The following is a 51,070-nucleotide window of genomic DNA, read 5'->3' on the forward strand; positions in this document are numbered from 1 at the left end:
AAATCAAATCATCTGGTCATGTTTTTTGGACACTTACTAGGTAGTATTCTTTTAAAAATCCCTAGAGAATCATGTAAATACCAAAGTTCATGTCATGAATATGGTAATCAGGCTCATGTTTTTAAAATGTAAAAATAGCTGGTATTACCATGTTTTTCCACAATAAATAAAATGGCTACATAAATAGGTTTTAAAAGAAACTTTTCGGCATGTAATGAGACAGACAGAGGAAACAGCAGCACTTGAGAGTAAATAATGTGCCCATAATATGCCAGCTGCTGTCCACGAGATGGCAATATCAAACAAGTGTGCAGTGTCTGAAATGAAATACTAGCTTACTGCACATTATATACTGAAGACTGGAAGTGATTCAGAGCACATTACACAAGGATTAATGTTTCAAACAGTAGTATGCCATTACGAACATTCAATGTATGTGTTCAAAACTGACTATTAGCATCCTGCTTTACTGCATATTGTGTGTTATACACTGAATACTGGATACTATTTTTGAGTTAAACAGCATTTATTATGATTAACATTCAATTAACATTCCAAACTCATTGTAGATTTGCGTGTGGTGTCCAGTTATGATCTTGTAAACTAAAAGGCCTAAAGTTATTTAGCATTTTTAATCCAATTTTGTGTATAAAAAAAGGTTCGAATCTAACAATTGCACTTTTTTTTTAACTTGTGGTTTATTTGTCACACTGGAAATGGAAGGTAGCCTAAAAATCACACAAATTACACACTCATTATACAAAATGTGAAAGAAATGTGCATCTATAAGGAACTTTGTTCACATGCAAATGCATTGGTGAAAACTGGTTTAAAACACATATTACTCAAGGTTTAAGATTAGCAGAATCATATTCTGACTCCAGCTGGTGACAGGTGATGATGGAATTATATCCCAGGTTGATTCTAGGCCACCATGAGCTTGACACCAATCTGACAAAACATTTTTCATCATTTCATATCTCACCTTATGTGTTCCCGGCCTAATCTCACCAGAATCCTCTTACAATTCCTCTGTCTTTTTGAATAGTGCTCTGTCTCTGTGTAGACTCTGCAGTGTCTAGACTGAATCTTGTAACATATTTACAAAGGTTGTTGTGGAAATGCGTTAATGGAGGAATGGATTGGTGTAAATCACTTTTGCTGATACAGTGTAGACTGAATGCCTGAAAACACAAAGACTCAATTTAAACCAGCCTTAGAAATCAATGAACCTGCCCTTATTCAGTTAGTCAATGAGAACTAGCAATTTTAGCCACTGTTTAACACGAGGAGCCAATTTTCATGATTAAATAAGCTTGGGTCCACATTTTGTCATCAACATAAAAGTACCAAAAGGTACCATGGCACACTTATTTTTCTTGAAGAATACTAATTTCAATTGAAACTGAAATGCATAAATCTAAAAATAATTGTTTTGAGTGTACTAAGATGAATGACATAACCAAGCATTTTCTGAGTCCCTTCCTTTCACTGATTTCTAAGCAGCTTGCCAACTGTCTCTAACAGCCAATCCTGACACCACAAGAGAGCTGTAAATGTACAAATAAGAATACATTTCTATCTCACACACACAGAGAGAAACTGTCTAACAGTAGATTCTCGAGCCCTGTGAAATGTCTTTGCCAAACCCTTCTGTTAACCAGTATTCCCAGCACCCGCTGAGCACAAGATTAAAAAACACAACATGAGCCCACAAGGGGTGATACTGAACACAATATTAGACCCTTTCTAGATCCCCTTCGATTTGCTTATCGAGCAAGTCTACAGACCGGGGACATATGTAAGAATCCTTTTTGTGGACTTCAGTTCAGCTTTCAACACCATCATCCCAGCTATTCTCCAGACTAAACTACACCAACTCCCTGTTCCCACATCTATCTGTCAGTGGATCACCAGCTTTCTGATGGACAGGCAGCAACCGGAAATTCACTTTCAGCACCTGTACAATCAGCACTGGTGACCCCCAGGGATTTGTGCTCTCCCCTCTACTCTTCTCCCTGTACTCAAACGACTGCACCACACACAAAGACCCCTCTGTCAAGCTCCTGAAGTCTGTAGATGACACTACTGTCAGATACCTCATAGATGATGATGACGAGGGAAGAAGGGAAGTTGAACAGCAGGCTGTCTGGTGCAGTCAAAACAACCTGGAGCTGAACACGCTCAAAACGGTGGAGATGAATGTGGACTTTAGGAAGAACACCCCAACACTGACCCCCCCTCACCATTCTGAACAGCACTGTGGCAGCAGTGGAGTCATTCAGGTTCCTGGGCACAACCATCTCACAGGAGATAGGAGAGTGGGAGACCCACAATAAGTGGGAGATCCACATTGACTCCATTGTGAAAAAGGCCCAGCAGAGGTTGTACTTCTTTCACCAGTTGAGAAAGTTCAACCTGCCACAGGTGCTGCTGATATAGTTCTACTCAGCAGTCATTGAGTCTGTCCTCTGCACTTCAGTAACTGTCTGGTTTGGTGCAGCTATGAAAACGGATATCAAAAGATTACAAAGGTCAGTTCGGACTGCTGAGAGGATTACTGGTTGCCCCCTGTCCTTCTTTCAAGAACTACACACTTCCAGAGTGAGGAAAAGGGCTGGAAAAATCACTCTGGACCCCACTTACTCTATCCACTACCCTTTTGAACTGTTGCCTTCTGGCCAACACTACAGAGCACTGAACACCAGAACCGTCGGGCACAGGAACAGATTTTTCCCTCAGGCTATCCATTTCATAAACAGATAAAACTGCCCTATTGAGCAATAATTATCTGTATTTATCTGCACTTGGGAAAAATGTTGCATAGTGAGGATGTCTTCATAAAAAGTTTTCATTTATCAATTAATGTCATACAAAGTCCAGTAAACATAAAAGCTAAATCAATATTCAGTGTGACCACCTTTGCCTTCAAAACAGCACCAATTCTTCTAGGTACACCTGGACACAGTTTTTCTTGGTTGTTGGCAGATATGATGTTCCAAGCTTCTTGGAGAATTCACCACAGTTCTTCTATTTCGGCTGTCTCAATTGCTTCTGTCTCTTCATGTAATCCCAGACTGACTCGATGTTCAGAGGGGTTTTGTGGGAACCTTGCCATCTGTTGCAGGGCTCCCTGTTCTTCATTTCTATTGTTTTCTCTTTTTAAAAGTAATGTTTGTGAAACATCTTAAGTGCCTAAAACTTTTGCACACTACTATAAATATATATATATATAGAGTCCTATTGTGTATTTCTATATATACTTTATTTTCTATCCACTTTATTTATTATTATTATCTCTGTTTTGTTGTTTGTGCACTGGAAGCTTCTGTCACCATGACAAATTTAATGTATGTGTAAACACATTTGGCAATAAAGCTGATTCTGAACAATGGTTTTAAAGAGCACCCCATGCACTAGTGGACAGATCTGGACATGGTTATCTTGGAACTCAATTTGCTATGTTTGCTAAGCCAAGCACCACTATTACTGTTTCTCAAATTTGTAGATGTAGGGATCTGAACAAACTACTAACCCTCAGTTTTAAAGGTGCTCTCAGTATCTTTTGTCTTTGTATCATCTTGGAAACACTGACACCTTGTGGCTTGGATGCAGCATAATTTCAAATCAATAGTTTTCAGTTTCAGATGCTGTTGTAGATATTTATTACTCAGTCAGCCATGATTAATTTAATCATAAATGAAAATGTCCAATAACAGGATGGTTACTGAGATTAAGCGAGAGGTATTTGGCTGGTCATGTGATTCTAATATGGCCACCCCATGTAGATTAAAACAGCTTTTATAAGGTTACAGATATGACAGGATTCTTCATTTTAATGTGATTGATCATGAATTTATGCATATATTGCAAAATAACAATTTCTTTAGGAGTATAAAAATAACTGAGTGCACCTTTAAACTTGTGCCATACCATTTATGCTACAGGCGTCAATGTTCCCTAAAATAACACACCTTAAATTACATGAATTGACAGAACAAATAGTTCTGGCTGCTCTACTGTTCGATTATGGTCTCAATATTTTTGGAGGGCGGTATTTTGGAAAGAGGAATCATGTCAGCCAGCAGAACAGCTCAAACCGATTACAGCAGCTTTAATTAGAAATCTATTAAACAATAAAGAATAGGAAAGGTGCTGAAATGACACTGTGGTGGGAATTTGGTATGACAAAAATGACATACATTTTTGTATTATATGCACTTTTGACAGACAAATAACAAAATAGAAAGTGTGAAAAAGTGTGGCATTATTTTCTTTGGATTTAACAGATTTTAACAAATTATACATACAAAAATTCTAATAAAAACATGTCCACTTTTGTGCCATAGTACTACAGTTCAACAAGTCAAGGCAATTACCCTGAAATATTAACAATAAGAGCAGAGCATAACTACATAAATTAATATTTAATAGCCGAGTAAAACTAGATAAAATTATATTCGCTTTAGAAATTGACTTTACCAGGCCTCGAAATCAAACTCTTTAGTTAAAATGAAAAATGAATGCTTTTCCAGAACTTGAACAATTTCCTAATCTTTCCATGACTTCTGAGTCGTTTGCGATTACTGAATAGTGATTTAAAAACTTTATAGATTGCACTTACAAAGAGGAACTGCTAGCCGAGAGCAGAGCATAAAGAAACAATCAAAAGGGTTTTCTATGACAGTGGGAACCATTGACCATTCTTTAAAGAAACACAAGACGACATTTTATGGAACTGAAAAGAAATTCCTTTTATTGTGGTTTCAACAAGAACAGTTTATGATCTGGGTCTCTCCTTCTTGCCTTTGTACAGAGCCAGAAGAGATACGTTGGCCACCTTCACCACCTTGAAACGAACACCAGGGATGTCACCCACGGCGTGTCCCTTACGACCGAATCCTGCCACCAGAACCTCATCGTTTTCCTGTAACAATCACATTAAAACATGAAGTGGACTCAACCGATTTAACGCTAACATCGATATGCATTAGAGAATCTGGTTTTTACCTCAATGAAGTTCAAGCAGCCGTCGTTGGGGACGAAAGCGGTGATCTTCTTGCCGTTCTTAATCAGCTGGACTCTCACACACTTCCTGATGGCAGAGTTGGGCTGCTTGGCTTCAACACCACTGTTAAGCAAAATAGAAAATGACATTAAAACGGTCCACAATCAATAACTACTCACTTTGTATCTTCTTGGTTCAAACGTCAAGACCCTTACACTTTCTCAAGCACGATGCCTTTTGCGTGAGAAGCTCCACCGAAGGGGTTGGCCTTCAGAGCGGTGCCCAAATGGGCCTTCTTGTACTGTTTATCATGCCATTTCTGCTCACGGCGGTGGTTCCGCAGTTTTCTAGCAGTACGCAGTCCACGACACTTGCCTTGAGGAAAATCAAAACTATATTAGATTCATAATTTTATGAACTATGTGTATTCATATAACGTAAACCCACAGATAGCATACTGTTACTTCCAAATCAATGAACTAAACAAGAGACAAAAAAATTGATGTTTTGAGTTACATGCTCTTTAACAGACACAAGCATTTAACTGAAATACACCCAAATGAATTGGAATGGATTCATAATCGAATCAAATTGTGATACGAACCCTATTTTCATCACTTGATGACTACGAGAGCACACAAGATGCTCATCATATACGGACCACAAGTACAGACCTGATTGGTCAAGTTTAAAACTAAAGGATAAGCATTAAAATACAGTTACCATTTTCTGTTTGCTGTATAATAGAGCACTGCGGACAACTGAATAAATGCAGCTAAAATTGTGGGTTTGTTAATATGGATGTCAGAATGTTTTTTGTATTTGTGTAAAAAACAAGTGGCATAATGTAAACAAACTGACATTTAAAGGGTTAAAATGAATGAATAGTTGGAAGTTATGATCAGGACTGATGTTGGCTAAAAATATTAACTCATTGAAAGTGGAAAATAATACTAATATTTTTATGGAAGTTTAACACATTCATTTTTGTCTTTCTAAAGTCCTGTTTTTTTTTTTTTATTTATTTGACACAGCACAACAATATAATAATGAATCAAAATTAAAGTCGTTGCTAATCATTGACATATCCCAGACTGTGATATGTGAACTTCAGAACATCACATCATACTGTGACTGCAGCTCATGGCCGCTCCACGCGCCATCATAATACAACAACAATAATCCATAAATATGACTTCGTAAGCAGCTTCACTACGCCTACTCTGATACATAAAACTCTTAACGCAACAAAAACGCAGAAAACAATGTGAATTAATCAAACATAAGAGCAGTTTATGAAGTCTTTTTCTGGTATCGCGAACGTACCCATGATTGCGTGCTCTGAGTCCGGACAGGAAAGAACGAACACGTGACGCTCGGCGCAAATGACTACTGGAAGGCCCCCTTTCGGGTTGTCCAAACTAGCGCCTGTGTAAAAATAGATACGAAACAAATTATTTAAACAGACAGAATATTTCAAGTTCTTCTGTAATTAGTTTTAAGGCCTCGTAGTAATTGAGAGACTATATTTTATATTTATATGTTTTATAAAAATATTAATATATTTGTCACACTGCAGGACCATTTGGTTGCAGGACAAATTTTAACCTAAAATCCTATTAAATAAAAATAAATGTTCATGGTCATGTTAAATGTCAACTACCCAGATTATATATCAGTGTGTGTGCATTTTACCTATAAGAAAGTAGAGAAATTTTTTAACAGCCTTGGCAGAACAAAAAAACTTCACAAACCTAGCTAATGAATTGTAGCCTACTGTCTGATTTAGCTACCAATGTCATATTACACATTATAAGAAGTCTATTATAAGATAACCCTGATAACAAATGTACATCACTCAGATGTATATTTGATGTCTGTGTTTACATCTGAAAGATGTATTTATTTAGGTTGTTTGCTCATCTACAATTCACCTATAAGACATTTCCTCTCAGGTGTCAATAAAACATTCATCAGATGTCTTTGAGATGTTTATGATGAAGAATGCTAACCCTGATAGCACACTTACATCACCCAGACATCTGTTTGATGTCTGTGTTTACATCTGGAAGACGTATTGTTTTAGGTTTGCTCGTCTACAATACGTCTATAAGACATTTCCTCTCGGACGTCAATAAAATATTCATTTATGATTTAGCACGCTTGCAAATATGATCTTTTAAAAAAATTGTATTTGGGCATTCAAGATGAAAAGATCTAAAACAGACATCTCAGAGTTACACGCTATCTGGGATACTGATTGACATTCGTTGCACATTTTGCAGATGAGCAAATAAAGTACAAAATAAATCTTCCAGATGTAAACACACATATCAAATAGACATCTGGGTGATGTACTTGTTCTTTCAGAATAGTTTGGATGTCAAAAAGACATTCAGCAGATGTACTTGAGATGCTTATGATTAAGATAAATCATAAGGTAAATATAATCTGGGAACACATCACTATTTAATAATTTGAAGAAAAAAATATATATAGAAAAAAGGAGCCTAATTTAGTCTTGGCACTGTGGAGCCTTATACTGTACATCTTTTGCCATTATGTTAAATGGCTGCACATAATAGGCCAAATAGACCATTATTTTATAAATGTTTAATCACACTGGCGTTAGTGTCAGCCTGAGGCTGATGGGGGGATAAGCAATAAAATAATCACCATGTTGCCATGATCATGGGGGTTTGATTGGTGGAAGACTCAAGAACATTACATTACGTTACTGTAAACACATACACACACTGCACAGCCAATGTTTGATGAACAGAAAAAAAGAGAAAATATTAATAAATCATAATATTACCATAGTACAAAAAGTATGTCCAAAGTTCATGTCAGAATTAGAAAATATGTGTCTTTGGGGTGATGGTAAATTATGTTATTTCTTTACATTATTTATATTCCATTCTATCCATCCACCTACTAGTAACTACCTAAACATCCTGCTAATAAACAAGTGGCTTACTTTTGTTTTCACAAATAATTAGTTATTCATTATTATCGTTGTTTGGCTGTTTAATATATACACACTATATACATGCTGATAATTGATTTGACCCACTGGGTCAGTTGCTGTGAAATGTAGGTCACCCATAAGAAAAATAGCAGGGGCAGTTTCAATATTGAAAAACCGTTCACAACCAATGCAACTGTCTTCTGATAACTAACTATGTATAATCAGTAATATGTTTACTTTGAGTTACCGCTTTAGCAGCAGCAGCACACGTTCTGCGAATGGGCGTGGCCGTATCGCGGAAATGCCTTGCCTGCTGATTGGTCACCACGGCTGTCACTCAACACGCTGAGGTTGCGCCTGTTGTCAAAGAAGATTATGAAGCAGCAGTCTACATCAGCATCTCTGGCATACTCATCTGGATGTATACATGGCATCACCGTGGCGCCCAATGTCTCTCGCGCTATTTTCTTTTCTTTTTCTGCTGATATCCTCGTCTCACGAGCAGCTGTCTACCTTTGTGGAAGGGAGGTGAGTGAATTATTATGTTTTTACTAAAAAGGCATACTATTTTATTCTTCACATTTATTTATATGGTGGTGCAACTGAAACCAGGAAAAAAAGAGCGTATATGCTGTATATCTATTATAAACATTCATCAAATGGTGATTATCTGGTGTGGCATAGATAAACTAGTGCTTGCATCCTTTGTCCACCCATCATGCACATCATTGTATCTGCATTGAGTCTCAACTGAAGGGCTCTTGCAGTGTAACACAATAGAAAATCCATCGGCATCAGTTTACAGGGCAAATCCATATTTGCTACTAAAATTGGAGGCAGAGATGTGTGTGAGATAAGATGAGAGCTGTTTAGGAATTATTAGCATCACTGTTGGAATGTCAGGAATGTTGAGCATCCTTATGATGTTTGTATGTGTTTTATATTTAATGATGCTTATTATATAAATTAATTTTGAAATTGTATTCCGATGCATTTGCCATTCGTTGTTTGGCATCACACACTCAAAAAAACAGCTCTTTGGCTGAACATGATTCAGTGGTGGACAGTGGTTTCACATAATTTACTTAAAATGACTATGTAATCTCAACACAAACATTTTGTGTAGAAAGAACCTAGTTGAATTGGGTAAACCCGACATAATTATACTGGTCAATTTAACTCAAATAATTTATTTTTATCTCTTTATATACTAACTAGTAAAAGTGAATGTTAGCATGTTAAATATATGCTGGTTGGATGTAGTTTAGTAACAAAGCTGTTGGTTAGCACAATATTTGCAAAACGATGCGAACAATCAATCATGTTCAACATTTACCTGCCCTCATCAATAGCTCAAGCTCCACTGCTCACTATAATGGAAACCCCCAAAACTCCAACATATCTGAAACTTTGTTAAATCTCAACATAACAAAACATTCAACACTAACAAGTATCCCCCTTTATATTCATCTTGGAAATGAAAATCCACTGCCAAGTTTCATCAAGGCTACATTAACACCACAAAAAGTGTTCATGGAGTCCCAACTCAAATGGATTAAGTAAGCTTCCATTTTACACATTTACTTAGATAGAATGCAATTAAATCAAGTTGTGACAAAATTTTCTAGAATTGTGTTGCTTTAGTTCATTTGAAGTAAACAGCAAAAAAATGACTTTTTTTTATGCATTGCATAAAACAATGTCCTTCATAAAATCAACCAATGTGACCAAATTATACATATTTACACATATTGTTTATTACATGCCTATAAATCAGCATATGCATGTTTATGAATGGTAACTGATCTTTTGATGCACCAATGAATGGATATCTTTAATACTGTAGACAGACAGACAAACAGACAGATAGATAGATGATAGGGTTTCTGACTTTCTGACTGGCAATCTGGCATACTAGGCATTTTCCCGGTGGGCCGACGCACTTTGGGGCTGATCAGGGATGGACTGGCCAGCGGGAGAACAGAGCAGGCCGGTGTGTCGGCCGCGAAACGTGCCGAATGGGCCGCGATAAGCAAAAATGAGCCTCCGCATTATGCAGAACGGACAACAAACCAAATCTTTATATTATATAAAACTGTACATATAAAATATTAATTCATATAATTATTTGCATGTCTGCTTATGTTGTCGTATGTGCACAACAATGAATATGAAGGAAATAGATTTAACAGGTTGATGGTGGTGGTGTAGTGGGCTAAAGCACATAACTGTTAATCAGAAGGTTGCTGGTTCGATCCCTATGGCCACCACCATTGTGTCCTTAAGTAAGGCACTAAACTCCAGGTTGCTCCGGGGGGGATTGTCCCTGTAATAAGTGCACTGTAAGTCGCTTTGGATAAAAGCATCTGCCAAATGCATACATATAAATATATATAAATATAAATAAGTGAGTGAACATTTTTGAGAGAAAAATCAATGTTTCTGTGAAAAGTGTTTTAGAATGTAACTTAAAAGTAAAGTAATTAGTAATGTGATTACCTTTACGATGAAGTAATCAGTAAAGTAATCTGATTAAAATGTTACAGAATTAATTATTACTTTGCAATGGATTACTTTTTTGAGTTACACTGATAATAAGAAAATAAAAACATCATTTGTACATCGGCATACTAATGACAGATGAATTTCAATATTTTTCTATATAACAAAGCTCTAACAAATCAGTAAAAACCTCATTAGAGAAAAGTGTTACACTTACATGATTTGATCTCTTTTGCTATGTGGAACAATTCAATGGTTATGCCTTCTTATTGCCCCCAAAAGGCAGGCATCTAGGCATCTTTTTATGCCCACATCTGTTCAGTTTCTTTGCAGTCTAACTCATAATGCAGTTCTTATTGAAAAAACATAAATAAATAAAAAATAAAAACCCAAGACCTAATTGGCAGCATATTGCTTTGCAGGAACTGAACGTATGTAGTACTTCTCAGTTGGCACTTGCACAGATGGGAGTTTTATGACATGTAGGCCAGTCCAGGCTTTAGCTGCTGTGTATTAACAGATTTGATTTGAAGCATCTAGATGCTGGCAGAACTTTAAAGACACTCTCTAATCTGAACAGCCAGCGGAAATATGCATTTTGAGATGGTCAGCATATTCCATTGATTATATAAATGTGCCAGCCATAGAGATCGCGGGGACACATGTTCAGGTACAGTGATGGCAACTCAATGCTGAGCAGATAAACCACTGCTGGAGCTGATAGAAGAAGGCTTTGTGTTTACTTTCTGGATTTCTCTCGTTATCTACTGTAGATTTGAACACTTGTTTGTGTGTTTTGATGTGCTGTGTAGGCTGGAAAGTTAGTTTGTAGGACTTACTGTTTTGCTATATATCGTTATGTAACAATAGCATGCAACCACCCGCCCAATCATCCTAGAGATATAATCAGATCCTAATAATAATTCTTTCACAATGGCACAGTTTTGATGTAGTTTACAGTGTTGGTAAACAAACAACACCTCTCCTACATGGTCAAGGGCAGCAGTACACACCTTAGAGGGAAACACTATTAAGTAAACACAGTCTGGTGCTCTCTGGGAGTCCTGAGGTGATAAATGACTTTATATTGGCATGAAGATGCACACAAACACCAAATATATGCATTCAATATATGCATTCATTTTTTAAAAGGTGTGGTCAAATTTGCCACCTGGTCTTATCTCGTTACTACACCTACAGTGATTTTTACATGGCTCGTTGAATGTTTTGTGTCAGTTTCTTAGTGACATGAACACTAGAGGCGCTACGACAACAATTACTTGTATTCCTTTTCTCACAAATCATGAGTAAAATGGCAGATTATCAGTTCATAAACACGAACTTTTCACCCTGTTTCTCATACAATTATATCTTTTGACATCTAAATACTTTTACTATAGCACACGACTCATTTTACAAGCTTTTTCGAGTTTGATCAAATTGTGCAGTAGCTCAACTGATGTACACGTTCACTTGTGATGTAAATGACCAGGGTACGAGTCCTGAAGAGCATGCGAGTCAAAAGTTTCATAGTAGCACCTGAAAATGACGTGGTTTCTTCAGCAATTGCATTTTTCATCTCACATTTGATTTTCAGACACTATCGGTTAGGTTTAAGGTTTAGGGTAGGGAGGATTTGTTGATTCAATGCAGCATTAACCTTAAAAACCTCTCTGTTTGGGAGAACATTTAACTCTCTTTTAGTGCCACACAGTGGATATTTCACCTCGGAGCTGCCGCGATACCTGTAATGAACCATTGTCACCAATGTCACGTAAAATGTGTTTATAGAAATGAACTTACAATGGAAGTCAATGGGGAAACTGTTAGTCTACAGTTGCGCCATATACTTCTATTGTAAAATGTATTCAACTAAGGTCAGTTGATGTAGTGACAAACTGAGGTCTTAAAAACTGAAACATGACTAACATTTTTGCAGACGATGAATTTGAATTTCATTTTTTAATTTGCTATAATGTTGTGGGTTGTTGCCAGGGTGTTGCTATGGTTTGAATCCCGGCCCACACGACTCCACATGCCGAAGTGTCCTTGGGCAAGACACTGAATCCCAAGTTGCTACCAATGGCAGGCTAGCAACTTACATAGCAGCTCTGCCGCCATTGGTGTGTGAATGTGTGTGTGAATGGGTGAATGAGTCACAGTGTAAAGCGCTTTGAATACCGTTAAGGTTAAAAAGGCGCTATATAAGTGCAGACCATTTACCATTTGCTATGCAGTTTCTAAGGTGTTCTGGGTGGTTGCTCACTGGCCCAAGTCAAAAGAGTCCACCTCTAGGTCTCTATGTAATTTTGGTCTCTAGATATGGCTCAAGTCCCTCCTTCAGTGTAAGTCAGAGGGATCTTTTTTTATTATCTCAGCTCACCTAAGACATTGTCAGTTAGATCCCTGACCCACAATATGTGTCAGTCCTGGTTACTCTGACCCATAATCAGGTCTGTGAAGCCTCTAACCAGGCTAAACCCATTTCAGCAGGTATTACTGCAGTGATTAGACATTTAAACTGTTCATCTTTGAGTAATCCTGCTTACTGTAGAAGAAATCAGAACAACCTTAACAAATGAGATCTTTGTTGAAGCTCAATTTTTTTGCCTAGACAGCAAATTGAGATGAAATGGAGAGCAAAGAGTTTCAGAAGAGGTCTCTGTGGCAGGGTGGAAGGCGCGCCCTCCCCAGGGAAGGGGTGTACGTCAGGCCGGGGGCTCCCCAGCCTGAGAGAACGAGGGAGGAATGTGGCAGGGCGGAGGGCGGGGCCGGGTCGTGATCCTACACACCCGGTCCCGTATTAGGCTAATTATGCCTCCGTGAGGTTTAAAGGTCGACTGCAGAGGGCTGTGGGGAGAGAGATCGTTAGCGGACATGTCCGTCATGTGTGTTTGTGTTGTCTTTTAAGTTTTCCATTAAACTATGATTTATATCGTCAAGCCGGTTTTCGCCTCCTCCTTTCCCATCCTTTAACTATTTTACATTAGTTTAATGGAAAACTTAAAAGACAACACAAACACACATGACGGACATGTCCGCTAACGATCTCTCTCTCCCGCACAGCCCTCTGCAGTCGACCTTTAAACCTCACGGAGGCATAATTAGCCTAATACGGGACCGGGTGTGTAGGATCACGACCCGGCCCCGCCCTCCGCCCTGCCACAGTCTCGATATGAACAAACATTTCTCATCAAATTCTTACTAAACTGAATGATCTAAGCTATGCTATCCATGTTATTTGTATAGCTCTATACACTAGCAGTATGTCAACAATAGTTTCATCTCGGGAATTTTAAGAGAAACATCTGAGACAAAGTTACTACTTAAAGAAAACCTCAAATGAGAACTCCATTATGTCTCTGGAGCAATGAAAACGAAACTTCTGAGCCATGGAGTTCTCCTCTGAGAACAAAGCAATGCATAAAAACATACTTGAAAGTGCGTTCGTCTTGTGAGATATGGATGGCGACGTTCCAAGCAGTGACTCACACCATCAAAGCTTCCTTCTATATCTCATTCATATTCATAAACTGAAGATCTTATCTGCTTGAATGACCAACTGAATAAAAATGATTTCAGCTGAATGTTTATGAAGGTATTCATCAAAGTATTAATGCACTTATGAACTTCTCATACTTACAGTTCAGATGACAGACCATCCCAAGACATCAGACTTCAAGAAAGTACGTTGTTTTGATAAGTATTAGAACATAATAGCCTTTTTCATGTTGTCTTGTTTTGTTTCCATCAGTCCTAAAATAAAAGTTCTTCAGTGGTTCTTTGGAGCACCTGGTTCCACGAAGAACCATTTTTGTATCTTTTCAAGAAGATGTTTTGATTGTATTTGGAGATGATACATGATGGGCTGGTCAGATCAGTGTTTTGGTCTAGTGAATCTCACGAAACCTGTAAGAATATGTCCGGGTCATATTTCACCCCAAAATGAAAATAAAGAAATAAGCAATTATATTTTGCTTACAGAAAAAGAGGCCAGTTTAAGGACTATTAAGAATTTAATGTGATATTATTTTCACAACAATTAATTCCTTGAAGTAAAATTCCAGATAAAATCACTTAAAGCTCTGTAAGTGATTTAACCGTTCTAAAAAGTTTTACAATCTGAGCCAGTGGATTAGCCACGCCCCTTTTTCCAAAACCCAGCACTCCAAAGATACCAAATGAGGCTGATATCAACAGAAAGGTTGTCGAAAACAACAGCAGCAAAATACCCTCTACTGACAACTGTTGAGCAACATGGCATTAAAATGGCATTAAGCCTCAATAATTTGCTGAAAGTACAATGCCATGAGAACGCGCAAAATGATTGACAGTCCGAAAGCGTCATGAGTCCGTGGACACATTGTTGTTTGCTGTTTACGGAGTCTAGAGCTGTCACAGAGACCGCTGAGATATCTCAATACACTTATTTCATTAATATCTTTCAGGGAGTAGGAAAACATTTTTGCATACTGTTGCATAAAGAAATCTCTAACAGCGCCTTTAATTCTCATTATTGTAATTTGAAAAATGTATGATGTATTTTTCACTGTATTACAGCAATGAGAAGAATTAATTACAAAACACTGACATTGTTTTTAAATATATTTATGTATTTTTATTGCAAGTTTTTGCACACTGTTTTTCTAAGTAAATTTAATTAAATACAATTAAGTAAAATCTACTTAAAAATCTACTTAACTTTGATTAAAGTGAGTAAATGTAACTTATTACAGTTACTTTTACTTACAAATCTGATGTACATGGTACCTAAATAAACTTTCTAAAATCGAAATGAACATTTCATTAGAATGTTTCTCATTTTGATCTTTCCTCTTACATACATTTAATAATTGACCACATGACATCCAGAAGTCTTCCACGGGGAAGCTTAATGCATGTTATCTAATTTATTACACAACATCATCTTGCAATAGTAAGAAGGTACAGAGCTGCACACGCAGACTTCAACACTTCAAAACACGATGACTGTAGCAATCAACAGATATTTTTTTATCATAAACGGGTAAAATATTTACTTTATACTTCACAAAACAAGAGTTTACCAAACATAACAAAATCAACAATAAAAATGTTGTAAATAAATTGCAAACAGTGAAACATGCAAGCTCATCAATTATTCATGCTGGGAATAATTAATCAAAAAAGTCAAATTTACTCATTTTATCTACCTGTGAAATTTACTCAAATTAGTGAATAAATATGACAATTCTACATTAGGATAGAAACATGATGACACATTGTGAAGATAAACAATCATATATAATATTTACTAAGAAGCTAGAGAATTGATTTTTCATATTTGAACAGAATAAAAATTTAGAATTTGGGTAAACTGGGTATCTCAGCGAGTATTGGTGCTGACTATCACCCCTGGAGTCGTGAGTTTGAATCCAGGGTGTGCTGAGTGACTCCAGCCAGGTCTCCTAAGCAACCAAATTGGTCCGTTTGCTAGGGAGGGTAGAGTCACATGGGGAAACCTCCTCGTGGTCATGATTAGTGGTTCTCGCTCTCAATGGGGTGTGTGGTGAGTTGTGTGTGGATCGTGGAGAGTACATGAGCCTCCACATGCTGAGAGTCTCCGCGGTGTCATGCACAACAAGTCACGTGACGTGACATGGATTGACGGTCTCAGAAATGGAGGCAACTGAGACTTGCCCTGCCACCACCCGGATTGAGGTGAGTAACCGTGCCACCACAAGGACCTACTAAATAGTGGGAATTGGGCTTTCCAAATTGGGAGAAAAGAGGATAACATTTTAAATATATATTTACACGCTTAAACTATATTATTCGATGAAGAAAGTACTTCATCTTTTCTGCTATATTTACTTCACAACAAAATACTTTTTTCAGTGTACAGTAAAACATAGAGGCCCATTACAGTAATAACATTTTTGAGGGAAAATGTACTTAACTATCATAAAATAATGAATGCATAAAGATATCAGATCTTTTTTTAACCTGTGATCTGTTTTCAAGAGATTTGCCCAGATTGTTTTCTAAAGAACAAGAAAGTAAAAAGCTCTTTGTGACACAACTTTTGTGTTGCCGATTACATTTAACGGTACGGAGTGAAGAGTCAGCTACAGCATTAAAGCTTCCGTCAAGCATCGTCAAATAATTTTGGTAGCCAATGAATACCCAACAAAAAGTTTAGCTCAATCGACAGTATTTATAGCATAATGTTGATTACCACAAAAATATTTTATATAGTTCCTCATTTTCTTTAAGAATATAAAGCTAAAGCAAAAATCTTTGTTACAGTGAGACACTTACAGTGTGTCATGTTTCTGTTTTTATTCATGTTTTGATTTCCTGTCTTTTATTTGAAAGTTTAGTTCACTGTTTCCTGTTCATTTCATGTGATCCTGTCTTGTATAGTCATGGGACCCTCATGTTTCGGGTTTATAGCGGTGGTTGTTGTTGTTGTTGTTGTTATTATGTTCATCAGTCGTGTCTTGTCATTGGTTCTTGTTTATTAGTTCTGTTAATTCATTGGTCTTCTTGTTGTCTTGTTAACCCTTGTTTCTGCATTTTAAGCCCTTGTGTTTGCCATTGTCTCTGGTCGTGTAATGATTTTCTGACGCTGTCTTCAGGGTCGGTTTCGGTCTTTGCTCAATAGTGAAGTCAGGTTATAGTCAAGTCTACTTGTTGTTTTGGTTCATCTTCTGGTTTGTTTTATGACTCACTGTTTTGTTCGATTTCACGTTTCTGGAGACACTTTGTAAATAAACTGCACATCTACATCCTGTTCCTGCCTGCCAAACCATTCACACCAATGGAAGTGAATGGGGCCAATCCGTAAACTTTAAAATACTCACTGTTGCTTTTAGTGTAATATAATCGCTTACTGATTGTGACAGGGTGGAGGGCGGGGCCAGGTCGTGATTCCACACACCCGGCCCCTTATTAGGCTAAATGCCGACTGGAGCCTGCAGTGGGACAGAGGGGTCGGGTGTGTGGAATTACGACCTGGCCCCGCCCTCCGCCCTGCCACACTAATCTTGGCTGTGTAGTGATGTCCAGTTTTACTTTTAACGTTGTTGCCAATGTAACAAACTGGTAGATAGCAGTGCAGTGTATAAACCTCACTCTCCTGACCTCAAGAGGTGCCCTAGCGACTGATGCTAGAGGCTGTAGCCTTTATCCTCCTTGTTAGAGCACCCGCCTCCCACGCTGGAGACATTGGTTCGAGTCCCATATGCAGCGGGTAGAACAGGAGTGTCACACCAAGATGACGAAAAACCCTGTAATCCAGCAAAAACAACAATTTAAACAACTCCACAGCTCAAATTAAACACTCGTTTTATCAGAAGAATTAATGCAACTGCTTTTATAAAATTATAAACTTCACATTTTTGCCTATTAAATGCTCTAAAAATCAGCCCCGTTCACTTCCATTGTAAGTGTAACCACTGTAACCTCGATTTCTAATTCTTTTTAAAGAAAAGGAGGGACGAGTTGAAATACATTTTTGTTGTAATCAACATTATGCCACAAATGCTGTGGAATGAGCTTAACCTGTATTGAACCCAAATTATTTCTTTAAATCCTTTTATCTGGAAGGTTTATTTAAAAGAGCGAATCAACGGCTGTCCTTGAACGTGCTTGTTTTAAGTTTTGTTTGAATAAAATAGGTGAAAATTGTAAATTTTTCATTGTTTTCTGCTTTAATTTTAATTTTGGTATTTTTCACGAATAGGTAATGAAATGTGCATCGTGTGATGTTGTGTTATAATGCAGATGGGGTTGATGGTGATAGTTCTGTGTTTGCGGCTGAAGCGCGGCTCAGACGAACTCTGCAGGTGAGATGTGCCGCCGTCTGCCAGAGCAGCCAATGTGACCTTGTGCAGCCGCTGGGGTGCCCATCTCCCTCCAAACAAGATCAGTTTAATCCTTCAGACTGTCTTTGGAAAAACAGATTACTGAAATGCAACATTTTAATCAAGAATTTCAGTTTGCTTTAGGAAATGTTACAGTGTCCCAAAACAATCCAGCCTCACCAAATGTCCTTTCCCAATGTGATTTGTGAATGCAGTGGAGTTTTTCATGTCTATTAACTGTATTTTACATCATAGGGGAGGACCAGGGCTAGTTGTCACATGGGTTATATCTGAGTAACTATGACGTTTAATATGTTGATTCCAGACGTCTAGTTCTATAAAGTCTTATTAGAATCATTTAAAATCATCTCATTACAATGTCATTTGTTTCCCATTTAGAAATGAGAATAATTCATAATTTGTTAAAATTCCAATCTCATCATATTTGTTATAGCTGTGTGGTAAACAAGTGACATTCCATATGGGACGCGTATTGTGTCCCATTTAAAATGCAAAATGCTCTAGTGGATCCCACCCCTGTCGGACAGTGAAACATTCAGGCATTGTGTCCTGTACTGAAGCGGCAACATGTTCAAAAGTCTCATATTTGCGTTGCAAAAAGATGGCAACCATAGTCAACTAATGCAGTTTAATTTTATCTGTTGCAAAGGGATTGCCATGTTGGGGCAAGTTGTCACTGGTGTTTTTAATGTTTGTTTGTTTTTTACATTTGATTCATTACAATATCTGTTGGCCAAAACAATGGATTGATATTTTAGTATGTTATATTATTTGGTGTTTCAATAATTATATGTGCTTAATTGTTTTACTGATAAATTTGGCTGAAAAGCCTTTAAAAGTCTATTTAATGGCTGGTTTCCATTGTGACAACTTACCCCCATATACCGTAAGAACATGTGTTATTGGGGCATGTTGTCACTAAAGGTTATTGTTTGTTTAAATGAACTGTATTTAATTTCCTGGGCAATAATGCTAAAATGTTCATAGCTTTTTTCTTTTTTTTTTTTAACATTTAAGGTGCATGTCCATACAGGAATTGACTTTCTAAAATAAACCCAGCCTGAGAAATATTCACTATTGTGTTAGCCCCGGTCTTCCCTATTCAGTAAATGTATTTGGCTCACATTGCTTTGATATTGTTTTTATGTAGCCATACGGATGGCAGCTACACGCTCCTCCACACAGGAAGTTGCTTCAGTATGCAGGACTGTTACCGTACTCACCTCTAAGCGTGGCTTACAACGGAAAAACCTGCATCCTCTTCAGAGCGCGCAAACTGGCCATCCGGTACAGAAATCACAGTTTAGTGGATCTGACGGAGAGAACATTTGGCCCAGATGCACCAGTTGACACCAAAGGCTCATTCTGCAGTAAAGATAAAGCCATGTGAGTCATTTTTTACCTCAAAATAACATTTCTAGAAGAATATTTCAGCTCTGTAGGCCCATACAAAGTAAGTGAATGTTGGCCAGAACTTTAAAGCTTAAAAGGCACATAAAGGCAGAATTAATGTGATCCATACGACTCCAGTGGTTTAATCCATGTCTTCAGAAGTCATATGATAGGTGTGGGTGAGAAACCATTCAATGTCGAATTCCTTTTTTGCTATAAATCTCCACTTTCACGTTTTTCTTCTTTTGTGATATTACCAGCAGCCATATCACCCTGTAGCTCTAGACTGGTAACCCACTGAAGCCAAGCAGCATTGAGCCTGGTCAGTACCTGGATGGGAGACCTCCTGAGAAAACTAAGGTTTCTGCTGGAAGAGGTATTGCCCTTGCAGGGGGCGCTCACCCTGCGGTCTGTGTGGGTCCTAATGCCCCAGTATAGCAATGGGGACACTATACTGTTAAAAGGCACTGTCCTTAGGATGAGACTTCAAACTGAGGTCCTGACTCTCTGTGGACATTAAAAATCCCAGGACACTTTTCGTAAAGCGTAGAGGTGTAAGCCCGGTGTTCTGGCCAAATTCCCCCCATTGGCCCATCTCAATCATGGCCTTCTGATAGTCCCTATCATTTTATTGGCTCTATAACTACATAAATGTAACGTTCTTTCATTCATTCTTTTGTTTTTGGATATTCACATTCACCACCTATTGGGAAGGGAGGAGAATTTATAGAGAAAAAGGACTTAAATATTGAACTTTTTCTTACCCACAGCTATCATATTGCTTCTGAAGATATAGGTTTAACCACTGGTGTTGTGTGCTATTATGATTTTGGGAGGAAATGTGTTTAATATCCATGAAATGTTATTCTATTGATTTTGAAGTCTGCCTAAATCTGAATAAAGGAGGCTTGCTGGTCTTAACTGGTTTAACCTGGTGTAGCTGGTTGACCAGCTGTTCTTCCAGCCTGACTAGCTGACAAGAATCCAGAATACTTTTAAAACAATCAGGCCAAACCAGCCTGACCTGATTGGTGACCAGCAAACCACCTAGTCAGGTTTAGGCTTAAAGTATTTTCAGTATGGAAATGTTTACCAGGATGAATATTTACTAACGTTTTGACTTATTTTGTTATTCTCCAGACTTAATCTACGATTTGGCGATGTGGAAGATCTTCGAGGACTCACCATCAGGTTATTTGTTGTGTACTTTGTGTATATTAACCACTCAAGTCTGTGTTACAGTGATTTTACCAAGGTACAAATGATAATGTCAACATAAAATGCAGTTCGAAACTCTTTTTATTTCATTATGTGACCTATTTCAATGAAAGAGAAAAAAGCTAACTGACAAAGTTAACTAGAAAGTGAAAAGTGGTCTATGAAAGCTAATAGAAAAAATATGAGGGTGATGGTGGTGATGTCATCCAAAATCAAATCATTTCAGAGGCGGAACAAGTTATTATATTTTGATTAAAGATGACAAAAACAACCTTTTTTTCCCTTTGGAATAACATGCAAAATAAGACAAGAAACGTGTATTGAAAAGTCAATTTTGATTGTATGTTGACTTTTAATAATAATCACAGTCTGTTCAGTATTATAGTTGTTATGTATGCATATGAATTGATAAATTAATATAGAATTTAACTGATGTGCGGTCACAGGTGTATGGATATTGGCTAGTTTACAGTGACTTTGAACATGGTTCATCTAATCAGTTTTAAGTGACAAAACCACACATTGTATAATATAGATTTAGAGTATGATAGTAAAACACTCACTCTCTACTTATCCAGAGATTTTATGGGGTTAAGAAAAATAAAATGTATCTTCTCTTCATACAGTACGTGTTTATTTTTACAGGCTACAAATGTCAAACACGTTCTACGAGTCGGCAGGGCAGAACTGGTTCAATCTCGATAATGTTCACATCCACTATAATTGGACGTACGAGGCCACGTTCAATGCAACAGATGTGTACGCCCCCTCTACCAACTCGTATCACTGCCAACATGTGAGCAGCCTGCAGAAATACGACACGCTGCTGGTGCCCAGCGCCAACACGGACCATGCTGCAAACTGGCACATCACATTCACAGATTTCCAGGTTGGCATGAGACACTTTCCTTCCATCCTCCGCTGATAAAGTGTTCATATTGGAATTGTAACATCTTTTGCAGTATTTTTAGCCTGTGGTGGGTGTAGCGTGGTTACACAAGCTTGTAGTTTGGCATGGAAGCAACAGATTTTTATAAAGCTCATAATTTGGAGTGTGTGGTGTAAGATGCAGCGTTTAGGTAAAACTTAATGCTCAGTAATTAAACAATATCAAACAAGCAAGAGTGCTGAACACAGACAAAGTGTGGAGTGATAGAAACAGTGCTGCATCCTGGTGCTGCTTTGCTAAATATCAGCACTGAATTGGAATAAATATATTTTTTAATTTGGGTGCAGAGTCAAGACTTGATCTAATGTATGACAGACAGAAAAACAAACAGACAGACAGGGAGACAGACAAACAAACAGTCAGAGAGACAGACAGGCAGACAAAAGACGGACAGACAGACAGTCAAACAGAGAGACATACAAACAAACAGACAGTTAGACAGAGACAGACAGACAGACAAACAAACAGAGAGTTAGACAGAGACAGACAAACAGACAGTTAGACAGAGTGACAAACAAACAGATAGACACAGAGACAAACAAAAAGACAGACAGAGGCAGACAAACCAATGGACAGTCAAACAGAGAGACAAACAGACAGTCAAACAGAGAGAGAGAGACAGACAGAAAGACAGAGAGAGAGACAGACAGACAAAACAACAGACAGTCAGACAGAGAGACAGACAGACAGACAGATAAACATACAGATAGACAAACAAACAGACAGTCAAACAGAGAGATATACAAACAGACAGACAACAGAGATAGACAGACAGAGACAGACAAACAAACAAACAGTCAGAGAGACAGACAGACAGACAAATGACGGACAGACAGACAGTCAAACAGAGAGACATACAAACAAACAGACAGTTAGACAGAGACAGACAGACATACAAACAAACAGACAGTTAGACAGAGACAGACAGACAGAAAAACAAACAGACAGTTAGACAGAGACAGACAGACAGACAAACAAACAGAGAGTTAGACAGAGACAGACAGACAGACAAACAGACAGTTAGACAGAGTGACAAACAAACAGATAGACACAGAGACAAACAAAAAGACAGACAGAGGCAGACAAACCAATGGACAGTCAAACAGAGAGACAAACAGACAGTCAAACAGAGAGAGAGAGACAGACAGAAAGACAGAGAGACAGACAGACAAAAAAACAGACAGTCAGACAGAGAGACAGACAGACAGAGACAGACAGATAAACATACAGATAGACAAACAAACAGACAGTCAAACAGAGAGATATACAAACAGACAGACAACAGAGATAGACAGACAGAGACAGACAAACAAACAAACAGTCAGAGAGACAGACAGACAGACAGACAAATGACGGACCGACAGACAGTCAACAGAGAGACATACAAACAAACAAACTGAGAGACATACAAACAAACAGACAGACAGACAGATAGTCAAACAGAGAGACAGACAGACAAACAGACAGAGAGATATACAAGACAGAGAGAGACAGACAGACAGATAGACAAACAAACAGACAGTCAAACACAGAGATATACAAACAGAGAGACATACAAACAAACAGAGAGACAGACAGTCAAACAGAGAGAGAGTGACAGACAAACAGAAAGACAGAGAGACAGACAGACAAACAAACAAACAGACAGTCAAACAGAGAGAGAGAGACAGACAAACAAACCAACAGTAAAACAGAGAGATATACAAACAGACAGACAGACAGTCAAACAGAGAGAGAGACAGACAGACAAACAGAAAGACAGACAGACAAACAAACAGACAGAGAAAGACAGACAGACAAACAGAGAGATATACAAACAGACAGACAGTCAAACAGAGCGACATATAAACAGACAGACAAATAAACAGACAGACAAACAAACAGACAGACAGAGAGACAGACAGAGAGATTAACAGACAGAGAGAAACAGACAAACATACATGCATTCAGACACAGACAGGCAGTCAGATAGACAGACAATCAAACAGAGAGACATACAAACAGACAAACAAACAGATAGTCAGACAGAGAGACAACAAACAAACAGACAGACAGAAAGAGAGACAGACAAACAGAAAGACGAACAGACAAACAAACAGACAGAGACAGACAAACAGACAGAGACAGACAAAGAGACAGATAGAGACAGACAAACAAACAGACAGCGAGACAGACAGACAGCGACATAGACAGACAGAGAGACAAACAAACAGACAGTCAGAGAAACAGACAGACAGACAGACAGAGAGACAAACAAACAGACAGTCAGAGAAACAGACAGACAGACAGAGAGACAGAGAGACAAACAAACAGACATTCAGAGAGACAGACAGAGAAAACATATAAGCATTATAAATGAAAGTATCATTAACACGTGTTTTAACTTCAAATGAACCCAGAACAGCTGTAAACAAAAAATAAAACACACATACTCACCATTCAGATGTCTGTTTCCTGTCCCATCCTGACAGATCCAGGCGTTTAATGTTCAGTCCAGTAAGTTTGCATCGGCCAGCGACTGTGCGACCTTCTTCACTCCCGCGATCCTGATGGGTCTGATTACATCTCTGATCCTGCTGCTGGTGCTGGCGTATGCGCTGCACATGGTGGTCCATCTGAAGCACATCGACCGTTACGAAGAGCACAAGACCACCGTCTACTTCCCTCGCAGCACAGAAGCCGAGTGCACAGACAAGAACAACCTCTAGGGTCCCATCAAAGGTCACGAGATGGACAGTTCCCTGACTGTGAGTTCTGGAACTAAAAACACTAGCATTCAATAGCAGACTTCCAACTGCACGTGGGAAACAGAGCTGTTTGGGACTGACTGCACCACGGCAGTGACATCATTGTGGTGGGACAGTGGAAGTCCAAATAAGGTTCCTTAAGGAGAATACAGGCTCAGTAGAAAGGGAGGATTTGGAGATATCTGACAGTTCTCACCAAAAACCTAGGAATTAAACATTCAGTGTCAGGTTTTCTGAAGGAGATCTTCAGATTTTGGAATGAAATTCTAAATAGCACAATAACCACTATATAGCATTTGCATTGTCTGTCTAAGCTTCTTTTGGACTGATTGATGCTTCTTTAAAGTCAACATGAGACTTCCATAATGTGACCATAATATTTCATTCAAAGTCATTTTGTGAAACACAACGAGACTTAATTACATCCATTGGGAATTACATGCACCGATGAATCGTTGACAGTAAGGCAGGAACATGCATTAACAATATAAATAAGGTCAATTTTGATTTCATGTTGACTATAACGCTACTGTAACTGTGAATAAACCATTATGATGTAATATAGTTTTCATTTGCCAATTATAGTTAGTTGCGATCAGGTGTTTAGCAAAGTAAAAATGTCATGGATTTTCAATTGGATGAAAATGTTGAATTACTAAAAAGAATACATTTCCTCCATTATTAAAAGGTACACTATTGAACTTAAACTCTAATGATTAATAAAACATATTGAGTAATGGTTTTTCTACAGCGGGTAACCAGCAAATACAATGTATCATTTTTAACACTTTTTTCCCTTAAAGATCTGCAAAAAATGAGGAATAACTTTTATTCATTTATTCACTAATATTAATTTTAGAGGATGTATTTTGAAAATAATCTTGTTATGGTATTTTTGTGTAGATTGTATGTCTGGTTTTGTAACTTTTTATTTTCTTTTTTATTAGTCTCTTGCGTATGCTTTGACTGTGGTGAGGATGCCAACTTCTTATTTACAACTTGTTGAGTTTTTAATCAGCAACTATTGAAGCAAAACAACAATGGGAGCAACATGACTTTTGTTGTGTAGTGAATATGCAGCATGCCAGTGGCTAGAGATATTTTGGATTCAAAATAATCTGATTTGCATTGTACCATGTACTGTATATTGGTAATAATTATAATGTGCTAAGGGAAAATGTTATTTTTTATCATGTAAAATATTAATAGCTTAACTTTGCAGGCATTTATGCTGATAAAATGGAGCGTTGTGAAATGGGCTATGGTGTATTAATGTTTGATTATTATTGTCCTCTCAGTTTCTGTTGGGTTCAATAAAACCAGCAGCACAAACTGTTTTGAAATTGTCTGGGTTTATTTAGCAATAGTACGGAAAGCTAGAATTTTGCATAAGATGCCGTTGATTGGAAATGCGTTGTATGAAATTAGGTTGAGTCAAATCAAATCACATTTATATATATAAAAATATTTGTAATGTAATTAACCCCCCTATTGTCTAAACTGCACCCTCCTTTTGTCCTTCCAGTCATTTTTGACCGTATTTAAAACTATTCAAAATGCATAATCTCTTGAGTAGTGTACAACAAACATTTGTTTGTTTTTTGTGGTCACAAAGTGTATAATAAAAGTTCAAATAATTGCCATTTATAATATCTTATCTATATTACAACAATTTCTTATTTTTTCTGCTTGTAGAAAATCAATAGTGTTCATTTTAGAGTTATAATTTTAGTACATACATTTCAAATAATAAATTTCACATTTTGAGAAAATGTTAAATATTTATAGGTCAAGCGGTATAACATCCAGAAAGTCAGTATGTGAAAGGTTACAACTGATTCTTCCAGATTAAATTATTTATCTTAAACAATTACATACAAAAAAATCTAATAAAAAAATTTATTTGTTTTGATGGTCTTGACAGTCACAATATTGTGATATTTATAAAGTTTTCATTACTCCTTGGTCAAAAATGACAATAACAGGTTTATTTTATTAGGCCTATAATTATATTATATGTGACTTAAACCCATGTCTTGTTTCTTTACAGTGATATCAATACTTTTGGTTGTTTTATTTTTGTTTATTTTTATAGATAATAAAACAACTTTCATATTGAGATTAGGGTTTTTGTGACACATCTACATCAATTTGTTTGATAATCCACAGATAGGTGTGCATTAAACGGTTTTAATTAATGCCATTAATATAGAACGGTGATTAAAACTGACTGGAACTACCTGTGTATTAAACTGTTTTGACGCATGCATTCCATCCAATCAGAATCGAGTATTCAAACAGATCACGGTATGTAAGTGTGTACTACATAAATTAGTATTTACTACAAAGAAAATAAAAAAGAGAAAATTAATGCATTTTACCTAAGACTTTTACAATTATTTTACAATAAATTTACACTTAAATAAAATAGATTTAATCAAAACAGTCTCTAGTCGAATCTGTTGCTACACATGACGCAGTGACTTCATCGTATTGAGTTCAGGGTTTTCGTAACACATACATCGCGTTTTTTGTGTCATTGTTTACGAACAGACTTATTTACATAATAATTCATTAAATAAAATAACAGAACATTTAAAATTTTGTACAGAAGATTTAAAATAAATTCACACATAAATAAAATATGTCGAATCTGTTGCTACAAACAACACGGTGGCAGTTTCATGTTGAGAGCAGCGATTTCACAAAAATCACCACAAATATTTCAAGGTAAAATATGTTATGTAAGAAGTGTAATAGTCTACTGATATAATAAAACGTTTTTTTAAGCGAAAATTAAGACACTAAACGTTTCTCGTAATGTCATTATAAACAATTCACACAGAAAATATGACGAATGCTGTGCTCTGAATAACAAGCTTACTTGTCTATCCACAACAACACACGCTGGTCCTCATGTTGAGCCGGGTGTTATTCTCAACTCGTGTATTTTTCCGTTTTAGGTTCCCTTCATCAAATCCAACTCGTGTAAATCTCCATACAGGGCGATTTTATAGAAATATGGAGCGCTGTGTGGTCAGATGTGTGCCATGTGAGCTAAAACTGACCATTTCATTCAATCTTGACGGCAGCAACAAACACATGCTGAGAGAGAAAACAGAACCGCTGGAGAAAGTTCTAGCCCGAATATCCAACAGCATCATCAAGGCCCAAGGCAAAGAGAAGAAATCCAAGCGCAATAAATCCGCCGCAGAAGCTCTGGAATCTGGTAAACCAGAAATCAGTCTGTGCGTAAACGGAGAGCCGGTGGCATTGGAGACCGTGAACTCAGACGCCTGGCAGGACGGAGCTGTGCTGCATGTAGGAGAATATAAGTATAAAGTGGAGAGGAACCCTCCAACATTCACCGAATCTGAGCTGCCATCATCTCTTATGTCAGGCTTTCCTGTTTGTCCAAAGCTGGAGATGGAGTTTGGCGAGCTGAAGGACTGTGAGTTTAGATGGTACAAAGAAAGCGCACCTAATGCCCAAATGAGTGGAGCTCTGGACTGTTGGAGAGAGGCAGGGCATGAACGTGTGTTCACGCCATCTAATACGGACATTGGATTGAGGGTGATGTTGAAATGCACACCTGGGAATGGATCCAGGTTTGGGCAACCCAAGGAGCTGGTGTCTTTAAGCACAGTTGAGGCTGGTCCAGGGACATGCACATTTGATAACAGACATATGTACACCCAGAAGGTCACCGATGGGCCTTCAGTGAGGGTTGTGTCATATAACATCCTAGCTGACATCTACGCCCAAACAGATCTGTCCAAAACTGTCCTGTACCCTTATTGTGCTCCATACGCCATGGAGTTGGACTACAGGCAAAATCTGATCAAGAAGGAGCTTTCCGGATACAATGCAGACATTATTTGCCTTCAGGAGGTTGATAAGGGGGTTTTCACAGATAGCTTGGGTCCAGCATTGGATGCTTTTGGGTTGGATGGGGTTTTCAGAGTCAAAGAAAGACAACATGAGGGTTTGGCGACGTATTTTAGAAGATCCAAGTTTAAATTGCTCAGTCAGTATGATATTATGCTGAGCGAGGCCTTAAAAACAGATCCACTTCATCGAGAACTCTTGGAGGAGGTGTCCACCAACCTCATCTTGAAAGAGAAGATTGAAAACAGGTCAACAGCTCTGCAGGTATTTCATGTAAACTCTAGAGGTCGACCCATAACTGAGGTGGTGGGAAAGGTTGATATACGATTAATCGGCCGATAGCTTTTAAAATCCATTTATAGAAAGTCAAACATTTTCTTATTCTTTCTATACAATGGGAGGCAAAGACAAAGAGTCCTTTTGAATAAAATCCCAGATGCAGTTTTTTTTTTTTTTCAACCAAAATCCTAATAATAATAATTAGTAGAAATGAAGATGGTGCATAACATGGGCCTTTTTAGTGTAAACAAGCCCGCAACCCACTGGGGACACTTATTGTCAAATGACTAAAGGATGAAAAAACTGTTGTCAACTATCAACAGATTTTTGCCAATAACCGATTCCACATAGCAACTATCAGCATCGATAATCGGTAAAATGGATATCTAGTAAATACTGAAAAATACAGCTCATAATAAAAATATACAGTATCTCATAAATGCAACGTGCCTTGTTTTTTATGTTCTTCAATTAACCCAAATAGTGTCTTGTCTAATGGTTAATTTTATAGATACATTTTCATATTTGGCATTTAACAATTGTTAAATATTTCTTGTGAATCTCGACCCTATTTCTCAGGTAACTGTTCTGCAGTCAGTATGTGACCCTTCCAGAATCATATGTGTCGGAAACACACACCTGTACTGGCACCCTAAAGGTGAGTTTGAATTCACAATAATAATAAACACTTGCAGCTCATGCATTAATGTGAATTTCTCGATATCAATATACTTTGTACTTAGTATGGTTTTTTTACACTACTCTCTGGAATCCTTTATTGGTATTTTGAATTTCATGTAATTTTCTCACATAATAAAATAATTAAAACCTTTTTATCAATCAGATACATTTCAAATCATTATTTCATGCCCATTTATCTTATTTAATTTGCCTGTTTAATAAGTGGGATAATGTACAATCAGCCAGTCAGTGAGCGCGGTTACATGCAGATGAATACACTAATAACTACCAAAAATCTGTTTATTTCCAAAAAGTTTACAATGTAAGTAAACCACATTTACACATTATACTCGCCTCAATCCGGGTGGCGGAGGAAAAATCCCAGTTGCCTCTGGGTCTGAGACCGTCAACCCACGCATCTTATCACGTGACTGGTTGAGCGCGTTGCCACGGAGACATAGCATATGTGGAGGATTCACACTATTCTCCGCGGCATCCACACACAACTCGCCACGTGCCCCACCGAGTACGAACCACAATATAGTGATCACGAGGAGGTTACCCCATGTGACTCTACCCTCCCTAGCAACCGGGCCAATTTGGTTGCTTAGGAGACCTGGCTGGAGTCACTCAGCACGTCCTGGGATTTGAACTAGCGACTCCAGGGGTGGTAGCCAGCGTCTTTACCAATAAGCTACCTAGGCCCTCAATCAATTTTGTTTCTTGAGTGGCTCGAAGCTTGGTGACTTTTCCCTACAATTTCCATTTGAACACAAACACAATTTTGGACATTATTTGATTAGTTTTGGCCCAGTGACAAGAAAAGAAACACTTCTGTTGTTTGCAGTGAAATTTGAACGACCATAGGAAATGAATGGGTGAGACTATAACATAGAGCAATTTTTAATTTTTCAAATAAAATCAATAATTCAGCCACATTACATTTATTCATTTGTCAGACGCTTTTATCCAAAGTGACTTACAGTGCACTTATTACAGGGACAATCCCCCCCGGAGCAACCTGGAGTTAAGTGCCTTGCTCAAGGACACAATGGTGGTGGCTGTGGGAATCGAACCAGCAACCTTCTGATTGCCAGTTATTTGCTTTAGCCCACTACGCCACCATCACTCCTATATGCAATGCAGAACACACAAACACAAATTTGTCTTAATACAACCAGGATATTTTTGTCATGACATGATTTTCAAGTCATGTAATTGTTTTTTGTGCACCAGATGCCAGTAATCTGCCCCCAATAGGGCATTTTCTCATATTTTCATCATGTTTCACCTTATAGAAGTGTAGGTTTTTACTGTTGTGAAATGAACAGAAATTTGCTTATTTGCACATGCAAATTAATGGTGGAATTGAGAAATCTAAAAGTAGATAAGATCTTAATAGCTATTAAGATCTTATCTACTTTTACATTTCTCAATTCCACCATTAATTTGCATGTGCAAATAAGCAAATTGCTCAAAAAGTCTTCCGGGTTTTATTTCATCATTGTTTTTGCAATTCTGTTTGATGCCACTAGTGACAGAAATTACACACAAGTTAGTAGTTGAAATAGTTTCTAACAATCCCCTCTGTTGCATTGTTTAGGAGGGAATGTTCGACTGGTACAGGTGGCAGTAGCCTTGAAACACATGAAGCGGGTGGTGACTGAGAATCACCCTGGAGCCTGTCTGATATTCGCTGGTGATTTCAACAGCACGCCGTCCTCTGGACTCCTCCAGCTCGCCTGTCAAGGATCCATCTCGAAGAATCACGAGGACTGGGCGTCTAACGGCCCAGAAGAGATGATCCAGGTGGATCTGTTGAACCCGTTCCAGCTGGCAAGCGCTTGCGGGGTGCCAGTCTACACCAACTATGTCGGGGGCTTCCAGGGCTGTCTGGACTACATTTTTGTTGAGCCACACTTTCTGCAGGTGGATCAGGTTATTCCTCTACCAAGTCATCAAGAGATCACAACCTATCAGGCCCTGCCAAGCGTGTCACACCCCTCTGACCACATCGCTCTGGTTTGTGACCTCAAGTGGAAGTGAGAAACAAATGCTGTGATGTAACATATTGTAACCAGGAATTTTACCTTTTACTTTAGCTTAACTGTAAATTCCTTCCTGTTGTTATACGGCTTTATCTGCATTAGTATAAATTAATATATAATATGATGAATGATTCATCATTCATTTTGACCACTGTAAATGTGTTTCTGGATTGTCGTTAATATTCAACCCTGTTTTAAAACCAACGTATCACTCAATGGATCAGTGGTGCTTAATTAAGTCACTGAACAGGTCATTCCTGTTGTGCTGTAACTTTTGAATTAAAAACAAATGTAATTTTTTTTTTTTTTATAAATGAAGTTGGATGAAATGCTTTAGAGTGCAACAAACCAATTACTACAACAAAACATCACAGAATTCTATTCAGAATTCATTAGATTCAGATCTGTTGGGGATGTCTGTAAGAAACTGCCTTCTGTTAGAAAACTTGTATTACAACAAGACCAACTTGATGAAAAGTGGTATTTTAGGACACAGGAAAAAACAACAAATTGATTACCAATTAAAACAATATTTCCAACAAAAAAACTTTGCTTAAAATATTTTAAAGAAATGCAAAAATATACATTTTTGAATATTAATAAATAGCCAATTTTCTCTCTTCATACAGTAGGTTTATAAGTGAATTACACCTCAGGACAAACCAAAGACACCTTAAAAAAATTGTGCATTTAATATTTTATTCAATATATTAAGACATAAGCTGGGGACATAAAAATGTACAACTGCATAGCAGGAATGACCCAAATAATGACAATAAATGTTTTCCTTAACAATAACAGGGGACACAACATAAAGTGTGTTAACATGCATGATCTTTTAACGATTACACTAAAGCCAAAATAAATGTGGTCTTGTAAACACGGGGAGTTATTGGGGATTTGGGTTGCCACCCGTCCTAAATTTAAAGATGAATTGATGTGGCGGGCTTATTTAATGTGTGCATGACTGTTTATGTTTTTACATCAAAAGCAGAGAATAATCAGATTATTTCACATCTTATAAATGCTGTTTACTTGTGTTTTTGGAATAACAATATATTTTTGTACTGTGTGCATGTAAACGCACTAGTTAACTTAACATGTCACGATATTTAAAGTTAATTTCAGACCTTTATTAGTAATAGTTTTGTACATTTTAAGAACGGGAATGTTCTATCTCAAATTAGTTTGATTTTCACAATTGCGAATAAAAGACAATTCACGTTTCTTTTAAAATTCCCAATATGTCCCAAATGCTGATATAAAGCAAACATGGAAATTGCATTCACATGGTAAAGCACTGCTTGTTTAAGGCAATTGTGATAACATATAAAAGCTGCTTATTTAATCAGTAATATGAGACGGGTTCCCATCTAATCTGTTACGCTAATTAGCTGGATTAGAAGAATGCATCGCTACAACCTGTTGCTCTGACTATTCTGTATGTCTGTTATCTTTAAATTGGCTTTTAAGAGAAAGTTTCTTTGCATGTACGGCATCAGGATGTACTGAATGGTCAGAGTTAATACTGTATATGTCATGCATACATATAGTGGAATGAATCTGGGAGAAAAGAATGTAAATCAAGCAAAGGTGCAAAGAATTAAAAAGGAGCGCTGCCAGCAGGTTAATTTTTGGTAACAATCAACTGAAACTGATACACAAACAGCTTCATCTCATCAAATCATGTCCTTTGAAAAAATATGCATCCTTGTTGTGGAGTTTAGTGTTTGGAGAGCTGCTCAGAAAGCCAGTCTAATCCCTCGTATAAACCTGTCCCTTGAGTCGCGCAGGTCGCCTGGACATACCACTGATAAACAGAGAAAACCAAAAAAAGATCATTACATTTATGCTCTGATTCAACTTAATAATCTGTAATATCACACTAAACCAAGGAAGAGAAACATTATGCTTTTGAATTATATATACATATGCATGTTAATATGTACAAAAATAACAGGGATGCAACAGTGTTTCCAACAGGATTCGGTGTTAGCAGCGGTGGAGAACTTTTGCTGATACACTATTTTTTATTACAGCCGATAACCAATCTCATACACGTATAAGGACGTAACGGTATGAAATGTTCACAGTAAGATAACCTTCACAAAAAATATCATGGTATTAAGGTGCCTTGCTAAAACTATTAGCAGTTTAATATTTATGATACGCCATATTTTCCGGAGATAAAGTCACACCTAAATATAACTCGCACCTGGTCAAAATCACATTGTTCAGAAAAGAGTTAAACTGACAGAGGTTAAATTTGGCAGGCACTATGACCACATTCATCCCCTCAAAAGTCAGACGTGCTCCTTTATGGAGATTAAATGACCTCAGAAGATACAGATCTCTATGCTTTGTAACTCTATGATATATACAAATAAACAGCTTTTAGTCTGAGTAAAACAGTATGGCTGTTGTATTCTATACATTCATTAACGTTAGAGACCGTCTATCTGTGGATAATTCTGATATTTGAACCCTCTATGCTGCGCATTAATTATCCGGTTGACTGAATGTTTTAACTGAGTGTAATGAAATGTAGAATTTGTTAGAAAGATTAAATTACGATGGACAGAATGTTTAAAATCTTTGCATAAATTACTTTGTAAAGGCTAAATATTTTCAATTGGCCACTTTAAAAGGCTTCTGCTGTCCCTATGACTGATGTTTTCATCTGTTTGAGTGCAAGCATATGTGCTTTGGTGTACGTGCAGTTCATACGTGTGGCTTTAAAAATGAAGTGACGGTTGAGTGAAACAGGAGGATGTCGCAAATTAGAGATTTATTTGGCGAAGTTTATACACCGATCAGCCACAACATTAAAACCACCTGCCTAATATTGTGTAGGCCCCCCTCGTGCTGCCAAAACGTTGGTTTTAATGTTGTGGCTGATCGGTGTAAGATGCTGTGTAAATGTAGCTGATTCTCTCTTAATTTAACTGATATTTACAATGGAAACTTTCATTTCTTTACTTGGATTTTAGAAAAAGAAAATCAAGTAATACTGTGAATTATAAATATCAACGTGTGATAACATCTCTCACGTGTTATACCGTGAAACTGTGACACCGTTACATCCCTATACACATATATGGTTATGCCAAATTAATTTAATTTTAAACATTTATTTGATTAACCCCTTATACTGTGGTGCTTTTTTGGGCTGCCACCTGCTATTTTTTACACTTCAATTTAAAAAGCTCTACATTCACACATACTGTGGCCTAATAGAAAAAAATTGTTCAATTTTTTTTAAAGAATCCCCAAAATTAAAAAACAAAAAAACGACTCAAATTATTCATGAATAATATTGTATGTGTTTATAATCTTATATACCAGAAATGTATACAGTTTTGCGTTATCACTATTCAAATTAAAGATTACTTTTTATTTGAATTAAAAAAAATATTTGTTATTCATTTCTGCTATAAGTATTGGACTGATGTGGGGAAAAAACAAAGAAACCGAATATTAGTGTAGATTTATGAAATTATTCCATATTAGTGTAACATCCTCAACACTGGTCAACAGGATCATGGTCTTTTCAGCTGGACTGAAATGGGGGCTAAACTATAAAAACTGTAAATATATATAAATTAAAAAAAAAAAAAAAGTATTTTAATGATGCATAAACACTCACGGTTCGGCTCCTAAGTGTTTGCAAGCCTAGTTTGTCTGTCATCTCACTGATGGGCATCGCGTTCGGAAGGTCCTGTTTGTTTGCGAACACCAGCAGAACTGCGTCCTTCAACTCATCTTCCTGAAGCTGTTCAGAAATAAAATTGTCAAAACGAGACCACAATACTGCTCACAATTAAACAGCACACATAACGATGAAATGTGTAGGTAGATGTATTTAAAAATCTCACTGTGTGGAGTTGAAAAGTAAAAATGATATGAGTTCAGTGTTATAAAATACTTAAAAACACAACTACCCGATAAGCATTAGACATAAGCTCAAAGAGGCCACATGTGATTCTACTTACTGGTACAGTGCATCTGGAAAGTATTCACAGTGCTTCACTTTTTCCACATTTTGTTATGTTACAGCCTTATTCCAAAATTGATTAAATTCATTATTTTCCTCAAAATTCAACAAGCAATATCCCATAATGACAATGTGAAAGACGTTTGTTTGAAATCTTTGCAAATGTATTAAAAAAAACAAAACTCAAAATTGAGCTCAGGTGCATCCTGTTTCCACTGATCATCTTTGATGTTTCTACAACTTGATTGGAGTCCACCTGTGGTAAATTCAGTTGAGTGGACATGATTTGGAAAGGCACACACCTGTCTATATAAGGTCTCACAGTTAAAAGTGCATGTCAGAGCACAAACCGAGCCATGAATTGTCTGTATCGAGGCACAGATCTGGGGAAGGGTACAGAAAAATGTCTGCAGCATTGAAGGTCCCAATGAGCACAGTGACCTCCATCATCCGTAAATGGATTAACTTTGGAACCACCAGGTCAAACTGAGAAATCGGGGAGAAGGGCCTTAGTCAGGAGGTGACCCGATGTTCACTCTGACAGAGCTTCAGCATTTCTCTGTGGAGAGAGCAGAACCTTCCAGAAGAACAACCATCTCTGCAGCACATCACCAATCAGGCCTGTATGGTAGAGTTGCCAGACGGAAGCCACTCCTCCGTAAAAGGCACATGACAGCCCGCCTGGAGTTTGCCAAAAGGCACCTGAAGAAATCTCAGACCATGAGAAACCAAAATTCTCTGGTCTGATGAAACAAAGATTGGCCTGAATGGCAAGTGTGATGTCTGGAGCAAACAGACAACTACAGTGAAGCATGGTGGTGGCAGCATCTTGCTGTAGGGATGTTTTTCAGCGGCAAGGACTGGGAGGCTAGTCAGGAGCGAGGGAAAGATGAATGCAGCAATGTAAAGAGATATCCTTGATGAAAATCTGCTCCAGAGTGCTCTGGACCTCAGACTGGGGTGAAGGTTCATCTTCCAACAGGACAACGACCCTAAGCACACAGCCAAAATAACAAAGGAGTGGCTACGGGACAACTCTGTGAATGTCCTTGAGTGGCCCAGCCAGAGCCCAGACTTGAACCCGATTGAACATCTCCGGAGAGATCTGAAAATGGCTGTTCATCGACTCTCCCCATCCAACCTGATGGAGCTTGAGAGGTCCTGCAAAGAAGAATGGGAGAAACTGCCCAAAAATAGGTGTGCCAAGCTTGTAGCATCATCCACAAAAAAACTTGAAGCTGTAATTGGTGCCAAAGGTGCTTCAACAAAATATTGAGCAAAGGCTGTGAGTATGTACACGTGATTTGTTTCGTTTTTATTTGTAATAAATTTGCAAAGATTTCAAACAAACTTATTTCACGTTGACATTATGGGGTATTGTTTGTAGAATTGAGGAAAATAATTAATTTAATCCATTTTGGAATAAGGCTGTAATATAACAAAATGTGGAAAAAGTGATGCACTGTGAATACTTTCCAGATGCACTGTAAATGCTAGAATAACCTCAATGTGCCTACATATAACATAAATACTACAAGACACCAAGAAACAGCACTTTTATAACAATCATGTGACGGATCAGAATATTCAGTGGGAAATGATGTAGGGCGGGGCTTGATTTTTTCTTTATCGGGATTTAATTGGATCTTGAAATGTTAGGTTATGATATTATTTGTTGAATTACTGGTACCGATGAATCATTCAAAATAAGCCAGGAACATTTATTCAGAAAGTAATTAGTGTACATTTTTATTTCATATTGTCTTAAAAGCAATGTAAGAGTGGTTGTGTAAAAGACATTTCATGTTACATTGGAGGAACACGGTGAGTAAAAGTGAAAGAGGTTGTTTCTCTTATTGTGTTGGGTGTGAATGCATTTTGTTCAGTATGTTTTACATCTTAAAAGGGCATGTGCATTTCCTCACCATCTTCTGAAGCTCTTCAGCAGATTCCTGCGCTCGCTCACGATCGTTACTGTCCACAACGAAGATCAGACCCTGAAGAAACAACACGACACGTTCAATTCAGGATAAAAGACACGTTCTGCAGTCAAACTCAAATGCGTATGAAAATCAAAAGCAAAAGACTACAGTATGCAAGCCATCTGTAATATTTAAAGTACTATCATGTACACTCACCAGCCACTTTATTAGGTACACCTGTACATCTACTTATTTATGCGATTTTCTAATAAGCCAATCATGTGGCAGCTGTGGTTTAGGTTTATGTAGTCTGAACAAGAAAAAAGAAAACTACATTTTTACAAGCCTGATCAACCAATTCCATATATAATCTATTTTTCTCAGTCTGAACTGTCAGATCGGAATTTTGTGTTTTTTTTCAGTAATTTGTTGTGCGAGACAGGTAGTATCATCAGGTGTTTTGTTGAGAAGACATAAACTGATGAGCCAAATCATTATGACCACTCACATTAGAAGCAAATGAAGTTGATCATCTCCTAAGTTCACATGTCAAGGTCTGGGTAGATTAGATGGTAAGCAAACAATCAATTCTCGTAGTCAAGTTGAATGCAGGAGAAATGGGCTGGAGTAAAGACCTGAGCGACTTTGACAAGGACCAAATTATCATGGCCAGACAACTGGTTCAGAGCATCTCTGAAACGGCAAGGCTTGTGGGGTGCTCCCGTTCAGCAGTGGCAAGTACCTAACGACAGTGGTCCGATGAGGGACAAACCACAAACTGATAATAGGGTGTTGGACGCCCGATCGATATGCGTGGGCAACGAAGGCTATCCCCGTCTAGTCTGAACCAACAGGTCTACTGTGGCACAAGTCACAGAACATTTTAATGATGGTTATGGGAGGAATGTGTCACAACACACAGTGCATCGCAATCCAGGTGGTGGAGGAGAAATCTCAGTTGCGTCTGAGACAGTCAATCCTCACATCTTATCACGTGGTTTGTCAAGCGCCTTACCACGGAGACGTAGCGTGTGTGGAGGCTTCACGTTATTATCAACTCACCACACGCCCCTCCGAGAGCGTGAACCACATTATAGCAACCGCGAGGTGGTTAACCCAACGTCACTCTACCCTCCCTAGCAACTGGGCCAATTGGTTGCTTAGGAAGCCTAACTGGAGTCACTCAGCACGCCCTGGATTTGAACTATGCGGGTGCGGTAGTCAGTGTCTGTACTTCCAGACCCCCAACACCATGCCTGTTTAATGTTTTCTGTATAGTAGATTCATGAACAGAGATGTTTACCAGTTCCAATGATTCTTTCAAGTCTTTAGCTGTCACCCTTGGGTTCTTTTTTTTAACTCTTTGAGTATTCTGCTGTGTGCCCTTTAGATTCATCTTGTCTGGACAGCCACTTCTAGGGAAAATGGCCACAGTGCTAAATCGCCTCCATTTATAGACAATTTGTCTAACTGTGGACAGATGAATATTGAAGCTCATCTAAATAACTTTTGTAACCCTTTTCAGCTCTATGGAAAGAAACTATTCTTGATTGTAGGTCTTCTGAGATCTCTTTTTTTGCAATGCATGGTCCATGTTAGCAGATGTTTCTTGTGAATTGCAAACTCAAAATGTATGAGTGCTTTTTATAAGTCAAAGTAGCTCTAACCCACACTTCCAATCATGTTTCATTAATTGGATGAAAGGTTTGCCAACTCCTGACACGAATTAGCTTTTGTTGACTATGAACCTACACTGTGAATGATTGAATAATGTATTCAACATGAACAAGAACAATACAATAATTTGTGTGTTATTCAATCAAAACAGATTGTTTTGTCTTGAAATTAACATGAAGATCAAACCAGATTTAAGAACAAATTTAACATAAATTCAGGTAATTCCAAAGGGTTCACATACGTTTTCTTGCCACTGTATTTTGTTTTAGTAAACTCATATAGATATTAAATAATAATAAAAATATGATTTATATATACTACTGAGGTGTAGAAATCACAATGTCTGTGCAATATCAACACAATGCTGTGCGGTGCATTGCAATAACTACAAACAAATACAAAATAAAAACATTACACAATACACTGGGTTCTAAGAGTCCAGACAAATGCATTTTTCTTATTTTGGGTCAGTTTTTGTGTCTCACTGGCCTTAAATTCTACAACCTCATCTTGGTTGGCCACAGGAACCATGAAGCAAAATCATCTCTATGTTGTTGCCAAATTCATTTATAACCTACAAATATAAACATTTATATCAATAAAGAACAAGCACACATAAGATATTCCATTATGACCTAAATGAGGATGCCAAAATCGGTACAACAATAAACATGGTGCAAAGAAAAAAAAAAAAAGAGAACCACAAGAGCATAAGACAAACTGTTTAGTTCTCTAAATCAAACTACGGTAAAGGCAGCGCCCAGCTCAAATGAATCCTAATATTAACACCAACATCCTCATATAATGGCCAACGATGGCATCCAGCCAAAACAGAACTCAGCAGCATACAAGGCTGGGCAACTAAACTAATCAGGAATGCCATGGAAGAATGGGCAAATTCCAGACCATTGGTTCGAACGCGGTGACTATATTGTTGTGCGACTAGTGAGGTAGTGTCCCTGCGTGATATGAGGGGAGCCATGTGTCCATTTACCTGCGTATTCTGGAAGTAGTGTCTCCAGAGTGGCCTGATCTTATCCTGACCACCCACATCCCACACGGTGAAGCAAATGTTCTTGTACTCGACCGTCTCAACGTTAAAACCTGAAGAAGACAGATTACTTTGAAGAGATGCAAAGATCTAGAGTTTCAGTGTGATTAATCCATGCTATTGGGTGAACATTACAAAACCTGTCAAGAACATGTCTGTGTCATACTTTACTCCCATATAAAACATTTCTAATGAAAACATAGCCTATTGTATCTATTAAATTATGGGTGAACTGGACACATTCACCCTTTGTACTTAGAATTAATTGAAAATCTAGCTATTAACTACATTTAAAAATGTGTAATTCTGTCAGTCATTTGTTAATGAAAGAGGAATAGCATTTGATACTTCATAATATTAATCTTACCTATAGTTGGAATTGTTGTGACTATTTCTCCCAGTTTGAGTTTGTACAGGATTGTGGTTTTCCCAGCTGCATCCAGACCAACTAGACAATAGGAATCACATCAAAACAAATATCTTTATGCTGATTCACATCTCTCATATTCTCTTGGAAACAAAAGGAAACTTCCTTAAACAAGTGACTTACTGATTCATATCAAAATTGACATAACTTTAAACAAACTCTCATCTGTCAATACTGAATACTGTATTTGTATATTCCTTATATACAAATAGCATTAAAAAAAACATAATTTGATAAAAAAAAATATTACGACAAATGTTTAAAATACAGTCATTTATCAAAGCTAGCTCACAAAACGAGCAGTTTCTGACTCACCCATGAGAATTCGCATCTGCTTTTTCCCAAAGAGACGTGAAAATATGCTTGAAATGGTCAGACCCATGTCTAAATAACTCAAAAACAATTAAAGTGTTAAAAGTAAACTTATTTTAAGAGTTTAACTAGCAGACACAGCAGCTAGCCCTTTAGCACAGAACTGAACAGCCGTTAAACACCAAACTCCTGAACGCCAGTCCACACAGAAGGATGTTCAGATGATTTAAAATCCCTCTTTCTTCTGTTTTCTTCCAATATTTTCTCAGTATGTGTCCTCTGTGTCCGGTGAAAGTGTGTTTATGTGCAGTAGGGAGCACGGTCTGTTTCTCTACACGTCACATTCGGATTCACAGCAGCTCCAACGCGGTCGAAATGACGTCACAGATGCCACATCACGAGAGACTACGAAGAGCCCAAATCTATCTATCTGTCTGTCTGCCTGTCTGTCTATCTATCTATCTATATCTATCTATCTATCGTCTATCTCTCTATATGTCTGTCTGTCTATCATCTATCTATCTGTCTGTCTATCATCTATCTCTCTGTCTATGATCTATCTGTCTATCTATCTGTCTATCATCTATCTCTGTCTATCATCTATCTGTCTATCTATCATCTACTACCTATTTATTTATCTATCTGTCTTTCTCTCTACCTATTTATTTATCTATCATCTACTACCTATTTTATCTCTATCAATATATCTATCTTCTATCTCTCTTTCTCTATCTATCTATCTCTCTGTCTGTCTAACTCTGTCTGTCTGTCTGTCTATCTCTCTACCCATTTATTTATCTATATATCATCTACTACCTATTTTATCTATATATCTCTCTATCAATATATCTATCTCTCTATCTATCTATCATCTATCTGTCTGTCTGTCTAACTCTCTGTCTGTCTATCATCTATCTGTCTCTCTACCTATTTATCTATCTATCATCTAATCTCTCTTTCTGTCTATTTATCTATATGACCCTGCATAGGAGAAGCGGCTATAGAAAATGTATGGATGACAATGAAACATAATACTCGATACATTTTTCAGTCAATAAATACAAAATTTATTAGAGCTATTTGAAAGGCACAGATACATATTTCAGGCAAACATCAGCTTTTTCATTTGACATTCTCATACCACAGAATAAGACCTAAAATAGGCCAAAAATTGTGAAAAGATTAATAAAAATAAACATTATACAGTATGATCAAAAAAAAAAAAGATCTTAAATATCTCACAATAAAAATACAGTTGGAGACTGTACATGTATGTACATGTATATATATACAAATTATGTTTGTGAGTTTTCTTCAAGTGCACTTCAGACCAAAAGAGCAAAGTGTTTTTTATCGTTTGGACAGCTGATCACAGATCCAATCCAGTCCTTCATATAAACCTGACCCTTGAACCGCACACGTCGCCTGAACATACCACTGAGAGACACAGAGATACAAGTGTTACCTCAGACACTTAGAATGACTATATGAATATATGATAACTGACATATTGTGTGTACAAGTGAAACAAAGACTTTCTCTCACCTGTCTTGATTTGAGTGCGTGTAAACCCAGTCTCTCTGTCAGCTCATGGACTGGCATGGCTTTGGGTAAATCCTGCTTATTAGCAAGAACTAACACAACTGCATCTCTCATCTCATCCTCCTGCAGCTGAAAAGAGTTCAATATGGATTTAGAGATGATTTCAGGCCATTTACTAAAGAAACAGAGAAGTTATCTGCATTGGGAGCAATATAAAGGATCATATATGAATTACCATCATACTGAGTTCTTCTGCAGCTGTTTCAATCCTTTCACGGTCACTGCTGTCCACCACAAAAATCAGACCCTGCAAAAACACAATGTTCACTCCATAATTGTGACATTTTAAAGCTAATTGTGCAAACAAAATCACACTTGAGCATACAGATTTCACTGAAAATAATGTTATTACACTAAAAATCTCTGTTACCTTGGTGTTGTGATAGTAGTGTCTCCAGAGACGTCTGATAACGTCCTGACCACCGACATCCCAAACAGTGAAAGAGACGTTTTTATACTCCACTGTCTCAACATTAAAACCTACAGAGGATATTGAACGCAGAGTAAGTTATTGATCAGATATGGCAATTGAATTTGAACATAAATAATACAACTTTCATTGCTAAACTGTGCCTTAAATGATTATTTATTTGCTTTGATTTTAATTTTCTTACCAAGAGTTGGAATTGTTGTGACGACTTCCCCCAGTTTGAGTTTGTAGAGGACTGTGGTCTTTCCAGCTGCATCCAGACCAACTAGAAGAAGAAATATTGACATTTAATTCACAGTGAAACTGTACAAGATTCATAGTTGGGACACATTCTAATGTTTTCTCACAATGTATAATATATATATATATATATATCCTTCAAAAGAAATAATAGCCTATAATACTAAAATAACATAGGCTAATATAATAATATACTGGCATATCTATTATTAATCCATCAAATGAAATATACACAAATAAAACTGCAAGACTTTCAACTTTAACGTTTAGAAAATAAGAAAAAGGAAAAAAGACTTTTACTGACCCATAAGCAATCTCATCTCCTTTTTCTCAAACACGAAAAGACGAGAGAAAAGAGTCAAGAAGTTTCCCATATTTCCAAAGCTGTCGTCACGGTAAACAGGTGAAGGTGATCGCTCAGGTGTGTTGTGATGAGAGTCTGTGTGTGTTTGTGTGTTTATATAGAGTCTCAACAGCGCCACACACTCACACGAGACGAGCTCAGTTTCTCCAGCGGCAAATCCAACGTGTTCCAAATGACGTCACAAACCTTACGTAACATTGTTATTACGCACCTAAACGCACCATTACGCCCGATCAGAATCACATACGGTTCAAGTTGGCCCTCTAGTGCTTGTTTACCTGGGATAAAAAATCTGAAAAACAGCACGAACAGGCGCAAAAACACTTGCTGTGTGAACGGCCCCTAAATAAATGTGTTAGCCTAAGTTTTCCATACATATATATGATATAAGTATTATAAATGTATATTATTTTATGGCACATATATAGTTTATTATATTAATAAATAACATATTATATGAATTATTCATTTATTATTTATAAGTTTAGGCTACATCTTAATTGTTACTTTATGGCAAGGCAAGGCAAGGCAAGTTTATTTATATAGCACATTTCATACACAATGGTAATTCAAAGTGCTTTACATAGAAGAGATTAAAATAAGAATAAAAAAATAAGAATAATTGAAACAGTTTAGAATAAAATAAAATAAAATACAGTACAAACAGTCGGACACACAGTGGCACAGTGCTCATTCAGTAAATGCACAGCTAAACAGATGTGTTTTGAGTCTGGATTTGAATGAGACTACTGTAGGAGCACATCTGATCTCTTCTGGAAGCTGTTCCAGCTGCGGCTGGCATAATAGCTAAAAGCAGACTCTCCTTGCTTAGAGTGAACCCTTGGTATTTCTAGCTGATGTGATCCTAATGATCTGAGTGATCTGTTGGGTTTATATTCAGTGAGCATATCTGCAATATATTGAGGTCCTAGCCCATTGAGTGATTTATATACCAGTAATAATACTTTAAAATCAATCCTAAATGTAACTGGGAGCCAGTGTAAAGACCTGAGGACTGGTGTGATATGTTCATATTTTCTGGTTCTGCTCAGAATCCTGGCAGCAGCGTTCTGTATGAGCTGCAACTGTCTTATGGTCTTTTTGGGAAGGCCAGTGAGGAGTCCATTACAATAATCCACCCTGCTGGTGATGAAAGCATGCACAAGTTTCTCTAGGTCTTGACTGGAAACAAAGCATCTAATTCTTGCAATATTTTTCAGATGATAGTATGCTGATTTAGTTATTGCTTTGACATGACTACTGAAACTAAGGTCTGACTCTAGAGATACACCAAGATTCCTGATTTGATTTTTAGTTGTTTGACCCCTAGCGTCAAGGTATGCATTCACCTTGAGAACGTCATCTTTGTTTCCAAACACAATGACTTCAGTTTTGTCTTTGTTTAACTGAAGAAAGTTTTGGCACATCCAACTGTTTACTTCATCAATGCATTGGCACAGGGAGTCAATGGGGCTGTAATCGTTAGGTGATAGGGCTAAGTAGATCTGTGTGTCGTCTGCATAGCTGTGGTAAGCAATTTGGTTCTTTCTCATTATTTGGCTCATTGGGAGCATATGCAGGTTGAATAGGAGTGGCGCAAGAATTGAGCCTTGAGGGACTCCGCATGTCATGGACGTCCACTCAGACTTATGGTCTCCTATACTCACATAATAACCTCTCCCTTCTAAGTATGACCTGAACCATTTTAGGACCATCCCAGAAAGCCCCACCCAGTTTTCCAGCCTGTCAAGAAGTATGTTGTGATCGACAGTGTCAAATGCAGCACTGAGGTCGAGTAGTACCAGTACTGATAATTTGCCTGTATCAGTATTTAAGCGAATATCGTTTATTATCTTTATGAGTGCTGTCTCTGTGCTGTGATGCGATCGGAAACCAGATTGCAAATTGTCAAAGTATCCATTTGAGTTCAAGAATTTGTTCAGCTGATTGAAGACAACTTTTTCAATGATCTTGCCTATGAAAGGAAGATTTGAGATCGGTCTATAGTTGCTTAATATGGTCTTATCCAGATTGCTCTTTTTCAAGAGGGGCTTGACAACTGCATGTCTTCTGCCACATGCGCTCTGCTTTTCTGCATTGTCTTTTCATATTTTGCACTGCTGTTGAGTTTCTCCAAGGTGCTTTTTGTCTGCCACTCTTCTTCCTGACTTTCACAGGAGCAATATCATCAATTACACTTTTAACTTTTGAGTTAAAAGATTCAAGGAGAAAATCAACAGAGTCAGCAGATATACTTGGTGTTAAAGATATAGCCTTCATAAATAGTACACTAGTGTTCTCATTTAAGCATCTCTTCTTGACAGACACAGATCTAGCTTCAATGGCAGGAGAGATCAATATATCAAAGAAAACACAGAAATGATCAGACAGTGCTACATCCTTAATAACAATTGATGAAATGTTTAAACCCTTACTGATAAGTAAATCTAGAGTGTGTCCATGATTGTTTGTGGGTCCATGTACATGCTGAGTCAGATCAAACGTTTTTAAAACAGTTATGATTTCTTTTGTCATATTGTTTTCTGCATTATCTATGTGAATGTTAAAGTCTCCAGCAATGGCAAAACAGTCAAACTCTGAGGTAATTGTTTATAACAGTTCTGTAAAGTCCTCAGCGAAGGCTGGAGAGTATTTTGGAGGCCTGTAAATAATGATAAGTAAAATGCGTGGAGCAAAAAAAGATGCTATTTGATCTGACCCTTAAAGGAATATTCCGGGTCCAATACAAGTTAAGTTAAATTGTCAGCATTTGTGGCATAATTTTGATTACCAAAATGTATATATATATATATATATATATATATATATATATATATATATATATATGTAAAAAAGTACTTTTGGAGGGTATAAAGACAGAAATTTGAAGTTTATAATTTAATAAAAGCATTTACATTAATTGTCCTGTTAAAATGTGTGTTTTATTTAAGCTGTCAAGTTGTTTAAATCGTAATTGTTTACAGTAATTTTAGGGTTTGTTTACATTACATCATCATGGCAACAAAGTTGTAATTTTGGATAGAACTTCACACAGAAAAAGTTATCAAGTAATTTTATCACAGTTAACACACATCCTTTACATCTTGTGGTTATATTTTTGAAAAAGTGAGTATTTTAATGTTAAAAAAGTGGCCTCGCATTCACTTCCATTTTAACTGGAACCTAGATTTTTGCTTTTTTTTTTTTTTAAAAGAAAAGGAGGAATGAGTAGGAATTAATTTTTTTGATAATCTATATTATGCCACAAATGTTGTTGATTGAGCTTAACTTGTATTGAACCTGGAATATTCCTTAAATGTATTTATTTTAAAGTCCATTGGTATAACCAAATGTAGACAATTTGAAATAGAATAGATGTAAATAAAGAGTGAGATAGATATTTGAATGTATAATTTGTATTGCAAATTTAATCCTGGAAAAACATACGTTATTATATATCATGTTAAGCCTGTTTTAATATGTGGTATGTGGATTTTGAAAGAAAGAGCTGATTATTATTATTATTACGTAACCATTAAACGTAAACGTAAACATTAAAATAACAAACATAAATTTGTTTGTTACTTGTTGAGATGAATGATATTATTCAACCTAAAATATTTCAAATTTGTGTCACGAATCAAGACTTGTTCTAATGTATGAAAGACAGACCGGCGCTAATGTTACGTAAGGTTTGTGACGTCATTTGGAACACGTTGGATTTGCCGCTGGAGAAACTGAGCTCGTCTCGTGTGAGTGTGTGGCGCTGTTGAGACTCTATATAAACACACAAACACACACAGACTCTCATCACAACACACCTGAGCGATCACCTTCACCTGTTTACCGTGACGACAGCTTTGGAAATATGGGAAACTTCTTGACTCTTTTCTGTCGTCTTTTCGTGTTTGAGAAAAAGGAGATGAGATTGCTTATGGGTCAGTAAAAGTCTTTTTTCCTTTTTCTTATTTTCTAAACGTTAAAGTTGAAAGTCTTGCAGTTTTATTTGTGTATATTTCATTTGATGGATTAATAATAGATATGCCAGTATATTATTATATTAGCCTATGTTATTTTAGTATTATAGGCTATTATTTCTTTTGAAGGATATATATATATATATATATATTATACATTGTGAGAAAACATTAGAATGTGTCCCAACTATGAATCTTGTACAGTTTCACTGTGAATTAAATGTCAATATTTCTTCTTCTAGTTGGTCTGGATGCAGCTGGAAAGACCACAGTCCTCTACAAACTCAAACTGGGGAAGTCGTCACAACAATTCCAACTCTTGGTAAGAAAATTAAAATCAAAGCAAATAAATAATCATTTAAGGCACAGTTTAGCAATGAAAGTTGTATTATTTATGTTCAAATTCAATTGCCATATCTGATCAATAACTTACTCTGCGTTCAATATCCTCTGTAGGTTTTAATGTTGAGACAGTGGAGTATAAAAGCGTCTCTTTCACTGTTTGGGATGTCGGTGGTCAGGACGTTATCAGACGTCTCTGGAGACACTACTATCACAACACCAAGGTAACAGAGATTTTTAGTGTAATAACATTATTTTCAGTGAAATCTGTATGCTCAAGTGTGATTTTGTTTGCACAATTAGCTTTAAAATGTCACAATTATGGAGTGAACATTGTGTTTTTGCAGGGTCTGATTTTTGTGGTGGACAGCAGTGACCGTGAAAGGATTGAAACAGCTGCAGAAGAACTCAGTATGATGGTAATTCATATATGATCCTTTATATTGCTCCCAATGCAGATAACTTCTCTGTTTCTTTAGTAAATGGCCTGAAATCATCTCTAAATCCATATTGAACTCTTTTCAGCTGCAGGAGGATGAGATGAGAGATGCAGTTGTGTTAGTTCTTGCTAATAAGCAGGATTTACCCAAAGCCATGCCAGTCCATGAGCTGACAGAGAGACTGGGTTTACACGCACTCAAATCAAGACAGGTGAGAGAAAGTCTTTGTTTCACTTGTACACACAATATGTCAGTTATCATATATTCATATAGTCATTCTAAGTGTCTGAGGTAACACTTGTATCTCTGTGTCTCTCAGTGGTATGTTCAGGCGACGTGTGCGGTTCAAGGGTCAGGTTTATATGAAGGACTGGATTGGATCTGTGATCAGCTGTCCAAACGATAAAAAACACTTTGCTCTTTTGGTCTGAAGTGCACTTGAAGAAAACACACAAACATAATTTGTATATATACATGTACATACATGTACAGTCTCCAACTGTATTTTTATTGTGAGATATTTAAGATCTTTTTTTTTTGATCATACTGTATAATGTTTATTTTTATTAATCTTTTCACAATTTTTGGCCTATTTTAGGTCTTATTCTGTGGGATGAGAATGTCAAATGAAAAAGCTGATGTTTGCCTGAAATATGTATCTGTGCCTTTCAAATAGCTCTAATAAATTTTGTATTTATTGACTGAAAAATGTATCGAGTATTATGTTTCATTGTCATCCATACATTTTCTATAGCCGCTTCTCCTATGCAGGGTCATATAGATAGACAGACAAATAGATGGATAAATAGGTAGATAGATAAATAGACAGACAGACAAATCAATAGACAGGCAGGAATAGATAGATAGCCCAATAGGTAAGCAGACAGATAGACAGACAGGCAGGAATAGAACGATATATAGACCAATAAACTAATAGACAGACACCAAGACCAACAGACATGGAGACAGACAGATAGACTGTAAAATCATATTTTATTATGGAATAGTTTTGATGACAGTGGTGGCTAATTACCCATTTAAAACAGCTTCACAGTTGAAGTACAATATATGTTATCCTGGCAGAAAAGATGGTTACCATGGTAACTTTGTAAGAGGTGTCAGTGGGAAATCTTGAGAAACTTTTAGGTCAAATTTTCAAAAAATATGGCTTATCTAAGTAAAAAAAAAAAAGGTTAATATTTTATTATTTATCACAACACATTTTATTACATTTTTCATTGTCTCTAATGGATTTTCTCTATTGTACACTGATTGTAAAGCTAATGGAATGAAAGAGGACATGTTAATACCAAAATAATAGATTTATGCCCAACACAACTCCATTACTGACATTTAATTACAATTGAAAAAATATTCTTATTCTCCTTGAGTGTAACATGACAATGGTATAATTATTAGAAACAGGTTTTGTACATATTGTGGTTAGATTAAAAAAAAAAACAAACAAAAAAAACTTTAGTGGTTAAGGGTTTGATAGAAATATATAGTTTATGCCAAAACCCACAGACTGTTGCTGTATACATGGTTACTTGGTGTACAAAATCCATATTTCTCCATAAAAATTATTCTATAACAATCACCACAGCAACAAATAAAACATCCTGTATATGAATTGCCATTAGAAATGACCAGAATCAAAAATACTGGTGTTAGAAAATATCTGTCAGTATAACAAACGGACATCATGTCAAAACAAGTTGCTATTTTCATATTTGTATATCAGAATATACCTCTATAAAATCCAAGCATGTTAAAATAGATTTGTTCCTTAATATAAAACATTACACCAGATAACAAGCAGTTATCACAGGTCTGCATCAGCCTATTGTTACAGGCCCTGACTAATGTGAAGGAAAAACCATCTCGATTGAAACTATATGACGTGAGGCTCTTGATTAATTCTCTGCTATTATTCTAACGCACATTCACATTGAAAATCAGTGGAAATGTGATGGTCTTTCTAGCTCAGGTCACACAACAGAAACCTTGTATTTCCATCCTTTAATGTCCAACTCTATTGAGCATGCATTTGGGATGATCCATTGTGTAAAATATGGCAGTTTGTAAAGACACATTAGAACAATTGTTTTATCATTCATGATTTTGAAAATTCTGACGACAGGAACCCAGTAAGAACTGCTTTGTCTTGCTCAAAGCACTTGACAGGTAAAGTGAAGACGAACAGAGGACTTTCTAAAGGTCAAACAATTATTTAAAAATTATTCTGATATTCTGTCATGAAATGAGGCACTCACCATAATACACAATTGGTCCAAAAAGAGACATGAAATTATTTTAAATCAACAAAACCAAAAAGATCAGAATGGATGCAACAAATTCCTGTTTTTTTAGAAAAACAAAGTAATAAAAATGGTAAAGTGTGTGAAAAATACAGAACATTATTATTTTCTGAATGACGGTGTGTATAAGTGATATTAAAGTAGAAGGAAGACCACAAGCCTCAGTGCAATGACACTGATTTGGAAATCACATCAAAGTTAAATGACTACATTTGTCCTTTCTGTTTACCAAAGTGATTGACAAGTCAGTGAATATTTCATCTTTATCATTTCAAGCGTTTGACGAGTTCAAAAAAAGCTAGTCAAGAAAGGTAAAGGAAAACACATTTGTTGTTTTCCCCTTTATGGCTAGCCAGTTTAGAATTAAAAATAAAAATGCTGTAAATGAGTTAAAAAAATATTATACATTTCAGTTTTTCT

The 51,070-nt window shown here is 37.0% G+C and overlaps 5 protein-coding genes and 1 pseudogene across 5 annotated transcripts; 3 read left to right on the forward strand and 3 right to left on the reverse strand.

Annotated features, from left to right (window-relative positions):
• Window positions 1–4,728: 4,728 nt before the first annotated feature.
• rps23 (ribosomal protein S23) lies at window positions 4,729–6,384 on the reverse strand. Its single transcript, XM_052101807.1, has 4 exons — window positions 6,335–6,384; window positions 5,224–5,383; window positions 5,011–5,131; window positions 4,729–4,927 (listed from the first exon to the last, which is right to left on the reverse strand). The coding sequence occupies exons 1-4, from the start codon at window positions 6,336–6,338 to the stop codon at window positions 4,781–4,783; spliced, it is 432 nt and encodes a 143-aa protein (XP_051957767.1). The 5' UTR covers window positions 6,339–6,384; the 3' UTR covers window positions 4,729–4,780.
• Window positions 6,385–8,347: 1,963 nt separating this feature from the next.
• Window positions 8,348–25,973, forward strand: LOC127626301 (V-type proton ATPase subunit S1-like protein). The gene is made up of 7 exons (XM_052102003.1): window positions 8,348–8,507; window positions 14,127–14,167; window positions 18,249–18,310; window positions 19,500–19,735; window positions 20,882–20,932; window positions 21,605–21,848; window positions 24,380–25,973. Exons 1-7 carry the CDS (start codon window positions 8,407–8,409, stop codon window positions 24,614–24,616), a joined length of 972 nt encoding a protein of 323 aa, XP_051957963.1. The 5' UTR covers window positions 8,348–8,406; the 3' UTR covers window positions 24,617–25,973.
• Window positions 25,974–27,559: 1,586 nt separating this feature from the next.
• Window positions 27,560–31,881, forward strand: pde12 (phosphodiesterase 12). Its single transcript, XM_052101345.1, has 3 exons — window positions 27,560–28,807; window positions 29,402–29,480; window positions 31,107–31,881. Exons 1-3 carry the CDS (start codon window positions 27,572–27,574, stop codon window positions 31,547–31,549), a joined length of 1,758 nt encoding a protein of 585 aa, XP_051957305.1. The 5' UTR covers window positions 27,560–27,571; the 3' UTR covers window positions 31,550–31,881.
• Window positions 31,882–32,233: 352 nt separating this feature from the next.
• On the reverse strand, window positions 32,234–41,296 carry arf4a (ADP-ribosylation factor 4a). The gene is made up of 6 exons (XM_052101347.1): window positions 40,938–41,296; window positions 40,563–40,643; window positions 40,139–40,248; window positions 37,471–37,542; window positions 35,198–35,323; window positions 32,234–33,361 (listed from the first exon to the last, which is right to left on the reverse strand). The coding sequence occupies exons 1-6, from the start codon at window positions 41,002–41,004 to the stop codon at window positions 33,275–33,277; spliced, it is 543 nt and encodes a 180-aa protein (XP_051957307.1). The 5' UTR covers window positions 41,005–41,296; the 3' UTR covers window positions 32,234–33,274.
• Window positions 41,297–41,991: 695 nt separating this feature from the next.
• On the reverse strand, window positions 41,992–43,665 carry LOC127625902 (ADP-ribosylation factor 5-like). Its single transcript, XM_052101346.1, has 6 exons — window positions 43,511–43,665; window positions 43,151–43,231; window positions 42,907–43,016; window positions 42,712–42,783; window positions 42,480–42,605; window positions 41,992–42,371 (listed from the first exon to the last, which is right to left on the reverse strand). Exons 1-6 carry the CDS (start codon window positions 43,578–43,580, stop codon window positions 42,285–42,287), a joined length of 546 nt encoding a protein of 181 aa, XP_051957306.1. The 5' UTR covers window positions 43,581–43,665; the 3' UTR covers window positions 41,992–42,284.
• A 3,730-nt stretch (window positions 43,666–47,395) lies between these two features.
• On the forward strand, window positions 47,396–49,013 carry LOC127626014 (ADP-ribosylation factor 5-like; annotated as a pseudogene).
• The last annotated feature ends 2,057 nt before the right edge of the window (window positions 49,014–51,070 follow it).

Source organism: Xyrauchen texanus, chromosome 32 (assembly GCF_025860055.1).
Source record: "Xyrauchen texanus isolate HMW12.3.18 chromosome 32, RBS_HiC_50CHRs, whole genome shotgun sequence".
NCBI classification, from domain to species: Eukaryota; Metazoa; Chordata; class Actinopteri; order Cypriniformes; family Catostomidae; genus Xyrauchen; species Xyrauchen texanus.

Coding starts and splice junctions, on each gene's coding strand:
- rps23 (XM_052101807.1), bottom strand. Junction 5,132..5,223: donor GGCATCGTGCTTGAGAAAGT/GTAAGGGTCTTG, acceptor TTTGCTTAACAG/TGGTGTTGAAGCCAAGCAGC. Junction 4,928..5,010: donor GCTGCTTGAACTTCATTGAG/GTAAAAACCAGA, acceptor TGATTGTTACAG/GAAAACGATGAGGTTCTGGT.
- LOC127626301 (XM_052102003.1), top strand. CDS start 8,407: ATGGCATCACCGTGGCGCCCAATGTCTCTCGCGCTATTTTCTTTTCTT. Junction 8,508..14,126: donor TCTACCTTTGTGGAAGGGAG/GTGAGTGAATTA, acceptor TCATACTTACAG/TTCAGATGACAGACCATCCC. Junction 19,736..20,881: donor TGCAGTAAAGATAAAGCCAT/GTGAGTCATTTT, acceptor GTTATTCTCCAG/ACTTAATCTACGATTTGGCG.
- pde12 (XM_052101345.1), top strand. CDS start 27,572: ATGTTGAGCCGGGTGTTATTCTCAACTCGTGTATTTTTCCGTTTTAGG. Junction 28,808..29,401: donor ACAGGTCAACAGCTCTGCAG/GTATTTCATGTA, acceptor CCTATTTCTCAG/GTAACTGTTCTGCAGTCAGT. Junction 29,481..31,106: donor CCTGTACTGGCACCCTAAAG/GTGAGTTTGAAT, acceptor TGCATTGTTTAG/GAGGGAATGTTCGACTGGTA.
- arf4a (XM_052101347.1), bottom strand. CDS start 41,004: ATGGGTCTGACCATTTCAAGCATATTTTCACGTCTCTTTGGGAAAAAG. Junction 37,543..40,138: donor ACTACTTCCAGAATACGCAG/GTAAATGGACAC, acceptor TTGTTTCTTCAG/GGTCTGATCTTCGTTGTGGA. Junction 35,324..37,470: donor CTGAAGAGCTTCAGAAGATG/GTGAGGAAATGC, acceptor ATTTCTGAACAG/CTTCAGGAAGATGAGTTGAA.
- LOC127625902 (XM_052101346.1), bottom strand. CDS start 43,580: ATGGGAAACTTCTTGACTCTTTTCTCTCGTCTTTTCGTGTTTGAGAAA. Junction 43,017..43,150: donor CACAACAATTCCAACTCTTG/GTAAGAAAATTA, acceptor TATCCTCTGTAG/GTTTTAATGTTGAGACAGTG. Junction 42,606..42,711: donor CAGAAGAACTCAGTATGATG/GTAATTCATATA, acceptor AACTCTTTTCAG/CTGCAGGAGGATGAGATGAG.